This window comes from Aulonocara sp. 'chitande type north' Nkhata Bay, linkage group LG9, assembly GCF_057382095.1.
Source record: "Aulonocara sp. 'chitande type north' Nkhata Bay isolate Kocher_YH1m ecotype deep benthic linkage group LG9, A_spYH_male_GT1.1, whole genome shotgun sequence".
Classification (NCBI taxonomy): Eukaryota; Metazoa; Chordata; class Actinopteri; order Cichliformes; family Cichlidae; genus Aulonocara; species Aulonocara sp. 'chitande type north' Nkhata Bay.
Window position 1 is genome coordinate 17,954,847 of NC_141352.1, and position 66,606 is coordinate 18,021,452.

Genomic DNA, 66,606 nt, shown 5'->3' on the forward strand with positions numbered 1-66,606 from the left:
TCTTCTTCATCTCCATATCTGTCCTAAATCATCCACTGAGCTGAGAGTCTTTGGGTCAGAAAAAGTATGATCATACCCTAGAATGAATAGTAATTTTAAAGGTAGCAGTAATTCACCGCGGATTCGCTTGGGATGAAGAAATATTAACGTCGAACAGTAATTAGCAAGACTTAAAAGGTATTCTATCTGAAATGAACACAGACACCATCAGCTAGGCTTCACATTATTTTTAAATGCCAAGGATGTAGTTAAATAAAAAAAAAGCAAGGTCAGAGCTTTATCCATTTATGCAACTTCTGGATAGTTCAGGTCTGAACTAGTGATACTCTGGGCAGTTTCGAGGATTTGCCGTCACTGTGTTAATGTTGCAAAAGAACAAAATGATAACGCAGGCCTGTTTATGATACTGTGATACTATGAGCAGTACTGCTGAGGTCATACTGGGGTTACATACAAAGAGATACAGCAGCTGTACACCAAATATTTATAGTTGATTTAGCAGCAGCATTCACATTTATTTTCTCCAAGAAATAGAAGATCCAGTGCTCGGTGATTACCCTGATTACATTTTTAGTGAGTCCTCTTAGTTATCCCAGCTAATAGATCTTTTCTCTGGCGTTTCCAGATGCACAGTGATGATAAGTTATAAAAGAAAACTACATGTGGTCCTGTGTACTGTTACAGCCAAGAGTCTGGATAATATAAGAGGTACTTCATTGTAAAAGTAAGCAATCCCCTATCATATGAATAAATGAGCAGGAACCTTCAACATGCAGTGACCTTTAAGGTTAGCAGTGAGGAGGCGTGCCTCTACTTTTTGGTATTTTTTTTAAAGAATGCATGTCAGATTATCCTCTAAAATGCTTCCAGGTTCACCTGTGCCTGTCGGACTTTAATAGCTTCTGGTCTGCAGATCAAGAGCGCAGTACAGTACCTTATTCTGTTTCTTTTAAATGAACAATATCATGAAAATCTAATTGGGCATAATGGAATATTGTCACACTTTGTAGATATAGCTTACTTGTTTTAATCGTAATAAATAGAAACGTTTTCTAGTACTTCATTGCTGTGTATATATTTAGAAGTTATTTTTGACCATACCTTCAAAACACAAGTAGTAGTGTGTAAATGAATACAGATCATTTAAGCTATGAAAATGTTTTAATATTTCTCTATATTTTTTGTTTGTTAGAGGGATTAATGGAAAAATTACAGACTGGGATCCATGACAATATAAGTAAAGGTCAGGCTTGACTCAACTTAGACGCGATCTCATTATGTTGAGATCACGTCATTTGTGTCATTTGTGATCAAGACACAAACTCACCGAGTCACTTTCCAGCCATGATAAATTACTTAAAAATACTCAAAACAACCCACAAAACTCAAAGAGTGACTCTGAAAAAAAGGCTCAGTCAGCATTTTTCCAGTAGCCACATTATCATTGGCTTTAGAGTCCGTCCCCTATACAGGCCACTAACATCTGTGTTAAGATCTCATTTAAAATGCACCTTTCATGCTGTTGTATAATATGGCTCAAAATTGCACAACTTGGCTCAGTTGTGTAACAAAACATGTCAACCTACAATGTTTTAGAGCGGAAAAATCCCAATCTTGTCATCCACAAATTGATTGAGCTGGACCGGGTGATCCTGAATCCTTCCTTAGTTATGCTTAGTGTTTGTTCTTCACACTCTTTGTGTCCTCACACACACACACGCACCACTCCTCATTTAACTACTTATTATTACTCCCCTGCTCTCTTCCACAGTGTGTCTTTTGTCCCGTCTTCTTCTGCTCACACCCAACGCGTGGCAGATAGCTGGCCCTCCCTGAGCCTGGTACTGCTGGAGGTTTCTTCCTGTTAAAAGGGAGTTTTTTCTTTCCACTATTGCCAAGTGTTTGCTCTAAAGGAGTGTTTGATTGTTGGGATTTTAACTCTGTTATTCTACATTACAATATAAAGCTTCTTGAAGCGACTGCTGTTGTGATCAGTTCAATAAAACTGAACTGAACTAAATGAAAATGAAAATGGAGTTAGAGTAAAAGTGTGCCACACTCTTTCTGGGAGATGGATAAACAGATGAACGAGATGCGATAACTCTCACTCACATATAAATGTCTAACATCCTATTCGATAAAGCCACTTGATTAGAGGAAAGATGAAATCAATCAGCCTGATTTTCACTCCTAACTTTATGTAACATCCTCTGCCGTGCGGTGACGTAAAAGAGACGTCAGCCTGTTTTAACAAGCACCGCTGCACCGCATGGTCATGGGAAACTGAGATGCACTCAGCATTCAAGTGCTTGTCTCAGCCTGGTTTAAACCTCACAGCCTGTAAACCATGAACAGTGCAGTCCTTTAAAGCTTTGTTTCATAGGATAGTGAAGCAGGGTGATTTTAACAGCTGGTAGCTGATTGTTCAAATATCAGGAGGTATCTGGTTTAGACGAAGGGTAAAGCATGAACACAGTATAGTGGGATTATTGTGAATATTCATTCTGTCATTGAGGTAATTATTCATGCATCGTTACAGGAGCTTGATCAATAAACTGTTTCTTAACTTCTGTGCTGAGATCTTAATGAGGGGGAAACAGAGGTGCAAGGTGCAAAGATCATTTTGTAGTTTTTAATGCAGAGGCAGACACAGTATTAAAGTATTTGAGACTACCCACTCGCCAGTTAACAAATCAAGTTTTTGTTATGCAAAATACCAGCCTTATGGCCAAATAACTTACGAGGTAATTTCTTAGATAGCACAGTTACAGAGGGGAGAAGCAGAGAACCTTGCAGTTGTTGGCTAATATTTTATCTCCACCTGTGCCAGACAATGAATGTCAGTGTTACATCTAATCTGTTAATTGTTGAGTTTTGATCCAATTGCTTAATAACATTTGTATAATAAATCAGTTTTTACACATTTAAATAAATAAACAATTCAACTCTTAATGGTTACCAAAAAAGGATAATACTGTATCGTACTGTACTTGTACTACGGAGCTGTCACTGTAACTTGTGCAGGCCTTCAACACAGTAAAAGGGTGCTATCTAGTGGCAGAAAGAAAACAGGGTATGTCCAGCATGTTTCACAGCTGCATATTGACATCATTGCAGACGTCAGCACAGCACAGACACTGCAGTCACAATTATGCTGTTACACCTTGTGATTCACACTCTTTTTTTAATTAGATATATTGTGCACAGCGTAGATGGAAACGAGAGATGAGGCGATTGGGAAACATTCGGGCCTCGGTTTAAAACAATTGAAATGATCGTTTTATGTAGTTTGTAGTATTTATCTCGACATATTCTTTTCCACATAAAGCATAAATGTTTAATTAGGTGAGCTATGTTTGTGTGATCTTTGTATTAGCTTGTCATACTGAAAGATTTTGCGGTATTTGTAGAAGATATGCAACATTCAGAAAGCTGGTAGCAGTAACCAGATATTCTATTTTATATTTTTATATTATGTTTGAGATGCTCTTTCGTTTAAATGAACATCATTTTTATTTTTTTTGTTTTAAATCTAAAAGCACACTGTCATTGTAATGGCCCTTTTTTACCACAAGATGGCTCCAGATACATACAGCGATACATTTTCAAAAGCATGCTATTCATTTCTTCAGTTTTAACCTGATCATAAATACAATCCAGAGGATGAGCATTAAAATTACATATGAGCATCATAAGCATCTATCAGAAATCCGCAGTTTCTTTATGTTTTTGTGTTTGTGTGTGCACATAATGAACCTGCTTTTCAAAGAGACCTATAGAGGAAAGAAAAACTGCCAGTAAAGGAAAATAAAATGACTCCAGTGATTCTTGCAGTGTAGTAGAAGATTATTAATTAGGGATACCGTGGTACATTGTCCTCAGGGAGTGGAGTGTTGGGGGTTCTCAGAAGCAGACACTGCACTTGTGGCACCGAAGGGAATTTGCAGGTTTGCACCTTACCTGTTTTATTAAAACTCCTGAGACTGATGCTCAGTGCTAGTATATAACACCATGCATGGTGTGTGGTAGTTTTTGTGTGAGTGTGGCAAAAAAAAAGATGGCTGAGGAGCGAATTAATGAATGAAAAAGCTTTCCAAGATGTATATTTAAAGCAGTAGGGGTAAAGCGTGTGCCGTCGTGTGCTTGCATGTGTGATGTGCCACTGACACCGTCACATGCTAGATTAAGCAGTTTCAGAAACGTGCACTTAAAAACAGTACAGCCTATTTGTGGCTGGCCATCTCTGTAGTGTTTGCAGCGGCGGGTATTTTTTTAAAAAGCAAGGAGTGTTATTTTAGACATTTACACGTGAAACGTCACATTAAAAACTTTTGTGAATGTATTCTCAGCCACGAGGTGTTCCATGAACTCTTCACAATATTACTTTGTTAATCATCTGCCTGGGTTTGCAAAGGCCAAATTTGCTTTGAAAACAAAAGCCCAGAATATTTAAATAGAAATTTCACTTATTTTCTTATTCCTCCAAACAAATCCTCTGAAAACAAGCACATTTGTGTTTCCTACCTTTTTTGTGTTATTTCCCAGAGGTACCTGCACTATCAGATCAGCTCCAGTACCACCATGAATACTAGCGGTATGGGGATACTGCAGTATCCATCCGATACTAAGTAAATATTGTATTGCCAGTATTGCCAATAGCAATACCGATACTGATGCTTTTAACATATAAAGGCAGTGTATGTAGGGGTGAGCAGTGTATCGAGATTTATGGCATGAGTCAGCATAAGTTTGCAAATTCTAAACACATTTTAATGATCCCTCCGATTCTACAATAATCATTTAATAGAATAAAAACACACCTTTCAGCTTTTGATGGGTTTTGAAACTGGGTTTTTGGAGACCCGGAATTTAAATGTGCCTGCCTCTAGAGCACAACTTCTGTTGTTTAAATGAGCTATAAACTATAAATAAATAGGCTCAAGTCCACCCACTGAACTGGATAAGCAGCTAATAAGATGGATGTCTTTTTCAACTTTTTAAAATCCATTTCCATATTTATATTAAAAAAGATATCCCCTTGCTTTTATCATTTAGCCAACAAGTAGCTACAGATATTTTACCATTTAATTGAATGCTGAATATCTGATACTTTTAGGCCAGCCTTTCACTATAGTGAGTCTTTTCTAATCTTGACATATCCCCTGGAAAACACAAATGTACCCTGGTGTATGATGACTCTTTTAGATGAACATATATAAAATTTAAGAGTAACTCTTATTGTGTATTGCTACTGAGCCCTATAGTTTCCTTTAGTAGTGTTAAACACAAAGGAAATGATCTGAAAATAAAACCCCAACCCTTAGATAATGGGATAGCTGTGCTTGAGTTAGGTATTCTGGTACTCCGTCGTCTCCTGCTACTGTCTATGACACATTTGTTGTTGTGTTTTTGCAGTGTTGCCTTAGTTGCCTGGAAAAGATGCCAGGACCTCTCTTTGTGGGGGGTACGGCTGTGGGGAACTGCATTCAGACCATTCAGGAGCGTGAAAATGGGGGATGGAGGGGATTATACATACACTGGCACTGGGCCTGGCTGTTACCATGGCACACCCATTGTCCCCGAGCACACGGGCATGGCGGAGAAACCTCGAGTGAAAATGTGAATGTAGTAATTTTTCACTTAGGGGTTGATTTGAGTAATTGCAGCTACACTGTATAGTGAAAGATAATGAATTGCCAAGTGTGTTAGAGATATCTGGGGTAGACGGAAGGTCCAAACAATGCACGCGGACAGTAAAACACTCAACTCAAAGTCATCCTTTTGTACTGAATTTCCTTTTGTCTCGCAGTCAACACATGCACTCATATATGGCCACTCTTTAACAAAAGATGAAGGTTTTGCAGCTGTTCTTAGGCTGCATTTTAAACTCCCGGTAAGTCTCAGCTCCAGAGTAGTATGACTCATGAGAGGAAGGTAATCACAGGCAATGATGTCGACCGCTGCAGGGCAAGCCCCGTTGTGGAGGAATACCCTTGAGAAAGTCCACGCCGTCTGCAAACGACTGCTCATATAGGTCTTGGGATTGCCCTGGCCTCACAGCTAATCATAGCTGTCCTTCTATACCGTCTAAGCGTCACTGTCCAATCGACGTGTAGCTTGGAGCAGCTGCTTTCACACCATTGGTCGAGCTAAAACAAGGGCGGTTTTTTTCCCCTCTGCTCGCTCCAACAGCACCATCTCTGGCAGGTGGTGTGCGCTCTTAAAGCGTAAAGTAGGCTAATGTGTAGGACGATAGGTAGGTAGTCGTAGTGAAAAAAAACCGCCGCGTAGGGTATTAATTTTTTTTGTTTTTTATTATTATTATTTTTTGAGAGGGTTGCCAGATTTGCAGTGCGCGTCGCTACGTTTCCTTTACACCCAGCGGAGTCGCAGTGAGTGAAATGAGCATCGGGGTTCCCCTCTCTGAGCCAGACACTTAGTGCTTTACGGTCAGCGGCGAATTTAGACAATTGCTCCTTCATCATGCAGCTCCAGATAAAAAGACGGAGAAGCCCTACGTGTTGATAAAATCTCGCCGGCGGTATAAAGTGTGAATGAGAGAAAGCCTCCCCCCTTCCTCCTTCTCCTCCTCCTCCTCCTCGTCCTCCGGGCCAACGACCGACGAGCTCTCACATCCTGGAGCTGCCTCACTTCGTCCGCCGGCGTAGCATACAACATGATATGTTGATGACATTTTTTGGAAGTGGTCGTGCCTTTTGTTTACACGCCGGGATACGTGATATGCGGATCTGCGAGCGCCACGAAAGCCGAGCGAGCGGGCGGTTTTTTCTGCTTTGAAAATGAGGAAGCAATTTCATAAAGACCCAGAAAATGGCAAGAAGGTCTCGTCGTCCGTGGGCCCGGATTTGAGTAAAATGAGAAGGAAAGTGGCAAATGCAACAGCAGCATGATTTATTACTGTTATCATTATTTTTTAAATCTGACAGAATGACACCAAAGGGGGTAAAACTGGAGGTAGATGAGACACAGCATCAATGAAGGCGATCTGCACAAGTTTTAAGTCGCTCATGATGAACAGAAATACTTTGCAGCTCGATATCAGATCGTTTCCACAATAGTGAAAGATTTTTTTTTCTTTTTCTTTTATTTCTTGCCCCGGCAGATTTTCTAGTTAATCACTCATCTGCTTTTTTTCCGCATTGCATCTGCTGTCTTTTTTCCCATTAAATATTTCATTTTTTTTCCTATATTTTTGATCCGGATTCAGCCCTGACTATTCAATGGAAGTATGTTATCAGCTGCCGGTTTTGCCTCTAGACAGGCCGGTTCCCAAGCATGTCCTCAGCCGAAGGGGAGCCATTAGTTTCAGCTCCAGCTCTTCTCTCTTCGGGGCTCCTGATCCAAGACAGCTGTCACAGGTAAAACACGTATCATTTCCTATCATCTGATCACAGTGGGCTCGATTATTTTATTTTATTTTATTTTTATTTATTTTTTTTGGGGAGGGGGGGGCACATGCGTCTTAAAACCCACATCATTTTCAGAAACCATATAAATAATCCACAGGAATCTTGCAGGTGGTTGCTGGATATTTAGGCCCCATTTCTCTCTCTCTCACACACACACACACACACACACACACACACACACACACACACACACACACTGCGAGAGCTCTCCACCAGAGGCATACTGTATATTCTTATCTTCAAGAGCCTAAGACACACACCAAGTCATCACCCAAAGCCAACTTTACATTTGTGTATGTTTCCCCCTGATAAAGGCCTCTTCAGTTTAAACTTTGTAGCCTTCCTCAGAACCATGATGCTGAGGTGTACCAGCTCACTCCTGGGAGTCAGAGGGAACGTGCCACACAGTTATTTATGTTAACATGCTGGGAGGAGAGCTTAAATCATTGAGTCATGCTTGAACTTCCTACTTTCTCAGAGTGTTGAATTCTTGAAAATGTCCCTCTGGTGAGCCTACCTTTGTTTATTCCTCTTGCTTCTCAAAACAGCCTGTGTGTGTGTGTGTGTGTGTGTGTGTGTGTGTGTGTGTGTGTGTGTGTGTGTGTGTGTGTGTGTGTGTGTGTGTGTGTGTGGCAGCAGGGGTCATGTTCTGCTTGACTGCCATGTACACACAGACACTGGCAGGCAGCACAGTGCATTTTGAATACATTAGCCAATCGCTGAACCACATTTGAGCACGTGTCTGAGGTAATGGTACCATCTCTTTGGCCTTTGTCCAGCGCACTAGTTTAATCAAGGCATGTGCCTGCGATGCCAGCTCACAACAAAAAGCTGCACGTCATGTCACCAGTCAATGAAGTCCCTTCTCCACGGTGTCGCTCCTTTTAAAAAGGGAAGCATCGTTACTATTGATTCAGTGTTTCTTGACAAAAGTAGCAGCGGGGTGTATTCTCGTGCCGTTGGGGTCACATCCTGCTAGTTGCTTGTGAACAGAAACTCCCACGGTGTTGCACGGCACCTCTCAGCCCATTAACTGAGCATTAAGCAACTGTCTATGACTACGTGAGCGTCCTCTTCAATGGGCCATCCATTAGTTCTTTGTACAGGACCCTGCTCCACATATCCACCCATGTGTGTCTCTGCTTTGAGCCTACATCCATCCTCACAGGCAGCCCCTTCAAAGACCGATTCATAGGCCTGTTGTCAGCACTCTTTTTCTTTTTTTTTCTCACTGGGTCATTAGTGTTTGTCCTTTGGTGACCAATATCATGCAATCTTGGATAAGTTGGCTGGACCATGTGGTCACTCAATAACACTCTCTGAACACACTGTGCAAACATCTCTCTCTGAGTCAGTCAGGAGGCTTTTCATAAAACCAATTCAACATCCTCAAACTGTCCTTGCACAATGGTGGTTTCTGGACCATAGTCCAAAGGAGGATTCCTTGGGGGAAATCCTAAATCCTTATAAGGAAATCAATATAAGTATAATGCTGCATTGTTCCTTTTATGTACAAACAGAATCCGTGAAGCCGTTCTGTCTCCTGCTCACGTTGATCTCTCAGTTCGGCCGGTCTGCCTTCACAGCCTTTGCTTCTTTGTCATAAAAAGTGCACTGTTTAGTGTTAAAATCATTTCCCATGAAACTGGACTGGAGAAGGCTTACAAACACTGCAGACAACATTGAGACCAGCCTACGTTGTAGTCATTTGTCTTTATCCCTTGTGAACATCGGCAGAATTGGTGAACCTGCTTGCATACGGCAGTGTCACTCAGCCTTTGTCACCAAGCAATTACACTTCTACAAATATTGTTTTTTGGGCCCTATTTATGACCATAAGGGTGCATTTGTCCTTGGTGGCTGCTGTGTTTTTGTGTGTGGTTCCACAGGCCTGTTGTTTGTGGAAGCGGGGCTGGACTACCATTGCAGAAAGAGGCAGTTAGGCATGGGCCTCAGCTCTGTGGGCAGTGGTTTGGCTTGCTGCCAGGCTCACAGATGGTCGAAGTCTCAGTCCCTTTTCTTTTCTCTGGCTATCTTGTTCCGCTCGCTCACAAGCTCCCTCTTTTTCTTTCTCCGATGCACCCCTCCCCTTCCCTCGCCGATGAAGACATTTCCTCTCGTAAACAGTGGACGAAAGAGTAGGGTCGGAGTCTCTGAAGAATATGTCACTCTGTGACTGTGGAATTGTTATGATTGGGTGTAAATATGCCGTTGAAGAGGCGTTGAAAACAGCAACGGCATTAAATAAACGGGGCCCATTTATCCATTACAATGCCTCCATTGTCTTTAGCACAATGGGTGTTGTAAGTTGATCAAATCCCAAAAGTGGGGTGAAAGATGAATTAGAATTTTCCTGGAATATGGCGTCGCATTGGCTTCTCTTGGAAAAAGAGAGAACCAAAGACACGAATAAGTCAGATTAGGTTGATGCAAAATGAAAGGACCAAGAGGAGGACGCTGCAAAGAGTCATGTGGTTCTCATCTAAACTACAAAGCACAAATGCATTTGCACACAGCTTGACAGTATGTTACTTGTGTTATTACATACATCTCATATTAAGAGATGATGCACAGGGTGGGAACGAGAGTTTCTCATCTTTTTGTTTGGCTGTCGTGAGCTGCTGCCAGTAACGCACGGTCACACGGTTGCGATAAGGCTTTAAACTTTCAGAAAGAAAGATCCTGCAGAGATAAAAGGGGGTCAATAAACAAATACGGAGTATTGATGAAGCCTGAGCAGTGCGATGATTTTTGGTGATAAAGGGAGGAACGCAGCTTTAGACTGGGAGAACTGATCTGCTATCAGTTCGTCATATCACAGTGAGAGATATCATCAGTGCTGTAGTGGCTGCTGACCCGAGATTGGCTCCTCATTTGAGATGTTTACGCACAAGAGGAGATGATGATGATGATGATGAGAAGCCCGTGCATAAGGGTGGAGGCTGGCACTGCTTGTTTCATTGCTGCTGTGGGTGTTTCTGTGGAGAGGTCGATAAGGGAATACAGTGCCGTGCTTTTTTTTTTTTTTTTTTTTTTGTGGGAGTTACTTTGTTGATTTTAACTGAACCGATAAGGTTTTTTTTGTTTGTTTTTTTTTTTCCTCCTGTGCAGTGCCATCAGATTGACGTCGTTTCAGGATGTGGTAAGAATGCTGAAGGAGCCGTTCAGACTCTGAGCCTGGTGTTTCACAACCTTTCACAAAAACATTTAACCCCTGCGCCGCCAAAACTTTTCACGCTGAATTCACACAGTTGAGCTGGAATGCACTGTGCTGCTTGCCGATAAGAAGGCGGGGGATTGCGGGTGTTTATTAACCCGCTGATTAATAAAGAGGAGCCAAATATTGCACCCTGTCTTCATTCAACCATACACGCTCCTCACCCTTTCTGTTTGCCTCCCTGTCTCTGCAAGGGGCCCCCTCTTATCACGTGACTGATCTGTTTTTGTGCTGCAGCGTCGAGTGCTGTCGGCCACGAGAGTGTGGCTACGCACTTCGACAGCCACAACATCAGCGCTGCTTGATTTTTATTCTTATTTACTGTGGCTTTATTGACGTATGAGCCTATACAGGAAGGGAGTCTATTTCTCAGTGCTACTGGTTTCAAACCTCAGACAGATCGCGCTGGTTGGTGACCTGGGTTTCGTTTGTTTTCCTCAGAAGGCTCTAAGGAGGGACGGGGCATGAAGTTGGCCCCGAGAGGCAATTAGAGCCTGGGGATGATGTTTGAGATGAATGAAATTCCTGTGCAGCGTAGACTTACAGTATGTGTGTATATAAGGCCCTTTTAAGCACTCGGTGTTAAAAAAAAAAAAAAAAAAAAAAAAAAGAATTTATGACACACTTGGCGACTAGTTAAAAGTTAAATAACAATAAAAAATCACTGATTGTGGATATATGACTGCTTGACAGGCAGGCCGCCTTGTAACACTGCTCACTGCTACACTCGTCATCATTTGCTGGCCAAGATATCAGGCCAATTCACCCCAGGCCTCTCCTCCAAAGCAGCGGGCGTCTCGCAAAAACTAACTGCAGCTGCAAAAACTAACAGTGGACACAGTACTCATAAAACACTCTTCCAGCAGGTAGACTCTATCCAGGGTTTTAGTGTATGTAGTGGCTAAAATATATATTATACACACATGCGCACACACACTCCAGATCTGCTTTTGTTTATAGGTTAGCACTCAGTTTCTGGAATTTGGCGTCCCACACAGCAGAGCGCTGCAAGAGGCCATAAGTCAGAAGGAAGCTTTTGGTTTATGAAAAACCCGTCCACCTGCTTTTTATCTCGAGTATTTACATATATATGTGTGTGTGTGTGTGTGTGTGTGTGTGTGTGTGTAGGGTTTATGTGTGCACTGCTTTGTTTTTTGATATGTCAGTTTATTGGAATACTGCTGGCTTCCTCATTTGCTTGGCCCCAGCTGACTTGCTTACTGGAATAGGCAGGTCCTCAGTTTAAGTCAAATTCTAAGATCTTTATAACCTAGTAAAAGCCAGTTTTAGGCCTGTGTTTCAAATCAGGAAGTGTGAGAATGTTTCATTCGATTGTGCCATTGAAAGGGCATCAGGCATCTGTATCTGCTCTTTCACGGTGCTCTGGTGAAAGTGCTTTTTGAGCAATGATTTTGAATTTCTGAGTGTTTTGAAATGAGTGTTTTTGGGTTAATTCTGCATGCATTAATCATACTGCATGTTTTCTGATATTTGTTTGTGTCTGTTTAACTATACGGGTGAGAAAATGACAAACAACGAAGCCCTGGGGGTCAGCCACATAGTGAGGAGTTTTCACATTAGGTCCTGACCTCAGAAACCTGAGTGTTGTGCCCCAAGGCAGTGGCGCTAAGCCGAGATAAAAAAACAGAGCTGTATGTAAACGAGCTTAGATGGAATTGCAGGGAGAACAATGGTTGCGCTGTTAGGCCTAGTGGTTAAAACGCCAAACAGAACTAAAGCTAGCTTGTTCTCAGACTGCTACAATCAAAAACCAACAGACTGCAACTCATTTAAAGGCACTGAAAGCAATAGAAGTTTTGTTAAATTTTTAAAGCTATGTTGAAGTAAATTGAAAAAACCTTCAGAATGAGTCATTGTTACTCATTTAAGTTTTAATAAAGTGTATAATTCAGAAGATTTGGTGCAAATTAAAGGGAAAAACCAACATGCGTGTTAGTAAGATGTTAGGCTCACATGTGCCTCAAGAACGGCTTTGGTGCATCCTTGCTACGATGTCCCAAGTCTCTTTAGTCAATGGAGGGATGACTCTTCCGAAAAATATTCCCTCAGCTAGTGTTTTGATGGAATGGAGTGGAGATACCGATCCCTTTGGTATAAAAATTGATAAATTGACCTAAAAGTTACCGAAAATATTTCTGCAAAAGGCATTGTAGAGTTTGTTTTTCCTTTATTTTCTCTTTTGTTTTGCTTAGTTTTTTAACTGGTAAATATCTCTATATATACTCATCTGACACTTTATTAGTTACATCTTGCTAGTACTGGGCTAGACCCTTTTTGCCTTTAAAGCTGGCTCGACACATTGATACAGCGAGGCGCTGTGGTGGAATGTCCCATTCCACCACATGCCAAAGGTGCTCTATCTGATTGAGATCAGGTGACAGTGGAGGCTGTTGTGAACCTGTTGTCATGTTCGAGAACACTACGCTGTGGTCATAACAGGATGGACATGATCAGCAAAAACAATTCTCAGTTGAGGCCCAACATGTGCTAAGAAAATATCCCCACACCGTTATAGAGCATCACCACCAGCTTGGACCATTGACGTCAGCTGGGACGCATCCATGCTTACATGTTGTTTACACCAAATTCCCAGTAATTCAGCAGTTTATGAAAAAATAAAAAAAGCCTAGTTCAAAGTCACTCACATCACCCTTTACCCCATTCTGATTCTCAGTTTGAACTACACCAGGTCATCTTAACCATGTCTGCATTCCTGATTGCACTGTGTAGCTGCCATGTGATTGGCTAAAGAGATACTTATGTTACTGAGTAGTTGAGCAAGTGAACCTAACGAAGTGACCAGTGATCGAAGTGATATGTACTTCTGTAACAACCAGCCACGTTGATACCAAATACTGATACTAGCTGATGAAATCTACCTTTTGACATGCAGACTTGCGTAACTTTCCATGTTCTCATTCCTCAGTGTTTTTGGGCAAGAGTAGCCTGGGGACCTGAGCAACTGTCATTACTTACAGGTTCTTTAACAGCAAGTGGGAACTGGGTAGAAGGGGGTTCATTTTTTGCTGTTAAAATATAATGATTTGTTTTGTTTCATAGGGGCTCTGTGATTGACATGTGCCAGCTAGTCTTTAAACTAGATGTCTATATACCGAAGGTGTGGCCAGCCCTGTTGTTTGTGTGGTGATTTGTTAACGTAAATGTTTGCTCACTCACATGCCATCTGGACTTGTAACTGTCCTCATTTTGCCTCCTTATGCAAAGCTAACAACTTCACACTGTGTTTACTCACTCCATTTGCAGTTATTACAAGTTATTAGAAAATCTAGATGGCAAGATTAGCATATCCTGTACACACGTATCTCTGGTTTTTGGTAGCTATAATGCTCGGGGTGATCAGGAGAGAGTACAAAAGTGTTGTGTAAAACTATCTTGAACACACCAGAAATGGCTGGATGGTGACTTCATGGCTTTCCAGCCCAGTGAGTCACGTTTCACCCATCACACCCCTGTTTTGCTTTAACCTAATGTTTAAAGAAAATGCTAAAGAGGAACAGAAACTTGCAAGAAAGTTTAATCTGGGCTCTGCCTTGTTTCATCCCTGAGGCTGTTGGTCAAATGCAAACTGGCACTGCTCCAGAGTGAAGTCAGAGTTTGTAAAGCTGCAGTTTCTTGGAGGACAGCTCGAAGCAGCTTGGAGTAACTTTAACTGTATTAAAGTCATTGGGAAACAAATCAAGCAAGTTTTGGTCATGACATGAAAAAGGGCATTTACTAGTATCTACCTGCCACTCTAAGGCTTGTATTGTTATGTGCAAGAAAATCAAGACCTCTTGTTTTTCTTGTGTGCACCATATAGTTTGCATAATGTGCACTAATGCTTTTTCAGTCTCTAAAGCCCTAAAAAACCCTCAAACTACCGTAAGAAATAAAACAAAACTTTAATTACCAATTTAAAAAAAAAGAAGCTCAGTGCTGGATGTCTTTTTATATGTTGTAATTTCAATTTTGTAGTTAATTAAAGTGAATAAACACTGTTCTTTAAACTTTAATAAATCTGTGTAGGTTCTCAGTCATCCAGGTCATAGTAATCTAATAGTAGTTTAATAAATTAAGTGTGCATGTGACATTTAGCTCAAGTTCTTCAGTTGATATCTTGCATCTGTCTTCTTATCTCAGTCACAGCTGTGAAGCATAAATGCCAGAAGCGCAAAGCTTAAAAAAGTGACTTAACTTCTTGTTGGACCATGACAGGCCCATGGTTGTCTGGCTTTGTGTGTTGGTGCAGCAAGGCGTGTCAAGGGTATGTGAGGGTGTGTGTGTCTCTGTGTGTGGGTGTGTTGTGGGCTGGCCATTTCAAGGGTAAAATTTGACTTTCCCTTCTGTTCACAGTGAGAATGTGATATACACAAAGTGCAGCTCTTGCCAACTTGTTGTACAAGGGAGGTCATGGCAGTAAGTGCCAACTGGCTGCTGTGTGTGTGTGTGTGTGTGTGTGTGTGTGTGTGTGTGTGTGTGTGTGTGTGGCCAGGCAAAAGGTTTTGTTGGTGCTAGCTGTGTTAGCAGGGCTGGTCACTCTTCATACCCAATCTTAGCCAGCATTATACAGTTCCCACACGTGTTGCAGCCTATTCCAACCCCCATCTTACACACACACAAGCTCCGTGGATAACATACCCACAATCTATAATGCTCACACTAAACACTGCACCATGTGTAAACACAGAGGCCTGTTGACACTAAAATACAGCTTTGCACATTACCCACCCTGAGTCAAGCTGTTTGCTAGGCAGTAAAATATTAGCTTTGGATTGGTGGCTGTCATGAGCTTAGAGTACAGACATTGTTAGGTGTATATCTGTGTGTGTGAAAGATTCACAGTAATCCTAATTATATGAGGTAATGAGTGTACAAGCCAGAGCATTTGTGTTTTTGCATGCGTTTGTGTTTGGTGTGACCTGCCGGCTGTCGTTAAATGGCCACAGATTAGACATATTTATCAAGCCCATTGCTGTACTCTGTAGTTGTGGACCATAATACAGAGCTTCCTAGTTTTGCCTTTTAAAATCTATTTTTACTATAACTTTCCTTTATATAAAAATATGCTCTCTTTTCATTAGAGTGCTTTGAGTGAAGGGTGCCCTGTGTTAACCTGGAGGGTTAAGGATCCAGTAAGGCCCTTTTGTTCTTTAGAGTTGTATACAGTGAACAGGTTGGTTGTCAGTGGACCAAAACATCTTCCTTTTAAAAACAGTTTGTCCTAGTAGAGAGCTGTAAGTCTGGCACCGAGTCAATCAGTGAGGTAATCTTCCAGTTATGCAGGATCTCTGTGAAAGGGGTAACTCTAGACAAGGGTAGCCACATTAGGGTGAGTGAAGAGTTGACCTGGAGGGGGGCCAGGATGTGTAAAGTGCACAGAGAGGTGAGCCAGCACCTTACTGTAGCCTTGGGCAGCTGTCTGTCAACAGAGCAAATATGTAGTTACGGCAGTCGTGCCTGCTACAGCTACTGCTGTGCAAGTAACACTATTGTCGCAGCTGCCTTCATGCACTGGAATACTAGTTAGGACTGGATTTTGTTTTTTGTGCAGAGAATAAAAGTAAAAATTTTATCCTCTAATGGATTGTTATCCCAGCCCAGAGTGTACCCTGGGATAGACTGCTGACCTCCTGCAACCCTAAGTTGTATAAGCAATTAAGATGAATGGATGGATGCATGGATAAAGAAGTAAACAGGGTTTGCTGGAACATTTTTCAATGTTTCTTCAACTCATTTGCTTCCTCTCTCGAAACCTGAATAACCTAAATGGTTTATTTCCTGGTTTATTCTTCTTTTCTTTTTTCCCCAATGCATTAAAAATGTATCTGCAGCCCGCGTACCAAAGCCGTTTGCTGCACTGCTGACGAATATTGAGGAAGTATTTACATATTTTAAAACATGATGCGTCAAGTGCATTACTTTACAGGAAATGGTATTGTGATTTGTTTGGATGTGATGCTGAACCCAGTGTTGACTGAGAGAAGTATTTCAGGAAGTTACAGCATTTACGTGGTATTTCATGTTCGTGGGTTACAGTAAGCAGTAAAAGTGATATTCCAGAAGAGTTTTGTGCAGTGAAGTTAATTTTGCTTTTGAAATTGCTACTAAATTGCATTTCAGTAAATTTCATGAAACTCTTTCTCTGTCTCTGTGTGCAAGGAACAATAATATGAATAAAGTTCCCTGATGTGCTTTTTATTTTATGGGGAGGGGTATCTGTGTTTGTGTGGGATCTCCCCCGAGTCCTCCTGCTTCCTCCCACAGTCCTAAGATACTCACGTTTGGTTAACTGGGGATTCTGAACTGGCTGTAGGTGTGAATGTGGGTGCGATTGGTTGTTTGCCTCTTGTGATGGACTGGCAACCTGTTCAGGGTGTATCACAATGCTTGCTCGTTGACAGCTGGGATAGGCTCCATCCTGAACTGAATGACGGTTAAGTAAACGAATGGGCGTCGTTCAATGCACGTTAAAGATTTATTCATCATAGTGCAAGTCTGGTTGTGGCCTGTCTTAGTCCACTGCTTTAAAGTGTGCTTTTTGGATTATGGAAGGCATAGACCGAATCCTAACACAGGGGTACTATTTAGAAAGGACTGAGTGTTGTTTAATGTTATTTACGCATAATGCTCCCTCTGCTTTTGTCTTGCATTGAAAAGGTTTTTCATCATTTTATTTTTCCTTGGCACACTCTGACATGGAATAAAAAGTCTAAATTAAATGTCCAAATCTAGATTTAGCTCAGACTTTATTGAATAAACAGTTAGCAGATGGCCACTAAACACTTCCTGTAACTGCTTTTAAGAAGACAAAGCAAAAAAAGTCTTTTATGAAGCAGCTGCCAGAAGCTCTGAGTTTAGACTCTTAAGCTGATAAGTTGACTTGTTGCAAGCTGGTCCGTCACATCTGTACAAGCTGTCAATTCCACCATAGTCACTTTTACTAAATCAAAGTGCATTCACGTGCTGACATCAGAATAAATAACTTTAGAAAATATATCTATACTTTTAATACTTCTGCATTTTCAAACTATGCTTTGAGGCAAATCTTTAAGTTGCATAAGAACCTCACACATCAAAAAAATACTATTGGTGTCTGTGTGTGTGTTTGTGTGCGTGTGTCCCCAAATAGCACATGTGTTTCTCACATGCCTGATAGCAGTGCCGAATCAGGCTGATGACACGGTGCTAGAGCATGTTTATCAGTATAACACCAGAGTATACAGAGTACACACTGGAGATTAGAACCTGCAGCAGAAGCATTACACCACCCTCCTCTTATCAAGTCCTGCATATGCATTAAAATGTAAAAAAAAATAATAATAAGGCACATGTTTCTGTTTCAGAAGAAGTGTTTTGGGGTGCGCCTGTTGTTGCACTGTGATTGTTATAGTAAGAAAACAGCTGCAGGGCTCAGGTTTACAATTATTTATTGAACCAATAAAAAGAAGTGATGTTTCGAGCACCACTGGTCTTTATTGGTGATTAGGGACTGTTATACTTCACACGTGGTTTTGGACAGGCGGGACCTCTTTGTTGTTTGGCAGTATTTGTAATTGCGTTGCACTGTATCGGTTGAACAGTAGCTGATGTTTTCTTTTCGTTTCTTCTGTATTTTTTTCTCCCGCTCAGAGACGAGGGGCCATCTCCTACGACAGCTCTGACCAGACAGCGCTGTATATTCGTATGCTAGGTAAGTGTTAACCTGCTCTTTCTACATACACACAGTAGAGACACAGTCACACTACTTCGAGACCTCAGAAGGTTTACCTTCTCTGTGATCGTCTCCATTTCTTATTGTTAAAATAAAAGCACTGAGATGCGCATTTAAGGGCATGTCCAGAATCCTTTCAATCCCTGGCCTTTTTTAATCTTCAAGTCGCGATAGGGTTCAGTGTGTGTGTGTGTGTGTGTGTGTGTGTGTGTGTGTGTGTGTCGGTAGTCTTCAGTCTTAAAAGTTCAATCAGATATGTGATGAGCATACGGTTTTTATTTTAACTGTAAATAAACTAAAGCGTCTCTGGCTGAGGTTATTTTTTTGTGCACATATGCGTGCATTCGTGCATGTCCATTCGCACTCAGTGACCCTAAAGAGGATATGCAGCTTAGAAAATGGATGTGAGGATGAAGGTTCATAGCTCTGCCAGGCAGATGGAGTTAAATGCATCTAGGAAGCAGCCAGTTCAGCTCCGTAATCAATAAGGTTACTGGGGATAATGGTGCGATTAGAGGCTGGTTATACCCCTGAGGTATGTGTACTAAACAAGGATGCTGTCTTGCATGGAACTTTTGGCACCTCATATCATACTTGTTGGCTGGGAGGTAGCAGCAAAGAAGAAGAGTAGAATTGCTTGAAGTGTTATCCTGTCTGTATTCTTCTTGGATATTTTAGATTGCTGCTATGAAATGTAGTGAGCGGGCAGGGAGCTATCAGTATTAGACGCAGTTCAGCGTGAAAAAAAAATGTGAAAAAAACCAAAAACAACATATTATTGTCATACTTTGTTTCTTTCCAGCACGATCATGAGTCGACTGCTGCCTAGTCTAGTCATAATAACAGCATTTCATTGAGCTGAGTGAAGGAGCTTTAGCTTTTTAATCATTTTACTTAGCTAAGTATGATGGCAGTCTCATATGTCACAGGCATAAAGCATCTGTGTGTGTAGATTTTCAGATTAAATTAAGTGTAAGGAGAGGCACGCTAATGCAGACGGGTGCTGGCCTGGGCCTGGGTTCAGTCTGCCAAGTTAATGCTGATGTGCTTTCAAATAGCAGGACTCAGAGCTTTTGCCTCATCAGTTATAATGACATGACCTACATTCACCCCAGAGCTCCAGCACTAATGCACCATAGGGAGATGTGGACCCTTTGACACTCAAAACGCACTAATCACGCAAACTCGCGCAGACAGACGCGCTCTGGGCCCGAGCACGTGTGTTTGCATCTGCAGATGTGACAGATGTGCATACATATGGGCATATGACGACTGCCTAAAAGTGCATGAATTGTGGTGTTTTTTTGTTTATTTTTGCAGAATTCATATTGTGCAATCGAAACTAAACATTCATGAATAGCTTTTCAAAGTAATGTTTAGCGCCGCTATGCCGTGAATAGTAATTCTTAGTTTTTGGTATTTTGATAGGAACTTGTGTAGTATTCAAACAGCTGTTTGCAAGTAAGTAACAAGGTTTTTGTGGGAACACACTGGTGTGACTGCTTTTTTTTTTTTGTTGTTGTTGTTGATAAACTGATGCACACGTGACACAATTTAAGTGCTATGCTGGAAGCATACCATCTCACCTTTAATCAGTATACTGCAGTATAGAGTCTTGCTGTACATACAGCGTTGCCTGGAACAACACACTAGCATTTGCTGCATCAGTCATAGCACCATCCTGTCACCTCACTGTGCTCTCACTGCTCTCGACTGCAGCCTACAAGCAAGCAAGCAAGCAGGCCGGCCGCCGTCTGTTAGGTCTGAGTTTGGAGCCTGTCTCTGTTTCTCTGCCTGACTACTAAAACCAGTCACAGATCGGCTATAGATCCTTCTCAGTGGCTCGGAGTACTAATAGTAGAGCAGACATGGCATTGCATGCTCAGCTGTTTGACTTGTCTGTCCGTTGAGTTTCCTCTTCTGGAACATGGGAGTGTGTGCTTGTGTGTGACTGTGCCCGCACATGGATAGTCCACACTGGGTCTTGGTCAAATAGTATTTTCCACAATCTCTTGCTTGTTTTAGCTTGCTGGGGAGTACAGAGATGATGGGTTTTACCACAGCGTCCTGTCACACGTCATGATTTAGTTCCAAAGCTTCACATAAGAAGGATTATTTCCTTGTTTAGAAAAGCTGAGACATGATTGGGGAGGGGGTGGGGTAGGTTTTCTGTCAACACTCTGAGGTATAATAAATGGTTTTCTGTAGGTTTTCTAGAAAAAAGCAAATTTGAAAGATTTTGTTGATTATTTTGTTAGGATTCAGTGCTATGAGGCTATGACAGTGAAGTAAAAGTGTTTGACATTAAAGCAATTTAAGCACAAGCTACTAAAAAGGGCAGGTAGCAAGAAACACGGGGAGAAATAACAGTTTATAATAACAGAAATCGCAAAAATAGCAACTAGTAAGATATAAATATTTGCTCTGTCTTTGGATGTTGCCAGAAAACCAGAGTAAGTTTCAGCTTCTTAAAAATCCAAATGAAAGAAGATTTACTACATTGTCATGTGGTAAAGCCCATCTTTGTGTCACTAAAGCAAGATAAACTCCAGGATATAGCGCCAAAAGATTACTAATTGGATGCACTTCTGGACTTCTTTTCACGCTGTATGAATCTTGAGGAAATAAGTGTTGATTTCTTCTAGGAGATGTGAGAGTGAGAAGTCAGGTTGGATTTGAACCGGAACGTAGAAGCTCCCACCCGTACCTGTGCATCGACTTCCGAACGCTTCACAGTGAGTACAGCCCGAGCATCTTGACTAAAAAAACCAGCCTCCCCGGTAGGAGTCACAGACTAGTCCTGTCCTGCGTGACTGAAAGACGCCTGTGTTCTTGTCTCTGAGGTGTGCCTTACTATAAACCTTGTTTGAGGCTTACAGGTGCACGATAAAGCACCACTTTCATTTTTCAATGAAAACGTTTGAGTGTACTTGTTGACATTTTTGACCCAAGATTAATCCTACCTCACGCTGACGTGTTTCTGGATTGCAGCGACAGTTTACTCAGACACAGTGCCTTTTGTGGGGTGTGTGCGTGTGTGAGAGAGAGGGAGGGAGAGAGACCACTGACAAAGCATGTCTGCTGTGTGATCCCAGACGAAAGGCTTATGAGTGGGCGGCTGTGTCAGCAGCAACTGTTTGTGTATTGCTGTGTTGGTGTCAGATCCCCACCAAGCTTGTCCGAGCCAAGTAATTCTCCGGGCCTAACGAGGTTTAGAAATGAACATGCCCCAACGTTGTCGTCTGTTTTAGATGTTGTATCCTTTGTAAAATATCGTGTGCGTCTGTGTGTTTGTGTGCGCAGCACGGCTGGGCTGCGGCTCCACGTCGGCCAGCTATGATCCTGAAAGGCGGGTCCACAGGCTGCTCAGCTTCCAGAGATACCTGCATTCGTCCCGTCTGCTGCGAGGAGTCCCCCAGCAGATACCCCTCCACATCCTCGATGAAGATTACACTGGACAGGCTAGAGTATGGGACTATTTGTAATATTTGGCACCACAATAAAACAGAAGTGCACATTTTCTTTTTATAATTTATTTTTTCCAAACCTCACGTAAAACTCTCTCTTTTCTCTATCGTAGTGCATGCTGGAAAAAGTCGGGAATTGGAATTTTGACATTTTCCTCTTCGATAGGTTGACAAATGGTAGGTAAAATATAATCTGTAGGACTTCTGAGACGTTGTTCTAAATGCCATGATGCCTTAACTGACATCAATCAGCCACAACGTTAAAACCACAGTTCCTACCTTGTGACCCAAAAACAGCCATCAGGGAACGGACACAAGACGTGCAAAGTGAAGATTTTACTCTGTTGTGGACACAGACGGCACAATGTCGCGCGTGCGCTGTTGTTGCAATGTAATGGCCACTCTACATCCACATGGAGCCTCACGCTTGCAGTCTGATTACAAAATTTGCGTGACTTTAGAGGCCAAGAACTAGAGTGAAGGTGGATGACAAAAAGACAGGAGACCGAGCAGGAGGTGGCAGAGCTGAAAATGCTTCTGTTGGGAATGAGGCAGATTTCAGATCAGATTGAGCAGTTTGGATACAAAGTTAGAGAGGGAAGTCTGAGATTGTTTGGACATGCAAATAGAAGGGATGATGGATATACTGAAAAAGGATTTTGTGACAGTCGGACGAAAAAGAAGCAACCTGGCAGGAGGAAAAGACTGAGACCACAGATGCAGTGAAGGAGGACCTGCAGAGGTTTGGTGTGACACATGAGGATAGATATGGATAGAGTAAGATGGAGGCAGATGATCCTCAGTGGCTATCCTTAAAGGGACCAAGTAAAAAGAAGAAAAGGTGTGCGTGTTCTGACTCTGAAACAATGTTTCACGAGTGGCATTTATCAAAGTAACACCCGCATGAATGAGAGCACTAAAGGTGTTGTAACAAAATGATCAATATTCACTCCACCTGTCGGCGGTTTTAATGTTGTGGCTGATTGTCGTGCACACTGACTGGTGAATCCTGACCTCTGGTTGAGATTTAAAGTGTTGGCGCTGGTGCCATCTATCTGATACCTGGCACAGTTTTAGGATTAGCTCTGCAGCTATGTCACTGTTTTACTTTAAATATACATCAGCTGTTTTATGTCTAAGCAAAGCCCAGGCTTGACAGAAAATGAATATACAGTGCTGTATTATTTAGATTTGTATTAAACTAAACTCAAATTATTTTAAGTGTATTGGTGTGGAGGCCCTATATTTATTTATCTGTGTAATAGGATAGAAGTGCATACTCTTCTGAATTAGCCCCTCCTCCTTTCTGTGTGTACTCCTGTAACCTCTAAAATCCTCAAGAATATTTTTCCATAAGCTGTTTTCACACATGCACTGTAGCCCTAAATTTCTCTAAACCTCACAGACTGGTGCGCTGTCCATACTCCAGCACTCGGCAGTGGTGCGTGGGAGAAATGTCAGTCATTTCTCCATTAGCAGGTCTTTTCATCTGCGTGCTGCATAGTACAGTGTCCATGTGATGTCTGATTGCACCAGTGTGCAAATAGCGCAGCTAATACTCTGGCGTATTGTGCGCTGCCTCCTCCCCTCTGCGTCCAGTAAGATCCCTCGCTCAAACCACCAGGAGTACTTCCTGTAGTGAGAGCATGTCTGAAGCAGACAATTTCCTGCTGTGTACGACATGCGAGAAAGGATAACGGGGGAAAATATTCCAACTCTCTTAAGCTGACGTGTGAAAGGAGCCTCAGAGATTGTGCTTTGTATTCTCATCATACTCCTTTTTTTGGGGGGGGCAGCTGGTCTGTGTGAAAGCCAGACTGCAGCAGTGGAGTTCAGGAAGTCAGTGGTAAACAAAAGTAATTCGTTTTTTCTACATTCTCTTATTTTTGAACCACTAAGTGCGACTCTCGTAATGAGGATGAAAAGGAATCTTATCATGTATATAATTGCACATCCTGCACTGTATAATTGAGGTAACCTCAATCCAATCATCAAAACAGCTTTAAGACATGTTCTTGACCCGTCTCTGACTTGACCCGAGTTAAACTTCAAAAGCAGGAGTTAAGGATTGCAGTGGTGAGAATCACAACTATTAAAAATTAGACCGAGAAGGAGGAGGTGGTGTAGTGGAGGCAGAATTAGGAAAGATGGATGCATCCATAAAAAAAGACTGGCAATAGAAGTGATTATTGTTGAGTTCAGCAGCGTTCAGTTGCAGCTTTTATAGGTGAACTTAAGGGATGAATGCAGAGTGATCATTCTGATTTGATTTCTTGCTCAGGAAACAGCCTGATCACCCTGACTTTCCACCTGCTGAACCAGTATGGGCTGGTGGAGCTCTTCCAGCTGGACATGGTCAAACTCTGGAGGTTTTTGGTCATGGTTCAGGAGGACTACCACAGTGACAACCCGTACCACAACGCTGTCCATGCTGCAGATGTCACACAGGCCATGTACTGCTACCTGCGAGAGCCCATGGTGAGACAAAACACTTGAGCTCTTTTGGGTTTAAGTAGCTAACTCTCACCCAGTCCTTTGCTAGCCACAACAAGGTCTTCTTAAAAAAAAAATCTTGCATAGCCAAGGTTTCTTGCTTCAACAGTATTCAACTCACAGTACAGGCTTTCCTCATCAGCTTCTTTCAGTCTAACCAGTGAATGCTACCATTAAGATGTGCGTTTGATAATGCATCCAAATAAGTGCTCTTACAGACAGATTTTGAATAAAAGTATGCTATTTGCAGAGCTGAGAGTTCTTCGGAGAAGGCATTCTTGTATTTTAAACCCTTCTTGCATTATTTTTTGTGCAGCTTGCCAAGTCTCTGACCTCCAAAGACATCTTACTGGGACTCTTAGCAGCTGCCACCCATGACCTGGACCATCCTGGGGTCAACCAGCCTTTCCTCATCAAGACTGACCACTATCTTGCCACACTCTATAGAGTAAGGCAACAAAGCAGTCACTCTTTAGCCTGCCTAACTTATTAGAAGACTTCAGTGAAGGATGTTGTACGATGTATTAAATTAACGTGCACACACAATTTCTCACCTAGAATACCTCAGTTCTGGAAAACCACCACTGGAAGTCAGCAGTGGGTCTGCTCAGAGAGACTGGGCTGTTCTCCCATTTGCCTGCTGAGGACAGGTCAGTCTGACACTGAGAAACACAAAGAGAACTCAAACTGTGCCACTTACAAGGCTGTGCAGAAACGGAGTTCTTTCATAAGACTGCTCTTTGCTTTAAAATGTGTTTTCTTAAACAAACATGCTTTGTAATACCTCAGGCTGAACATGGAGAGGGATTTGGGTTCCTTAATCTTGGCCACGGACATCAGCAGGCAGAATGACTACCTGTCCAGGTTTCGCTTGCACCTGGACCAGGAGAACCTGTGCATGAGCACCGCCAGCCATCGTCATTTCGTCCTGCAGGTCAGTGTTGGTTTAAAAAAAAGCTCCTGCATCTCAGCAAACAGCAGGTTCATATTTATCTTTGCTTTTCCAATGCAGATGGCCCTGAAGTGTGCAGATATCTGTAACCCCTGCAGACCATGGGAGCTGAGCAAACAGTGGAGTGAGAAAGTGACAGAGGAGTTCTTCCAACAAGGTTATCTGTCCATATTTTTCCCTTATTTGTTTTGCTCTTTCTTCTCCAGATTGGAGGTCCTTTCTTTCTTCTTGTTTATTAAAGTCTTTGTTACACTCTTGCAGGAGACATTGAGAAGAAGCACAAACTTGAAGTCAGCCCACTTTGCGACAGAGAGATGAACACAGTCGGCAACATTCAAATAGGCAAGGATTTTGGCTCTGTTTTTATTCCCCCGTTATCAATGGCTTGCGTGTAATGCAAATACTCGTCCTAATCAGCATCTGCCACCCTTTCTCCTCCCTCAGGCTTTATGACATATGTGGCTGAGCCGCTGTTTGCAGAGTGGGCCCGTTTCTGTGACACACGTCTGTCCCAGACCATGCTGGGTCACATGGGGCTAAACAAAGCCAGCTGGGGAGGCTTACAGCAGGAGCCGGCTCCGGTCTCCGAGGAGGCAGAGCCCAGCACGGCCTGCGCAGACACAGGAGACGCTGCCACCGCGCCGAGTGACGGCAGCACAGCTACGACTGCAGGAGGAACCAGCTCCAAAGAAATACCTCAGGGAAGCAGAGAATCCTGACACACTCCTTCTGTGCCATTTCACCTCAACCTCGTGACCCCTGGGGGCCTCAGGGCCTCACAATACACTGAGGGGGTCGGGTGGGGCACCCAGCGGTTTGCGGCCACGCCGCTGCCCCACCCGTTCCGAACACCTAGTTTATGTTTTGTTGCTTTGGCCTCCCATCTTGATAAACCACTGATTTTACTTAATTTATTTAATTTTAATTCCTCTTTTTTTTGGCATAGAGCAATACATAGATACCTCATTTGGCTACTGCTGTATTTTTTCTTTTTATTTGCTTTATTTATTTGTCCTCTGTAGTTTTGGCATTACTGACTGAACGCACCACCTTTTTTTTTTTTTTTTTTTTTTTTTGAAGTTTGTGAACTTTAAGGGGAAAGCAGTATAAGAACTGAAGAAGACCTTTTTTCTGGTATTTTTTTAAGTGCCATTTGAAAACAAAGATTTGAAGAATGATCTGAACTGTATTGACTGAGACAACTGGAGTGTTCAGACCTTTCTAAGACTTTGGAGTAATGCCGTTGTTGCATTGGTATTGAAGATTCTTCCTCATGTAAAAAAAAAAACAACAGAAAAAAAAAAATGTGACAAGCCCAGTCCTTTTGCTGCCTCTACGAAGACTGTTTACGCGTCTTGTTTGTTTTGTATCTTTCCGTCGAACTGAAACGAATCACGTCGGCCCCACATTTGCCTTCGAAGCACAGATGTGAAGAAACCACTCATTTTGAACTGTTACCCCCACCCCCCACCCCCTGTCAAAGCCATGAGCAGAACCTTATTCAGACACACCAGATGCCATAAATGACTCCACCTGTTCTACCATGTGTTCCTGCACTCCCGAATAACAGCGGCGTTCGATGAGCAGCTTTGTTTCCAAGACATCCTGTGAAGGTATTATAGGAAATAGTCTCTTTCTGATGTTTCCACATCATCCAGTCCTGGTTAAACTTGGGGCAGTGGGGTGAGGGTGCGTGGGAACCTTCCCTGCCAGACTGGAGGGTGGTTAGTCACCGCACATGCATCTCACCTGGAAGTCAACTCCACGCAACTCGACTTGCTCAGGGTTTGCAGACGTTTTTTTGTTTTTTTTTGTTTTAAAAATTTATTTCTTTTTTGTAAAAGGGGAGGAGGATAATGCAAGTTTTTATTATTATTATTATTATTGGGTGGTTAGGATCTAACTAAGGAGTCTCCCTCTCCTCAGAATGTCTCACAGCCACATGAAACCTAAAGGACTGCTCGACTGATGCCTTACAACTATGCACAAACTATGCTAAGTGACCAAACCAACTCCTGTTCCCATCAACTGCATGGCGTGCTTGTCTTTTGATGCACTGTCCGATCCCTTTGCCTTTTTGTTGCGAGGAACAACTCCAGCTATCTTTTCTTTTCTTCTTCTTTTGTGCGGAAACAAAATTGTCGAGTGAATTTGAACATTCCATTTCTTCGTGTTTGGTTTGTCTACTTTGATTCTGTATAGTGCCACAAGTTGTGTTTGTGTTTATACATTTTGAAAGATAACAGGTGCTTTTTTTCTTACTTTAGCTGATTTGTATTTTGCTGTTAAGTGCTGTAAGACTGTTGACAAAAACTGTTTACAATTTGTTGCGACAGCCATTTTTTGGGAAGACTTCAGTGTCAAGCCAGATTTTGTAAAGGCTTTGCTGTATTGACCTTTTTGATACATGCCTGTTGCAGTTACAATTTGAATAATAAAACCCGTTGTTGACAAATGCTTGAGTTTTACACCAGTTAATAATCACGTCGATACTGGCAAACTGTGAAACCAGTAGGCCCACTCGAGCTCTTTTTAGAGGTACAACTTGCTGCTACTAGGTTACGACCCCTTTTTGCCTTCATATTCTTCATAGCATATATTCAACAAGGTACTGGAAAGATTCCTCAGACATTTTGGTCCACGTTGACCTCATGTTGTCACACTGTAGCTGTGAATCTGCTGCTTCACTATCCCAAAGCTGCTCTGTTGCATTGAGATCTAGTGACTATGGGAGCGATTCGAGGACAGTAAACTCATTGTCATGTTCAAGAAGGCAGTTTATGATATGAGCTTTGTACATGGTGTGTTATCCTGCTGGAAGCCAACACAAGACGATGGGTACACTGTGGTCGTAGAGGGACGTGGTCAGCAATGATACTTGGGTAGGATGTGCTGTTTAAACAATGCTCAGAAAGTGTACCAAGAAATTATCCCCCACATCATTACACCACTAGCAGCAGCCTGGACCTTTGATACAAGGCATGGTGGATCCACGCTTTCATGTTGTTTAAACCCAGTTCTGACCCCTGAATGCATCACAAAGACCAGGCAACATTTTCCCAATCTTCTACTGACCAATTTTTTTTACACAAATTTATCCTTAGTTTCCTGTTCCGACAGGAGTGAAACCCGGTGTGGTCTTCTGCCGCTGTAGCCCATGTGCTTCAAGGGTCAACAAGTCAAATATTCAGAGACGCTTTTCTGCATACCTTGGTTGTGCCGAGTGGCTACTTGAGTTACTGTTGCCTTCGTATCAGCTTGCAGCAGTCTGCACATTCTCCTCTGACAACTGCTGATAGATATTTCCTTATTTTCTAACCATTCATTCTAAACCCTAGAGATGGCTTTGTGAGAAAATCCCAGTGGATCAGCAGTTTCAGTCGTGCCATATTACAAATAATTTATATCATCTTTCTTCCTCATTCTGAACTTCAGCAGGTCATCTCGCCTATCTCTACGAGTGCACTAAATTTTTGGCAGGTGTTTGGCTTTTCTGTAGATTTGCATTAGCAAGAAGTTGAACAGGTTTTTCTACTGAAGCTGTTAGTGAGTGCGCAATATCAGTTAAATATGTAAAATGCATGTAAAAATTACCTATAAGTTACATCAAAAACAGTTTGAATGGAAGCTGATATTTATAGAAGGGCAGGCTGTTTAAGGGTACACTGCATGCAGAGATGCAAGTTTTAGAGGAAGTAAATGGGATTTTGTGGTTTCGTCCATGTGAACAGCTGATTAGATATTTGTTAAGCAGCTGAACAATAATAGGTTTATAAAATGTTCAGTCGGTTTCCAGGTTGACTGTTTGTTTTAAGTCTATTATTTAATCTGAAATCACACAATGATGGATTTTCAGATAAAAACCTCAAAATGACCAAAACATCATATAATTTCTTCAACTCACAACTTCAGCAAAAATGACAACAAAACAGGTCAGGATAGACATTTTATTTATTAGTTTGATAAATTAACTTTTATGTAAGACAACTTCAACAAAAACAATTACTACTGACGTATCCACTCCACTTTCCCCATGAAAGACAATCCAGCTGATGTTCAGCAGCAATTACATGGCATACATAATAGTCACAAATAGTAACAATGTGCATTCCTTAATTAAACAAAACACTTCCTAAAAACCTCGAATGCCTCTGAATCCAATCCAGACTTGGAAATGTGATGAACCTCTACACGAAAGCAGGATTTATGCAATACTAATGACTTTGGGTACATTTGTTAAAACATGCTGTCAATACAGAGCTTCGCAGTATCGTGTCAGCGTAGTGTTTCTTTAGTGTTGTTGCTGAACTTTGAATCTACGAGAGTGTTTCCTAGCAGAGGTAGAAACAAAACGCTGCATGTGTCCCAGTACCTTTAAGTATCCAGCAGCAGTTAATTTCAAAAAGACAAAAAAAAGGGACATGAAATGCAAAATTTGGTATTGAAAGGCGAAATCCTGAAGGGCTTCAGTGAAATATCTTTGGTTCTTAAAGGCGAATCACACAGAAAAACATATGCATAATTGTGAACCAGCTAAAAGCAAAACTGGCAACTTGGGAAGAAGATGAAATATTATCCAGCGTCACTGAAACCTGACTGATAACACATTAATTTACACTGAGACGAATCTAAGCCATAATTAAGTGTTAAAAACTAAATTATTCACTTAAACCAAAATATAAACAGATCCTAATCATAAAGTAGTCTAAACGTCAGGCAACAAAGTGCACAAGTCATAAAATCTTCCTTTTCTATGAACTCTTCAGCTTTTATGCAGCCTTAAAAGATAGGAAGCTGATCAGCCCTGCTGAGGCGCAGGTTTAACAAAACCCAAAGTTTCAATAATAAAATCAACTTTCACTCGAGACAGACTGAACACAAAAATTAAGACCTTCAGTTCAACGACAACAAATTACAATAAAACGTCTTTAAAAGAAAGAGGTTAATATAAGTTAGAAAAGTGCAAAATCAGTCAGGATGACTGGTGAGACTTGAGGTCGTATTCCGGCAAAAATCCCTTGTCCTTCCAAAGAAACAGATTAGATAAAAAGGAATTTCAATGCATCTACAGAACATCTGGACCTTAGGCTTACATTGTCTGTTCAGACCAACTTTCTTTTTCCAGTTGCTTTCAACATGTGCTGCCCAAACTGTGGAAAAACAGAACACAGCAGAATTAAGTGCATGAGAAATCTGCAGAGCACTTAAACAACTGCATGACAAAAGAATGAATTAAGATCCTGAAATGCTTCTTAAAAATTATATCTGTGCCATCTGAACTGACATCTACAAACACGGAGTTTTAAATATTTTACTCATCTTTTTTGTAAACCGCTAAGTTTTTTTTTGCCCTTTTATAAAAATCAGCTTGTGGTTCTGCTTCAAATTGTTCACTTGTAGCTGAACCAATTAGTGTTGACCGATCAGCATCCTTTAGAGAAACATCAGGTCAGTATGGTTGAAGTTAAAGGATGTTTCAGGTTTGATGAAACATTTTTTTTCCATTCATACTTATAAAAACAGCAGGAGTGGTTTTCCAACACGCTAACTACACAGGCTGGTAAACATTATCATAGTTAACTGAAAGTAAACTAAAGACTAAAACTGAATATAATTTTTATTTTTTTTTAAATCGCAATTTACTAAAATAAAAATGAGAAAAATTCTAAACAAATAAAAAAAAAAAAATGATGTGATTTTGTCAACTTGGAAAACATAGTTGCCAAATACAGTAACATTTCAAAAGACTAACAGTGAAAATAACAAGCAAACCCACTGTGGACACAACTGAACTCATTTAAAAACAAAAAGTTAAAAGCTAATTCCAAAATACAAAACTTTGAGAACTCCACAGCGAGTTACACGTTTTCTGAGATTTGTTTTCTCCTCACCACTCTGTTCTGTAATTTACAGATTTGATTTACTGACGTCAGCCTGTGATAGATGGTTCATCCAAACACCTGCCAAATATTCTCTGACAAGGCAGGCCTTTTACAAACTGTTCTGAAGAACAACTTCATGCATGGTTCTGAGTAACAGACCATCTGGGGTGTTGAGTTCACTTATTCTCGATAATAAAAGTTGTTTTTTTGTTTGTTTTGTTTTTTTCAATTAATATAAGCCTCCTTATAATACATCAACATTTCTCACCGGAATGGTTTCTTTTTGAGGCTTCGCTTCTATGACAGGAATTTTGAATTCTTCCGTGTCATCTCGTTCACTGTCGTTTCGATGACGATGAGCAAACTTGCGCTTCAAGGCTTCGGCGATGAGAGATGCAGCATCTGCCGGCTCCTTGGACTTTGTTTTGGCATCATCTTCTACCAGACGACTGTAAACACACACAGGTGATGGGGCATTTACCAATGTTACTGTAACGCACCAAATCACTGAGTGTTTGATTCTTTCTCTGTGAACTCCTCCAAAAATTATCAACAAGCAAACCTGGCAGACAGGTACGCCATCATACATTTTATTGTGCCATATCGTTCTCATCTGACATTCCACTCTGCTCTACAGTGGGACATTCCGTTCGGTCCTCAACTGAACTCTCAAATGCACAAATATGTACAACTGTGGGATTTGTATAAAATATTTGTGTACGTCACACAGGTGCTCTAGGCAATGTTTATGCAAAACCTCATCAAGATTAGTCCACTGATCTAGGATGAAATAGGGAACATATAAACATGGGCGCTACTATCACTATAGTACAATGAGAACATCATCACGTTGCCTAGCAACATGCTAAGAGGATCTTAACGTTTACGGCCCTACAACACCTTGCATTATTTTCATGATAACATCATCTAATTTGATTGAATTAGTTGAATTATGCTTTCTGTATTATGAAGCCTGGAAACCGCCTAGCAACAGTGACGTGTTTTTAGCCTTTATGCACCTAAAAACACCTGAGGAAAGCATCCCATTGTTTTAATTTCACTACAATAGCCTAGCCACTACATGCCTAGCAACCACCTAGCAACGGGCAAAAATGACCCATTTTTTGGCAAACAACATCTACCACCCCTATTTTTTTTTTCTTTTTTAACTTTTCTCAATGTGATTACACATATCAGTTTTCCAACAGCCTGACCAAAGCACACAATACTGTAATATGGGCATGCAGTAGCTCTGGCACTACATAGGAATGTAGCGTGATAAAAAAATCTTGAGTAGCAGCGGCTTAATAAAACAGAAGACGACACTATGTGTCTGATAACATGAAGTTGAATTTGAAGTAATGCATGAAGTCAATGACTTAATGGAGATTCATCTTGAATAAATAAATCAAGTTTTCTAAATGAGAAAAGTGAAATTATATTGCCGGTGTGAACTGTTGCATTAACAAAAGGTGAATCCGAACAATATTTTTGATGCACAAAAGATACGCCTGGATTTTGTGCGTCTGGTGTGAAAGGCCCTTAGCACTTGCATTCACTAATGAGATTTCAAACACCTCAGAAACACTTCACTGGCCACTTTTCATCACTTCCAAATGTATCTCATTCATGTCTTAAGCAGAGGCCTACCTTTTCACTGATCGCAGCTTGACTTTGTTCATGTCCTTTAGGACATCGAGCATGCTGGGGATTTCGGCAGGTCTTGACTCCAAAACTGTCTGGCCGCATGTCTTCTTCCCTCTACGCTCTTTTATTAGTTCAATGGCCGAAAATGTCCGCTGCAGACTTGCGGGTGGGGGTGGAAGAGGGGGAGGTGGTGGAGGTGGTGGGGGAGGTGGCAGGTTGCCACAGGGTAGAGGGGGAGGAGGTGCCCCTGTGGTAGTAGCAAATGTAACACAAAAGAAAGAGGAAAAAAGAAAGAAAATAGAGTATACGCCATGTGACACTCTGCTGCCATCTAGAGGGACATTTCCATTATTACAGTTAAATATGAAGAGAAAAATAAGAGACTATACAGTCATTTAGTATGTTGCAAAAAATTTAAATACAATTTAAAAAAAATTGTAACAGAATTGTTAAGCAGTACCTGGCTGTGCACTCTTTTCTTGAACCAGAACAATTTGTGCAATTTGAGCCCTGAGTTTTGCAAGCTCAGTCTCCAGCGCACTGATCTTCTGAATGGCTTCGTTGTTGGCAGCAGCTGACGCCTGTGAATCCAAAGCTCCATGATGCATACTGGGTAGAGAGTTCTGGCGGTTTAGGCGACTTCTGCGAGGGTGAGGCCGCTGGGCTCGAAACATGAGTCCTGGTGGGATCCCCGACCTGTTTCCATTGCAGATTTGAAATAAAACTGTCTGCTTCTAGTAACTCTTTACAAGCGCTTAAGTCTTCAGCCTGATTCAGAGATATCTTTCTACAGACTATAGTCTTACCTCGGCCTGCTAAAGTAGTCGTCTTCATCATCCTCATCCCTGTCGATCCATGCAACATCAGCCAGAGTGGCCACCAGGCAGTTCTGCCTCCTGCTGCCAATCAAGACACCAGCTTCATCATGGTATGGATAAAGCTATCAGAGGAGGAGGATTTAAAAAAAATGCTTAGAGGGGGAAAAAAAAAAAAAAAAGCCTGATGATAGCACACCAGACACACATACAACAACTAATGTTAGAAAATCATTCAGTAAAAATAAGGTTAGTTTAGAGGAAAAGCATCTACACATTGTTAATCAAAGGTTCAGGTAGCTCAGTAGGAATTAGTCAGCTCAAGGTTGTTGAAGGTTGCTGAACCAACTGACCTACAGCAGACATACTGCATTCCTCATAGCTACGGAGGGTAGCTGGAGACAGAAGAAAAGAAGAGAAAAGCACAGAGTTGAAGGAAAGTGAAGAACAGCGAGCCAGTTTTTAACATTTTTAAAATGGTAATCAAATTCTTAAAGGTTAAAGTCAGTGTTCGAGCGGTAATCAAATATCCCTTCACCCAAACTGTTTATGGTTCTAAAGTGAAAACAGTCAGATGAGCAGAGGTAAACAAAAGTTGAAGAGGACGTGATTTTGTCACATGGCAGTGACTCCAGCAGGTAGGAGAGACGTGCGTGAAAACAGATGAAGAGAAAGGAATGACTCATAAGAGAGACAACATGTCATTGTCTTAAAAGAAAAAGAAAAAAACCTTTCAATTCTAATTTGCCTTAAATAAGACAAAACTAAAAAGCTCTAATGAGAGTAACTTGGCCTCACCTGAAAATTTACCCTGGGACAGGGTTTAATCGGGAGACTTGTACCAATTCTCCTCACAATACTTCTCGAGGACCCATAAGGCTTCACTGATCCAAAAGCCTGAAACAGAAAAAGCAATAATAATTCAATTCAAAGCAATTGAATAATAACTTAACTGGGTACAGCCAAGTTATTATTCAACTAAATACAGCTCAGTCAATGTGTAACCGTCACCTGACTAACAACAAATATCTGTGTTTAATCAAATTTTTCACATACCAGGTCCATTTCCATCCTTGCATACTCTTTGCTCATTCTTGTCGGTGCGTTTCAAGGGTACACTGGCACACGTGCCAACATCAACATCATCATCACCAACCAGTCATCTAGAAGAAATACAAAACAAGAGTGAGAAAGTCAGTTTCAACCACCATCAAACACAACACTTTAAACCAACAACCGCACTGGAAGAACTTTGTGGATCTACAGTATAACAGCGTTAAGATGCTCTGGAACAAAAAATAAATAAATCTCTGCTATGTTAAAAATTAGAAACGATCTTCTTTTTTTCCCTAAAATTTACAATGTGTTTTTTCTTTTTGCAATTTGGCTGCTCTTACATTGTAAATCCTCACTGATATGAATATTTATATGTTTCCCTTTCTATATAACATTAATAAGCCACAAATTTAAGCGTGGGAACAAGCGCTCTGAGCTTAACACAGACCAACGTTTTTATAGAGTGTATGATTAAGCTAAATGAGTGAGTCTCAACTTTAGCGGGCATTTATGCTAACCGGCTAATGATAGCAGCTGGCTAGCTAATACAATCCGATGAATTTTATAAGGATTTGACCTAGAAACACACATTTATAATAATTTATAACTTACCCGAGACAGTTATCACCACGTGTTTTATATTGTATTCACATCCAAAGATCAGTATGTGCCTTACTTCCATTCCAACTTACCGGACTTGCGCTTGTAGAATAACTTTCTCAATTTTTCCACCTTGTCAACACGACGGACATGGACAGCAGATAGTGGCTAACATAGTAGGACCTATGGAATGCATTTTGAGCCAATTGAAAAAAACGATTACGTAGATTAACCTCACGATTGGTTATTATAATTGATTGGCAAAGAAAGTCACCAATTAGCATTGAACTCTAAAACATATCTGTCTTGTGATTTGCTATCACGACAGTCCATTCTACTAGACCATCCAACCACATGCTAGCAAATATGTGGACGTTCGTTATAGTTCCCTACATTTCCCGACGGAGCTATGTCACAGTTAAACTGTTGGGATCCTGGTGGAAAAATGGGATGTCCTTTATGAAGAAACAGCTGTACCCCATTTGCTCGCCACAAAACACAAACAGTGCAGTGCACAGCTGCTAGCTAAACAGGCAAAGGGGAGATAGAGGCGCAGGCCTGGCGTTACTGAAATAATTTCGTTTCTCTTGTTTTGGGGTTAGCTGTTTGTAACGTAGGATTTTTGTGGTTGCGCAGTCTTTGAATCCGTCGTAGCCGAAGTCACGGGGAATTGTCTCTTGGTTTCCACGAAAACTGACAGGAAGGTATGCTCCAATTGTCAAGTAATGCCTGCTAGCCTAGCTAGCATAGCCCGGACCGTCTCACAGGGCGTGATTTGAGGTGAGGTTAGGGGTCGTAGAAAGTGTCTTTTCACTGAAAGGAGCATCTGTATTTGGGTTAGCGCAAATTAAAGTACTGGTTCAAGTGCCTCATACAACGCTAAACTACTCGATCTTCAGATAGTATGACAACTATCATACATGTCTAGCTGTGTAGTTATAATCCACTTCTCAGTCAGATTGCACTGTACGTTTTACACATATTATTGCTGATATAGTGTTTAGTAGTTAGAACTTGCCGCCAACGCATAACATTATTAGAAATTGTACCATTAACATAGGTTTGCAGCAAGTTAGTTTAAACGTTGTAAGATTTACAATCAACCCAACTTTGTTTTCTAAAGACATCAAGTTATAAATATTTACAAGTGACTTGGATGCAAAAAAATAAAGCTGTATAGACTTTTATACACTTTAAAATAAAAACGTGAACGAAGAGATCAACGAAATATGACTAGCAAAATGAATACATTCAATAAAGCTAATAAAAATTAAAGTGATATATATAAAATTATATTATAGGTCCAAATTAATAGATTGTTCGTTTACCTGTGTAATATAGATGTTTTTAGCTGCAAGTCTGGAAAGAGCATCACCAAATGTTTTTTGTTGTTCTCTGTGCAACAACAGAAGAATCACATGATCTAAGGTCCCTCCCTAGTTAATGGGCAAGAAATTATTCAGAGAGTTAGTCTAGTGCAAGGCCACACTGTCAACAACATTCACTGCTTTGAGCTTGGCTTTAAATGATCCCAAACCGAATATCTTTGAGCATGTTACCAAATTGTAAAAGATGTGAAAATTAGATTTCAATTAGAAAAGGTCTTTTAAAAACTAAAATTAGCTGCTTCTCTGAGTTGTTCAACATACGCTTTCTAAAATATTCTATCGTTTTATTTTAGGAAGAGACTGTTTTAATGTGTGTGGCATCGAGACAAGAAGCACCATGAGTGCAGAGATGGATGCACTGACTGTGGTGAACCAGTTGCGGGATCTTGCCGCAGACCCCTTGAACCGAAGAGCCATAGTAGAAGACCAAGGCTGTCTGCCAGGTCTTATCCTCTTTTTGGACCATCCAAATCCACAGGTTGTCTACTCTGCACTATTGGTAAGTATGTGGTCACATAAAACACAAAGCACTTGGTTTGTAAGGGAAAACCTCCCCTGCTGTCCTGCAGTGTCAGAACAGGTTTCAGTGACAGTTTAAAGGGCATGTTTTCCACCTGTGTGTAACATTCAGTCACAAGCTTGCACATGGCGCAATATCAAAGAAAAAAAGAAAAAAGGTCCATATTTGGAAACACTGCACAATAGGGACATCTGCTGTTTGATGTGGTGTAAACACTATGCTTTACATAGCCACCCTTCACGACTTCCTCTATAGCCATTCGTTCACATTGTGTGCACACATTTGAAGTGGCTTTATATAACTACTTTTTTCGGTTACCCGGTAAACACAAAGGCAGTACATTTGTATTTATATCGGTTATGTAACATTTAATGTTTGCACATGCATGCCCCTTTTAAAGTCGTGCCTTTTTTTCTTTTTCTTTCTTTTAATATCACAAAGCGTCTTTCAGCTTTTATGGCCAAATAGATAACAGCTGCCCTTGTCCTTGCAGGCCGTGCGCTACCTGGCAGAATGTCGAGCCAACAGAGAGAAGATGAAGGGCGAACTGGGCATGATGCTGAGTTTGCAGAATGTCATGCAGAAGCAAGTCCATGTTCCCATCACACACACACACACACACACATGCAAACACACACACAGAGCACGGACACACATGCTCACAGTGCATTTTCTTTACATGAAACCTTTAACATGTTTTTTTTTTTTTTTTTATTGTTTTGCATGGACAGTGTTTGCCACGCTGCAGAATTTTCCAGGCAGGCTGATGTCCTTCTGTTTGCCATGTCAGGATGAATGTGTGATGAAAGTTGAACTAGAATAGGGTGACAAAGGCTTAAAATGCAGTTTTGCACGTTACAGATTTAAATCCATTTTGTCGTCTCTGAAAGTTCTCTTTGTGCATGTGCTAATTGATGTAGGCGTATATTAGCACTTGTTTTGTTTTGCAGTAAGTAGAATATCTTGCAGACATGGTAATTTTAATTTTTTGTGTTGACTGTCCTTTAAAAGCTTTAGAAGAACATTGCATATAATGAGATCTGCTTTTAAAAACATGATCATAAACATGTCATTTTTAAGAGAGACAACTGCTTTTATCTGATTGAGTGTCTAGAAGCACCTGTGGCAATAGCTCATGCTAACCGTAAAGTAAGCCAGTCACTCCAGCTTGTAGGTGTTGGCATGAACAGTAGCCCTGCAGGAACAGAAGCAAGGTTCTGAGCTTACAGCCCAGTCATGCTGACTTTGAGTGGAGGTCGATCGTAGCTGGACAGAGTGGGAACACATGGCTAAAGGGAAGTGTCTAGCATTGTTGTACAAAACGGGTGTGAATGTGATTTTTAAACCCTTAAGTCATTAAGCTCTCAGGTAGCCTCATTTTCTTCAGTGATTATTATTAAGTATTAAGTATATTTAATGAATTTACTCATAAGAGTGTTTTGTTTGCTGGAAGGCTTCTGCAGAGCTGCGTTAGGAATGTGTGGCACAGCTCTGTGGACCGTCAGGCTCCCAGAGGGTGGCAGTGCCAGACAGCTAATGTCATATGCGGTTAATATGGAAGGAGTGATGACTTGGTGACACATGAAGCAATATAGCCTGCGGGAGTAACCCAGGATCCCTCATAAAATATAAATTCTGGCACAACAATGGCTCCTGACCTCACATGAATTTCTTGCAAAAAGCTGCTGCCCGTGAAATATTATGCTTTGCTGTGAGATTTTTGCAAAATGGACAGTAGCAAATCTGACGGCAGTGCAGAATAGGCATAATTAACTTGTGTTTCAGTTGTTGTGTCTATAATGGCAACATTGTCTTTAGTTGCACTAAATAGCTGCACAAACAATTTTGGAATAGAGCGATGCAAAGAGGAGTTACCTTTAAAGGCTTCCTGTGAATGTGGGTGCCTGTTAATTTCCAGAATCAGGACAATGGGGATGCTTACAAAGCTTAGAATTAAACCTGCGTAACATAGTTTTGGCATTACCAAAAAAAAAAAAACCCAAAAAAACAATAACAACTAGTGACTTCAGCATATTTCTATCTGACTGTTATTAGTGGACTTTAGACTCAGACTATTAAAAACATCAAACATGTAATGAAAGACTTCAGCTACACATAGATCTTGATGTGATGATTATTAAGCAGTGCATGAAACCCACCGTATATACTTTGCTTGTTAGAGGCTTTCATACCGAATTTGGATACCTGCAAGGGGCTACTTACTTTCAAATGTTTAATTCTCTAGATTTCTGTCTGTTGCAGCTCTTAATTAATTTCAGTTTTATGAGTCAGTTCACACTTCCTACAGAGTCATGCAGGCTTTGGCAATACCGTTTCTACTTTCATTCACGTTAATTGTCATTTTCACAAGCCTAAATTAGCTGATTTATTCTTTGCATCAGAATTACTTCATCTTTTGCACCTTTATTTTCAGTACAGATGTACTTAAAAAGACATCCAGAGACTTATCAGGTAGTTTCAGCTCTGCTCTGCTGGGTGACGCTGACCACTTGCTTGGACATCAACAACATTTCACGGTTCTTTGATGGTCTCCTTGCACTGACTTTGGTCTTTAGTTCACTCCACAGATTTTCAGTGGTATTCAAGTCAAAACTGTTTGCAGGCCAGTCAACAACATTCAGTTTGGTCTTCTGGAGGTGGGTCTTTACCAGGGGCGACGTATGCTTTGGGTTCTTGTTGTGTCGGAAGCGACGGCACTGAGCCATTTTGCTGCTGACTGCTTGAGGTTTTCTGTTAAAACCTTCCCATATCCTTCTTTCCTCATAATTCCTTCCATCTTGATGAGATTCACAGCTCCAGTCACAATGAAACATCCCCACAGCATACTTCTACCACAGCAATTTAATGTGTGGGGATGGTGTTCTTTGGGTTGTATGCCTCTCCCTTCTTCAAACATGAGCAGGATCTCTTTAGCCAAGAGCTTCAGTTTCATCTCTTCTGAGTAACGTATGTGCTTCCAATATATATAATCTTTTTCCTGGTTATCCTTAGTAAGTCAGGTCTCTATTTTGCAGTATTGGCGTTTTTGTTGGTCTACAACCTCGCAGTCCATTGCTGTGCAGGTTTCTAGTGATTGTCTCCTTTAAGACTAAAATTCCTAACTTGGCGAAGTCATTTACTTATGTCTTGACAGTTGTTCTGGGGTTAATAGACGCTTCTCACTCAACGTGTCTGTCTCCTGCTTTTTGAGCGTCAACAATTCTTTTCTCAATTCTGAGCTGGCAACATTTACCTTGATTTTATACGCTTTGAGTCTTGAGTGCTATGGCTAAAACAAAACAAAGCTCAGTTTTTTAGGTAGGTAATAATAATGAACCTGGTAATTTAAAGAAAATAGAAATAATTTATGCTTTCTAAAATTAATATAATTGGAAACTATGTTGGAAATCCTTTTTGCACTATTAAAATGCACTTGGGAATTTTTTGACAAAAACTTCACAGGTGGGCTAGTAACTCATCTGTACATGTACTTTTTGTCACTGAAGGAGCACCTCACCTGGGGAGACCAAACTGCTGGCCTCAGAGATCTATGAGATTTTGCAGTCAGCTGGTAAAGAAGAGGCTGAGAAGGCCGAGGCAGCTGCCGCCTCCTGCCGGCGCAAAGCCCATTTCTTCCTGGGCTCCAACAACAAGAGGGCCAAAACTGTCGTGCTGCACATCGATGGACTGGACGATTCTGTAAGTCCATTGAAGTCTTAACACAGCGTATCGTCAGGCTTCTGTCAGGTCCAGACACATACCAAATGTCCACAGTGCACAAGAGTCTCATGTTTGCTGCTGCCATAATCACAGTGTTTGCCAAACATCATAAGGGTGTCTATCTGGCACATGATAAGAGGGCAGAGGGGTCAGGTTGTAAATGTCAGCCTCTGAACAGCAGGACATTGAGCCTGAAGCTGAATGCTGCTCCCCAGGAAGCTTTCACCTAGCCCGATTACATTACAGCAGACAGACGGCCTCTGATGGGCTGCTTCTCTGTCTCCTTAGCAGAAACACACAACGCTGTTGAAGCTAGAGACTAAAAATCTATAATTTGTTTCCCAAAAGTGAGTTTTAAATAGCAGTTTATTATTTTATCATTAAAATATTTAGTTAAAATTGAACAAAATCACATTTTCAAGCTTATAAATGTATATCTAAGAGAGAATTTCTTCTTCTTTCTGTTCCTAATGGTCACTGTGTCCCTTCCTGCTTTCAGACTCGAAGGAGCCTGTGTGAGGAGGCCTTGCTGAAGATTCGAGGAGTCATTAGTTTTACCTTCCAGATGGCTGTTAAGAGATGTGTGGTCAGGATCCGCTCTGACCTTAAAGCTGAGGTAAAATGTCTGTCCGGACACAGAAAATCTCTTTTAGAGTTCAGGGACACATATTTTGACTTTAAGGCTAATACCAGTTTCATTTGGAAAGCATGTATTAATTTATGGATGATTCGTGTTTTCATTAACAGTCTTGGAAGTGGTTTTTAAAATTGGTATTTTAAATATAAAATAGTTGTCATTCCTAGCATATTAAATCAGAACATATCTTAACAAGTCACATATAAGTAATCACATTTGTTGGATGGCAAATATTTCATGTTGATACTGGTACCAGATGCACTTGTGCACAGGTTAGCTGACCCAGTAGTATCATCACGTTGCATACTGTTTTTGAAATGAAATGCATTTTCTTCTCCTAGGCGTTGGGAACGGCCATTAACTCCACCAAAGTACTGATGGCTCAGCAGGTGGTGAAGACAGAGGATGGAGGAGAGGTAAAGAGGACCGGAGTGCTTAGATGTGGGAATCAAAGCAATGTTAGACTCGCACTGTTTACATTAAACTCCTTTATATAAAACTGATTTCCCCCTTGAAGCCTCCAGCTGATAGGTCAGTGTGCTCGATGTATGTTGTGTTTATCTGTGTACAGGGAGTCTATCCCCCTGCCCCTGGCTGAGACTTATTCACACTGACATGATTAGCTAGTCACATCTCTGCCTCAGCCTGTAGGCTAGTTTGCTTTTTGCCAAAGACATGACTAGTCCTTGTTGCACCTTTTACAGCAAATAGTCCCCATTCTTCAGTGGCCCACATTCAAAGAGCATAAATTTACCAACTCTATAAAAAATAAGCTATTACCCTATAAATATTTTGAGTGATTATTGCTTTAGTAATTACAAGAAAGTAGCAGTTTACCGTGCAGCCAGCAGGGGTCAGACCTGTCTCACTGCTGTATTTGAACCTAAACTGTGGTTTTAGACTCTGTTGCCAAACAGTTGAGCTTTATGCTAACCCACCTAATCTTATGTATTTGCTTAAAAAAGCACTTTATTCACTTTTTTGATTCCCACCCCTGACTGTGTGCAGCTGGTGGTGCCATTCCAGGAGGATTCAGCGGTGGTGGTCGAGGAAAACACAGACATCCCAGACTACCTGCCTGAGGACGAGAGTCCCTCCCAGGAGCAGGACAAAGCTGTCACACGTGTAGGATCTATCACTGACGGCATGGGCTGGCTCAGTACGGCTGCCAACTTCCTGTCACGCTCTTTCTACTGGTGACAGCTTCGCGTGATCTGCTCTTTGTTCCCTATTTTGTCAAAGGTACCATCCAGCTGCAGACTTAGCATCTCTCAGCCTCCTTCCAGGCTCCAGCCTGCCTCACAGCCCTACACTAGTCTAGACTCCCAGCTCCAAAGCACATAGAGCCCAGCCACACGTGTGCAGCAAGAGCTGGACTGTCAGGTGAAGCCTGCAATAATTTGCGTACATCTATTACGAGCTACACATCCCACTACTGGCTGTATGTGCACAACTATATACTAGCTGCATATGTAATTAAAAGACATAGCCAGAGGACTGAATGAAACCAAATAGCTTTCTGGGAGTGTGTCTCGCTGCGTCGACTGGGTTGCAGCAGGTTTATTTTAATTTTTTGAGGCGATTTTTGTGTATCTTGAAAATAGTGATCTCTTTTTTTGTGCATGATTTTTTTCCCCCTGATGTCTAATTCCAGTCATAGTCCCATTAACACATATTTTTCATATTTTTATCCTGTAATTTCCTAATAATGTAATTTCTGCCTCTCCCTCCATTTTTCTTTTGTTTTTAAAGCATGTTTTTACACTTCTGTGCCAATTTGCCTGATGCTGACCTCCTTGGTTATTGTGTGTGCCTTCTTTGACATTTCACTGTAATTATTATTTATTCATCACTCATTCAAACTATTTGAGAGCTCCGAGCATGTTTAATGTTTGTTGTTTGCTGGCAGCAGCTGCCCCCTCCCCCGGCTTTCTGCCCACTAAGGGACGTCACTTCAGTAGAAATAGTAAATAGACACCAGCAAGAGGACACATTGACTCAGATGTATTAGACTGCATTGCACTCTGGAGGAACAACTAACCGGCCTGTTGGCTGATTAACGAACAAGCCCTCGATGTCTTTGTTTGTGTCTGAAACCAGGACTTTTCTGGTCTTCTAATCAGAAGGAGTGTTCAACCGCGAGCCCTGCAGTGACTGTCGACTTTAGGCTACGTTTGCTTTCAGCTTTTAGTGGAACCGTGTATCAGCACGGTGAAGACAAACCCATTAGCTGTGTGTTTGTCAAATGCTTCCAGTGTTACCTGTACTTCCACTGACATTTTTTACAGTATTTTAGCGGCTCCTGATGATAAGGTTAGTTTTCAGTTTAGCCAGCAGTGTCCTTAAAGCAAGGATCATGCTGGTGCATGCTCAACAGAACATGCGCGCGCGCACACACACACACACACACATCCATATAGAGGATTTAGTAACGCTGGCATAGGAGCAGTAGTGTAAGAAAGGTATGGTTATGTATGTGTTGTAAATGGCGACTGATTCCCTAAAATCCGATACATGTGAAGGATTTTTTGAGTTTTAGTAATAATGGTTTTAAGTTGGATTATGAGGTTCAGACGGTTAACACTAATCCTCTTAGTGAGCTTTAAAAGAGAAATTAACCCTTAAAACTAAATCACTCTGTTTTGATATATTCGAGCATCCTGTCTTTTATTCTTTTGATGGAGCGTAGGTGGCAAAGAGATGAACGGCAAGGATTCGAACTGAATAACCTCAACTGATGAACCGTAAACCCTAAAGCAATAATCACTTATGTGTTTAATGTAGTTCAACAACAGCCTAAAAATCAACATTTTTGAACAAGAAGGTGTGAGCTAAAAAACAAGACTTGTGAGCAGTATTAAAGTCGCATCATTAACGTGTCCGTTTTCACAAACCTCCATGTGCGGTTTTGTTCTAACGTTTTCTGTCTGGGCTCATACTGGGAAGAAATACTTGAACAATGTTCAGAATTGTCCGTATGTGTTGATTGAAGTGTAAATTCTTTTTAATTTTAGAGTTGCCACAGCTGTACGGTTGTCAGAGAACCACTGAGTCCTCAGACATGTAACTTCATGTGTACAGACATCCACTGTCAGCAGATGTAGTATAATGTATGCAGATCTTAAAAATGTAGAATTCCACACACTGTTAATGCAAATAATGATAAAGGTACAAATCAAATTTTGTCTGCTGAGTTTTTATTTATTTATTCATTTTGTAACAGATTTCGTTGACCTATCATCTGCACTCCTCTTCTTGCCATGTGCAGTGCTCACACCAGCGCTCCAGACCTCACTTTGTGAAATCAAATCGCTGAGGGCAGCAAGCATTCCTAGCACAGAATTTCAGTTTTCTTTACTGGTGCATGAGCGACGTGCCCCAGGGCAATCCTGCCCACAACTCTACCCCCCCCCCCCCCCCCCCCCCCCCCCAAAAGCCTCAGTGCTGGTAGGCAGGCAGAGGCAGCAGCCAACCCCAGCTGGAGGCCCTGAAGCCGCTGCTGCTGCTACTACTGCTGATGTGGCTACTGCTGAGCCTCCAATGAAATGCTGTGCCAAGCTGTAGAGAAGGCCTTCACTTATCTGCTGTATCATCTGCATGAACAGTGACCTAAAATAACATTTTTATGTTAATGTTGACAGAAAACTTTAGTCTTCTGAGGCTATAATTTATACTAATGCTTTGTTTTTTTATTGGAAAATATCCTGAAAATGAAAGAAATGTGAAATGAAATGATAAAAACCAGTATTAACACAGCTTGTAAATTCAGCATTATTTGACTTTGTTATTCAGGTATGATCTTTGACAGGCAAACAAACAGTATGGTAGTGAAGAACAGAAAGCAAATCAATATATTAGCCAAAAAAAGAGAAACAAATACTTAATGTGGCTGATTTTAAAGGAGGTCAGACTTGTTTATGAACAAATAACCTTCCTGCCTTCGCTGACTACTTAACTAGCTGTTGTTTCTTCCCCATTATGAGGATATTAAAATTGAGACATTTGTACAAATGTGAGTTGGAGCTTTTTTCTGAGCACATTAAAAGCTTGCACATTCTCACTATTTTAATAGAGGCAACAGTTCGGCATGTTACCCTGATTATTTCAAAAGCGAATCTCTTGTATTTTATGCAGACAGCAGTTCACAGGATGGTAGACTTTTGTTATGAAAGGCCTACAAGTCCCTATTTCTCACGCATCACCACTAGAGAGAGACAGCAGCCTGGGGAAGACGACAAACAAGAAAGTGAGTGGTCCCGAGTATAAATCTCATCACCTGATGAAAACGTTGTTTGTAATTAGATGACCTAAGATGATTATTGAAAGCCATTGCTGAAACTCCCTTTCCATCTGGTAGGTTTGAACCTGAGCAAGAATCATCATGACCATTAAGAGACCGCAGCCATTAATGCGCTTTATTCACCTCGGTCTAATATCTGCGAGGCTAACGTAACTAATGCAGCCATAAGGTTGTTTTTTGTAGTTAAGTGCACACCTTTCTCTTCAGTGCCCTTAGTGCTAATGATAAGCCATTTTCAGCTTTACTTTTTTTTTTTTTCCAAGAGCTGATATGCTTGTCTAACAATGACCTTACCACTCTTAGTTTTTTTCTCTTTAATATAAGGAGATATGCTTTGATATCCTCCAGAGAAAATGGGCGGCACTCACCTCTCATTTTCCAATTAAAGCTTTAGATAATTCACTCTCCTTTAGGTTTTTTTCTCTTCTTCTTCCAATTCCCTCCTTTCTAATCTCCCCCATCAGATAAAACCCAATCAGCCTGTCTTGTGCGCACTCCTTCCCTCATATCAGCCCAGTTGCATAAATGTGCATAAATGTTTTGTCGGTATCACCCTCCCACCTGTGTGTATTTGCATGGTTAATCTGCAAGCAGGGAAGAGGGGTCTGATGAAGGGTAGATAGGTGCATCTCATGGCCCCACGGGCTCTTGAGGAATTTTATTGGAGGTTCAGCTCCCAGTCAATGGGATCAGCTGTAAATCCTGCTCAGAGTGTGGCAGGAAATGATGTGACTCTGGCAATTTATGTCAAATAACTTTTGAGGATGTGTGAGTGTAGCGATCAGCGCTACCGGGGCAGCGATAACTCTTCGGCAGGGGGCCCCAGTGAAGATTTAATTGAGACATTTTTCTTTATCTGGAGCGAAGCGCCTGAGCCGTGTTGTTGTGTAACGAGATGTAATGTCTCTCTTTATACGGGGGTCAACATCCAGGATGAGGGAAGGTCACGGACTGACTGTTTGAGCATCCAATTTGCTCACATAATACCCGCTCTTCAGGGAGCTGGGTAAAGACACAGAGTATTAAGTTACACAGTCCACATATCACACTAAGACCTGAGGCCCTGTGCGCTGCGGGAATGTAATGCTGTGTGAGTTTAAACTGGATGTAGCTTTTGTTAGCGTGTGAGGACAACACATATATAAAAAAATATGTTTGATTGATTTTAATTGTTTAGAGTACTGATGATCTTTTAAAAAAGTATCTTTATATGTATTAATGTGGAATACATCATCTATTACTTTAAATGTTGTTTATAAACCTGAGGACTGCAATACAGCACATTAGTTTCTAACTTTACAACTAAGCCATTATAGTTACATAATACAACCTGGCAAGCCTTGGCAAAAGCTGTGTTAACAATTAATAGACTCTTATAGCTCACGCTGGCATTGTGGAGCAGCTTTATCAGAAAATTTTACAAATTTTTATTTCAGTTAAAGAGTTTGTGTTACAAGCACATTTTCTGCATTTCCTAGGTTACATATTAAAAATAAGAGCTGCCCAAACGGGGTACAGTCTTGAAAGTGGAATAGCTCCTGTCAGTGTTATATAATACTGGTTAACTATTATGTAAGAACCATATGATGTTAGTGGTGGGATAGCAATGTGCAGGCACATTTTGCAAAATGCATCATAAGCTGCTTTTATGTTTTGTGTGCATCCATATGCAGAATGGAAGACTGCGATGGAAATATAAAACTGAAGCGCATTACAATGTTTCAATCTTTACTACAGAAATATTAGCATATATATATATATATATATATATATATATATATATATATATATATATATATAAAGTAGAATGGCTGCCAGAACTTTTTGTAGTATTAAACTGTAAAAGTTACTTTTTAAGTTGGGATAGACTGTAAATAGGTTTGTGCGTTGCAATAGACGCAAAAACCTATTTACAGCTGATATAATCAAAAACCAACAGTAAAAAGTTGTGATTACAAACACAGTTACTAGTTTAGGAACATAATTTTGACATTCTTAAATGGGTGGTATATCATGTTATTACATTAATCATCCAGCAAAAGTACAAAATTCTTTGCACAAAATCAAATAATAAAACCGAACTAATAACAGCAATTTTCTTTTAAGCCTAGTTAATTGCATTAGAACAGCGTTTGACCTTATTGTTAGGTTATTTCATTGCTTTTACACGTGTAAATGTCTTTTGTTTAATATAGAACATCTGTTAAAATACAAAAGAATTTCTGTCAATTCAATCTTAAAATAACTATTTTTAATTTAATGTTTTGTAAAAAGACAGGAAATTTCTGTATTTTGACATAAAATATCCGTTATTTATTGAAATATTACATTTAAAAAATTTTTTTTTGCAGATTTTCTTGTTCTCTGTGTCCACTCGCTCAAATGCAGTGTTGCGGAAGTTTAAACCAGCATTTTAACCCTTTCTCTTTCACTTTAAGTATCTAATGAAAACAATCGCAAAGCAGCGATTAAGTTATTTCCATTACTGACTGAGCAACTAGTTGAGTATAAGCCCATCCTATAGTGCGTTTTTTAAGATGTGCTATATGTATTTTTTTTTTTACATTGTGCACCTCTGCGTGCTTCCCTTCCTGTAGCAGCTTGCATGGAGTCCTTGATGAGATGCATGCACACACAGGCAACTCATAATTGTGGCCATAGCTCATTATTGTTCCCCGGATGATTTGGATCCGCCGGGGGGAGTGTCGTCCTCTGACACCGCCGCGTCCGCCCGGCGACAACCACTCCAGGCGCTGATTGGTGGGATGAAATATTGCCGGCGAAAATTAAAAGGTCCCAGTGTCAAAATAATTCATGACATGCATATCTTCCCGGCTTGATGAAATCGCTGATATCTGGATTAGTCGGATAATAAAAGCGATCAGGCTACAGTGAAACTCTTTCAGCACTAGCTCTGTGGAGGAGGGAGAGCAGCTTCCTCGTGGTTTTGCTGGGTCGAGAAAGCCCACAACAAGTGTGTGCGTGCGTGAGCGCGTGCACGTGCACGCACAACGTTGGTCAAACCCCTGTCAGGTCGTACTGCAGTTCACCACACAGCCAGACCAGTGATTTGAATATCCGCTGTAATTGTCCCAAAACGGCTCATCAGTGGATCTGCCTGCTGCCATTAGGGCCCAACAAAATGGTGTGACATTCAAATTTCCCTCAATGACAGGTTATTAGAAGCCCCAAGCAGCCGGCACATAATTAAGCGCCATAACGTTGACCTGTGATATGAAGTGATGGCACGCTCGTATAGTGGGCAAGAATGAAATAGGTGCTTTGTTAAAATAGAAGGAGAATTGTATGATTTTTCACACTGGAGCAAAGTAATCATAAAAAAGAAGGCAGCTGTCAATGCATTAAAAAAGCCCACTCAAAATTATAGAGGCAAATAACACAGAGGAGGATTTTACAATGGGGGGAAACTGCATGCCAAATGCCATGGCAACTGCTGTCACACAGCAGAGATTGACACATTAGTCATGAACACCGTTCAAGAAAAAGTGATGAATTCTGATATTATTATTCCTAAATTTGTCCTCCTCTCTCCGGCAGTCCTGGTTTATGTTATACAGTTTGCTTATAAGTCCATATTTATCCCTGAGATAATCTCTCAGTCCAAAGAGAAAGAAAAGAAAAAAAAATCAACCTGATAAAAAAAAGCAAACGTGTGACTTTCATTTGTGACACTAAAAGCCTATTACACAACTTAAGACATGCTGTCTTAGGCCCCCGCTTTCCCCTTTAGAACAAGTGGACGTTGTGATGAGCAATGGACCCATCTGCTGTGCCCTCTCCTCCAACTGGTGTGTGAATATGATGTAGTCTGTAGGTCCCATTTCCAAGACAGAATATAATACCACTGGTACCTGGGAAGTATTACAAAGATAATAAAGTTTGATTTTATGCATACCCGACTGTGCCCCTGGGGTTGAGCAGTTATCACCTCTCTGCATTTAACATCATGTATTCTTTCAGAGTGCTGTTCATGTAAAAGAAATACAAGTGCACAAGTTTTATGACCTACTTCTGCTTCTTTTATTAGACAAAAAAAAACTCACCTTCACGTTACTGGGACAAACCAAGGCTTCATGTTAAACTGTAGGCCAGAGGCCTGTGTAATGGTGGGTCTGTGGCAGGGTTGCCGAACAGAAGGTCTGCACTTCCCTCCCTCCTCCCTCCCTCCATGTCTCTCTCTCTCTATCTCTCTGCTAGCCCCCCCTTCATAACGATGGCAGATGGCTGCAGATGAATCCCTCATAATCATGTCAGGATGGCTCCTCCGATCCCAATTCATCTCTTTAAACACATTTCATCAGACGGAGAATTACACAAAGATAAAGGCGGCCGGCAGACAACAAAAGCACACAAAGATTGTCCTTGCAAACAAGTGTTCCTAGTCCCTAACACCACTTAATCATTCGTGCTCCTGTTATTGCTCCTCACCCTGTGTGCAATCAACTCTGCCCCATTTACCTCCACTGTTTCTCACTCTTTCACTCTTTATTCATGCTTTTTCTCTACTGTTAATTGTCTCCATCCCCAGCTACTGTCTGTCCTCACTAACCATAAATCTTTCCTCTCATCCCTGCTTCTGTCTGTCGTTCTTTCTTTCTTTTTCTTTAAAAAAAGGACAGGTGTGTAAAATCCTTTCCTCTCCTCACTAAGCCCCCCCTCTCCCGTTTTCTTCTGGGTGCCCCTTTTAGAGGGGTGATAATTTGCCACAAAAGTGAATTGTGCTTTCCCACCCCACCTCCTCCCATCCATCCCTCCCCTGCTGTGTCTCCGTGCCACCCATCCGCATGATGCCGTTAATTGTGGATCAGGTGAAGTTTGTCTCACCTCATTTCAGGGCCATGCTCTGCTAGGGCCATTCTCCCCACTCAAAGGCCACATAATTTCACAGCCTCCTACTTCTCATTAATCCCTCCTGAGTGGCTGCTCTCTGAGTTCCAGTTCACAGATTTGTTTTGCTCTTGTTTTCTGACTCGCTGCCCTTCCTGCCCCACCCACTCCTCTCCTCCGCCTTTATATTAACCCGTTTAGGGAGACCCCCCTCCCCCTTCCGTCCAGCCTGCCTGGATCTTCATTCTTCACACTATATTTCATCCATAAAAAGCTTTGTAAAAAATGTGACAGCTGACACTACAATACTCACCAGTTTACCCACATTCCCCACAACTCTCCTCTTCTCTACCTTTGGAATAGAGGCTACTGTATTATAAAGTGGGCATGAAGAGGCGTTTGCTCGTGATGCCAGTATCACCTCTTCTTCCAAAACAACTCCACACCCGGCCGCATTGTACATTCAACTTGCGCAACCTGCCATCTCCATCCTAACAAATACCCAGAGACAAATTGAACACAACAATGGGAACTGAAGTGAAAGCTGCGTGTTTGCTCGTCTCCACACACGTGTGCGTGTGTCTGATCAACACGGCAGTCAGACTTCCTCATTCCTTTCCTGCTAAACTTTTTTTTTTTTTGTTGATTCATAAATTATTCATAAGGCAAAAAGCTGAAGATCTCTCATTAACATAAAATAACAATTTGCTAATTTATGGAAACTCCTAATTACTTGCCTTATTTGCCATGACCATATTAAATATTCATAAATATGCGATTATTTCTCTGATTTGACTGTCGTTCAGTTTAATCTATTATTTTTCCTCAACAATAGCGGTGTGCCGGCTTGTGCCGTGTCTACCAAGCAAAGCGAAAACACAGGAGAGAGCAGTGAACAATACTGCACATTCATAGTAGAGGTCTCTTTTATTTCAATACACCTGTTTTTTTTGGGTTTTTTTGACATTATCTATTATGTAAATTTCACATCTTCATAGTTGCTGATTTGAAACCCTTTTTATAGGTGGAAAGGTTTTCTGGCTGCATTTTGTGAATTGATCTTTATGGCAATGAATTTGCAAAACTAAAAATAAGATCCTGACATATTTAAAAAGAAACCAAACAAACCTGTATCTACCAAGCTATCTGTGCAACAGGGTGTACGAACTGAAAAGCTCAGTAACGCATGACACATAAAGTAAAATCACACAGAAATGCCTTCAGACTGCAGGAGCTTGTGAAATGTCTCGTGGTTGCAGCTTCATTTCAGTCAAAAATCAAAAATGCATTCATTCATTTGGCTTCCATCCAAAACTAATCACATCATTTTCCATTCTGTAGCCTGCAAGACAACCTTTGCTTCACTCCCATTTATTCAAAGCTGAAAAAGACCGAAAGGGAATACAAGAAAACGGAATATCTCCTCTTTGATGCAGCAAGCAGTTGTCAGAAGAGTTCTTGGCCAAATTCTCGGGAGAAAGCAGAGTCTTGGATCCCATCTGGGACGACTAGATGAGGTCTCTTGCTGTCATCGCGTCTGTTGTCAAGGCTGCATTTAACCTCAAATTTATGGCTTTGTTATATCAGAATTAATTACAGATATTTCCCCCCAAAGTGAGTGACGTTGACGAAAACGCTAAGCGCAGGCAATTTAGCTCTATTTGCAGATTAATTTGGGCCCACCTGTGATGCTTGGTGTGCTAAGTAGGTACATCAGTTTTAATTACAGACCTCACAGAGTGGGTTTAGTTAAATTACAGTATTAATTATCACATTTACCAGATATCAGAGTGACAAACGGTTGTGGAGAAGCACTTCCCTCGAACCTCCTGTTTCTCCAGACAGTGGCTTCGCTTGTGTCCTTCAAGCAACCTTCAGGAGAACAGATATGATGGAGGGCTTTGTTTCTGAAAGACAAGTGTTTACCTTGATTTACCGCATAGGAGTAGCTGTCAAAGCAGGAAGTCACACCTGAAACGCACTTCTAAATGTGAAGTTTTATGGCCATATGGTGAAATTGGTTGATTATGTGGAAAATGGGGTTTGGGGGGTAGCTGATAGAAAACAGTAGAAAAAAAGTAGTTAATCCCAGTCTAAAAAGAAAATATGTGGCCTTTATCTACACCATTACCCCCTTCATTCACTCAGATACATTAATCTCCTCAAGGATAATATGATTCATGCTTGACTGCCACTTCACGCCTCACGCCACATCTCCATCAGAAAGAGAAAATAGTGATCTTTGACCTATAGGATCATTACAAACAGAAGATATATGGAATGGGTGATCGGTGTGAGACCCTGTGTGTTTATAGTAGGGCTGCATTATTGTTCACACATGAATAAAGGATACCGGAGCAGCTTTATGTAGCGGATCCCTAAAAATCTGGTTACATTTAATTGATGAGGATAAAGAGTTACACGCTCACGATGTAAAGTAAGGATAATTGTAGAAAATGTGCTTCTTTGTGTTCTTCCAGAGAGTTAGGTGACAACCACTCTCATCTCGGCACACTTAATACGAAGCCACAACCGAAGCTTATCTCAGGGAAAAAAAATCTAGCCTGACTCTTTCCAAACATAACACACTTGTGGCGAGACTCCACATTTGGCCAAGAAATAGTTGTTATCATAAGCTCAGTGTTTTATTTTCTTTTACTTCTGGTACAGATTAGGCAAACGAGAGATTTTGTTAAAATTACTATTATTACATTAAGTATGAATCAATTGTCTGCTAATATTTGACACACTGTACATACGGAGTGTCTGAAGCTCTTTTCATCCCCACAGAGCTCCTTTTATATATGCTTCTCTTGTTCCAACATTATTGTTTTTTTGTGATCCTTTTATCACTCTCATGATGTCATTTTCTGCCACAGCAGGTACTTGAAGGTAAGAAGAAGGAAAAAACAAACAGTTCATTATCTTCCTAACACAACATGTCATATAGAATTAAGCAATGGCTGCACCAGCACATTTTCAGTACCTGAAAGGTAAAATAGTATCCTCTTGAATTGCTGCAAGCCAACATATTAATAAAAGAAGCAGGAATATTGGATTTACATTTATCGGTGACATGTCAATGCAGACTCTATGTTTAAATACACAGTGTTATTTTGAGGCTAGTCAGGTGGTGCAAACCTCAAAGTTCCTGACTTTGACAAAAAAGTTGGGAAGTTTTAACTTTTTAATTTCTAAGTGATTTCTACAAATGATTTTTACATTGTCTATAAAAAACTGTAAAAATCAGTCTACAGCACAGATTTTTTTTTTAAAATATATGCAGTTTTAATACATGCTCCAAAGCTCATTTTAGTCCCTTGGCACCTTATGCCACGATGTCATCATCAGCCAACAAACCAAATTTTGGGTTGTTACGTTGTCCCTTAAAACTTGCTTATTTTTTCCTTTTTGTTTAATGACATGTCACATGTCTTGTGTGTTCAACGCAACGTCCACATCAACAGAATCAACTTCCTGGGAAAACACGTCACAGTTCAATAAAATGAAGGTTAGCAGAAGGTTTGACCTTTGACCCATGGGGGCGGAGCAATCCTTTTAGGAACCACATCTGTGTAGGAGGCATTACCAGCTACTACTAAGACTAATAATTTTTTTACATGTTCATATTGAAATGAATGTATTAAAACTAAGAGCATTACTAAGAGCATTTGGTGTTGCCTCAGGACAACATCAAATAATGATCTATTATCAGGTAACTGTAACAGTTAAAACCCAGCTTATCATCTGAATCCGGTGTGTTGGAGCAGGAATTGGATTCACTGTGTTAACATTGTGAGAAGTGGGGTACGTGGGTCATGCACAAATCATCATTAACATAACATAAACCTGTACTAACTTACATGAAATGGGCAGAAGAGCTTTTTATGGGAGATAAAAATGGGATTGGACAGTTGGGGGTCACTTCCTCAGTGATGGAAGTGACAGTGGACCCCAGAATCAGATTCGAGGAACAGCTGGGAGATCAGGGATCAGTTAAAGGCCATACATAACTGATGGGTGTGAATTAGCAATAGTATGTGTATTTAAAGGATGATGTGTGCGTGTGAGTGAGTCAGAGAGGACATTATGAAAAACACTTATTTCAAAGGTTGATGCTTTGCTTGGGCCAGGAAAAAGAGACTTCCATCAAATCTGCAAACATCTACAATTAGAAAAACGTTTTGAGTTTGAATGTGATTAAACAAATGTCTGCACACTTGATTTGTAACCACCACATGTGGAACTATAACTTTTTATAAGCAATGCCAGCTTGTGCAGACTAAACCTGTTTTCATGACTGACTGTCCTGTTCTATAGATGCTTCCACTGATGATAAAAAATATATATATATATGTGTAGAACTGTACTTTAACTTTGTTATATGTAAGTGTGTATGTAATTTCTGGAGCACTTAAATCACATGAATAACACTTACTTGCTTTTTTTAAGGCAATAGGTTTGCATGGTTTTAATAAGTAAGTGAGATTCCTGCTCAAGTAAATAGAATTTGTCACATTAGTTGTTTAAAATAGTAAAATAGTAATCCTGAGTAGTCTTACTTAAAATATCAAGTACTCGGTACAATTTTATCTTGTTAGTTAGACAGAAGTGTAAGTAAACGAAACTAAAAAAATCTTTGTTAGCACTTCATACTTTTTCTATTCCACTATACTTTTTTCCAAGGCCCTTAGTGGTTTGCAGGCTTTTTCTTAGAAATGTTAGAATTTGCACTGTGATGTTACAGAAGTCCTCACAGAGCTGAAACGCTTCCAGGACTGGAGCCAGGGACAGAGAGGGGTGCCTCATTTAGCCGTTGGCTGATGCTTTCTCCCACCAAAGTACTATATTAATCATAATCACACAACACCATTAGACTATGTCATTCTATTAAAGAAATCACATTATCATACATTTCATTAATTAAACTCAAACACAGTCCACAGTCTGCAGACAGAGAAGGACGTGTGGGGTGGGGAGCTGAGGTCAGAGGGCAGGACACTTCACCACTCCACTCAGCATCTCTCCAAAGGGAAATCAAGGGGACAGATTTGCATGTCATAGGATCCTGGGACTGGGAGCGAGTGGAGGCTTTAGACAATAGCATTTGATGATGGAGGTGGAGTGGAGAGTCTGGGATGAGGCAAAAATCCTTCTGATAAGTGTCTGCACAATGGAGAGAAACAAGAGGAGGAGATGGAGAGGAGAAGAGGTAGGGCCATCTTCATCCTTAAATGCTCATCACACGCCGGGTCATATCATCCGGGGTGATCCTGGATGATATGATGAGGATGCAAGGGATTCGATTCCTCCACCCTGACATACACACACTCTTCCAGTGGCTGTGAAGAGACACGAGTGCTACTGATACCTCTTGGACAAGGAAAGGTGCACCTGTTTGTGCTTAGAAGCTGGCACAAGGCCCTGTTTATCAGGGTGTTTTGCACTCTTAGCTAGTTATGTGTCTATGGTATAGCCTTATGGGCGAGTGATAAGCAATTTGTTTTGCAAATAATTGAGGTTTAAAAAAATGATGCCAAATGTGAGGTGAAAATCATCTAAAAATTGTGTGTTTTTTGCAAAAACACAAGCAACCAATCCTCTGTGGATATTTTCTTTAATTGGTTTAGAGATCTCCACTCTCTTTTATTTTGCTCCATTTCTTTATCCCTGCCTCCATCTGCCCATCTCTGCTTCTCCCTCTTGCCGTCTCTCTGGGTCTGATTAGCATGTGTAGTGTATGTTCCGTCACGCTGTAGTGTTGACCTGTGCTGTCATCTCCCTGATTACCTCCCTGATTCACTTTCCTTGTTTAGTAATGTGCAATCAATCATAATCAATTAGCCAAAATGTAGAATCATTAAAACCATTATCATTAATTAAAATAATTATCACTTTCTGCCAATGCTTCATTACCACTGTTGTCTAACGTGTCTGCCACACACCACACTTTCCTGCAACACTATTTTTCTTTCTTTCTGAGGAAATAAGATTTCAGAAGAGTTTAAAAAGTTTGCTTTAAAGCTCTGAAGTTATTTGCATGCAAACGATTGCTGATTGCTTTCCTTTTGTTAATAATAATTGTGGAGTTTCTCTAATATAGCCATTTGAAAGTAAACTGTTAATAGTAAAAAAGCTGCAGCAAAAGTTTAGGCTTAGCAACACTGACGTTATTTTACAGAAACTGATTTATTTCAAAGTCTGAATATCAAACATGTCCAAAAGGTTCCTAGCAGAGCACAAGCAGTGCTTCTTGACATGACCTGAAATGTTTTCTCACTGTCTGTCCCACTGCCTGTTTTGTTTCCCTCACACTTGATCAGAAACTGTCTTCTCTTCTACCTCAGACCTACTGCAGCCCTGCTCTTTAAAGGACAGAGATGAGACAAGAGAACCTTAATGATGTGTAAACATCCAGGGAGAGCAGAGCCCTCGTCTAAAAAAAGCCCAGAGGGGGAAAAAGAGAGGCAGACAGACATGCAGCTCACTTAGTTTAGCACACTGCCTCAACCCGAGTGGTAATTCCACATGACTGTCAGCCCGCTTCTCCTCTGTGTGTCTGCTGGAACCTGGAATAGACCTGTCACTCCCCTAACCCCCAATAATTGCTTACATTGAAATTTCCTTGAAAGTGGGCTGGAAGCCCCGAGGGTGCAAAGGGTTCAACTGAGTGTATGCGTGCATAAGAGATGTGCGAGCCCGTGGGCGTCTGTTTTTCCAGCCCAACCCACGGGGCAAAGAAGGGTCTCCTCGCTCCCCTGCCCCGACACTGCAGAGGAGCATCGCTCACTGCCACCTGGGGAAAGCAGGCGTCTCATTGGGGTCATGCCATCCCCAGTGGAATGTGAGTCAAAAGGAAATGGGCCTGAACATTGCACAGTATCCCCAGTCTGAGCTCCATTAAGCCAGGCATCCTCACTGTGGGATGGATGTCCATTATTACGCAGAACACAAGGGCTATCCATTGAGTCTAGAGACACACTGCCTCATGTCCTACATCACCACATTAAAGGAGAGGATAATGAACTTATAAGGGGCATTAAAGGGGACTTTTTAAAAGTCCTTGGCATATTAAAGTGGCTAAACAAATAAAACATCTTCAGTTAAAATATTCAGAAGAAAACATCTCAGTTCTCAGTACTTTGCTCCCCCCTCCCTTTATTAACCAGTGCCACTCTCAGTGAAGAAGTCTGTCTGGCTGTTCCATCTCTCTCGGCTCATGCCCACGGCACTGCCTGGCATGAAGGGGGGTCCTGCAGAGAGGAACCGCACAGAACAGGCTGTGAGACAGGAGGGGTCTCAGAACATGTGGCATCCCTCTTTCCCTCCATCAAGCGGTTTCCTGAGCCTTCAGTGGAGCCCATCAAGCCCACCTGATTACATTATTTGCAAATGGTCTCCAGGAATAAAAGTAATTGTGTCTCATTAAATTCTATGAAGTGTAACAGGAAGTGACTGAAAGTGTTTTTCCAAAAATATCTTCAAAGGCAACAAAATGTTCTACATCATTTTGGAACCTATAGCTTTATTTTTTATTTTTAGCAAACATTAAAATTATCCATAATGTTATTTACTTGGTGGTTAATAGTTGTCTTTTACAGCCTCTATGAACACTGCTTCCATGGTTTTTGTAAAGTTGGAACTGATGTTTCTGAAAGTTTGCTCATAGTGCACCAATGAACAAATATTGTATGGTTACTACAAGGTTGAAAAATTAGGTTTAAGGGTGTTTGAATGTGATGCCAAGGGTTCCTGCCCCCAAGAGGGTCCAGTGCATCTACTGGGTCCTCCTTCTAACAGATGCTTCTTAAAGGACACCTTGTGCATGTCAGTGCGACCAGCGGCTTTAACTAAACAGCTTTGACGCCCAAATACAAGGTCACTGATCAGTAATGAAAGCTTTATTACTAAACCACAATAAACACTCACCAGCCATTTTATTAGGTACACCTGTCCGACTGCTCATTAATGCATATATCAAATCTGCAAACCACATGGCAAAACTGAATGGATTTAACCACGCAGACATGGTCAAGACAACCCGCTGAAGTTCAAACTGAGCATCGGAATGAGTATGAAATGTGATTCTGACTGTGGAGTGGTTATTGGTGCCAGACAGGTTCCTCTGAGTATTTTAGAAATTTTTGAAAATACCTTTTTGATGCCAAAGATTAAAACAATTAAGCTAAAAAGGAAGTAAACAGTGAGTCAAGTAATCACATGTTATATACACGATATGCAGAAGAGCGTCTCTGTATGCAAAGCACATTGAATCTTCAGATAGATGGGACACAGCAGCGGAAGACCACACTGGGAAGCCACTCATGTCAGCTAAGAACTACAGGTTGATGCTACAATTCTATAAATGATCTTATATCACATAGACTAAAAAATGCTAATGTTTATATGTTTAATACTTTTTTATTAGGGAATATATTTATTTTCTTTTTATTAAAAAGTGCTAAAGCTTAATTTGATATCAATATACAATTTATTATCATTATTATTATAATTACTATTACTTTTATTACTACTACTACCACTAATAATAACAGTAATAACCATAATAATAATATTCTCAGTGCAGTTGAATAGAATGAAGCTCTGTGCTTGTGATTTTGTGGTAGAAGGATGCACTGGACACAGCATCTGATGAAACAGTTTAATAAGAACAAGCACCCAGAAAAAGACAAAAAGACATCCTGTTCCGTCCTGGTTGTCTCCATCTCTGCCTGTTTGTGATGAAGGGCTCTTTTTGGTGTGAGAGTGAAAGAGACAGGCTGGGCTGCCTGTCATGTCATAAAGGATGCAGTCAGAGAGAGCAGACATGATTTCATGGATAATGATTCCTGCACTAATATCAGTGTGGGCTGCAGAGGGGATAACCAAGTTGAGCTGTCTTAGCTCAAATGATTCAATTAGGCCAGCTGTCCCTATTTGTCATGGCTCAACTGGCTTCTAGATTACCTTTCCAGAGTGCATACGTGCCTCTGCATTGAACTTACCAGCTCAACAGTTTCACAGAAAAAAAGCGAAAAAAAAAAGCAAGAGAAACAGAGGGCGACAGCGCCGTGGAGGGGAAGGAATGAAACAAAGAATGCAGTAATAACCACATTATCCACTTAAACATTAGGGCCAATTATCGAGATAAATGTGACTTTTTTGTTTCGAGGACGATCCTCGTGAAATCAGAAGAGAGCCTGGGAGCACGCTAGAGTGACGGGAGAGATGCTAGACATGGAAATCTGATCCACTAAAAGAGGATAGCAGAGACGATGTGAAGGTCAAGAGCTAGAAATAAGGAAGATAAAACGTGAAGCATGATCTTCTGCTGTTTTTTTTTCATTCTAATCTGTTTGTTCTTCATTATATGTCCAATCATTTAAATGCTGAATGACCCAAACACTGCAGAGGTGTTGCCTCATCTTTCCCTCTCTGCTTTTATGTAGGCTGAGCCTCAATTAAGTGTGTGATAAGTATAAAATTCAAAGAAGCATTAGAGTCATTACTGCTGATTGAGTTGATGACTCCAAGGGCGATGTCCTCTTCCTTTCACTTTAACGTTGTTAAACATAAATTTCCATCAACTAACCTCATCAGGTGTAATTAACACAATTGTCAGTTTTGGGTCAAGGAATAGGAGACGAGGATCGGCATACTAAAATGGTCAAATATTTCATTTATTAGAGGTAATTAGTTATGTTAGCATTATTAGTGCTGTCACTTTTCCCTTAATAAGGCACCTACAGCACGAGTCTGTGTCTGTGCAGCACACGCGGTGACGATGTGAGGAAGAGCTCGATTAGACATGGCTTTTTGCAATTCAAAATAAATAACAAGCCATTAAAAGCAGGGACATTACATGCTTTGTGGGTAGTGTGCTCGATGCTTACATGACCATGAAAGCACAAATGATGTTTCATTTTTCACTTCTTTGTGGCTAAACAACATCACATTATCGCTCTCCATAGAAGCAATATTAATACAAGAAATAAAGGGTTTTTATCCTTAGCAGCCTAATGGGATGATATCCCTTAAAGATGCTCATGCACTTCCACTGTACTGCTTATGGCCTGCGAACAATGCAAGTGGTGATAATGAGATAACACTGCTGTGTACATCAGTGCAGCTTCTTAACTCTATATGAATGAGCTTTTGTGTGAGGAGGAATATAGACTCATATTTACATCTGCTGGGTAAGATTTAAAGGGATTTGAATTGAATGTATTTCACAAAAGGTACATGTTTTTTATGCTGCTTTGATTGAAAGTGACCATCAATTCTTATTTTTCAAATTAAATAAGTATACAGTAGTTTATCAAACTGCCTTAAGGGACGATATTGATGACTCGTTGATGTCTAGAAAACTTAAATCATTAAAAATAGGATGGCTGATTTTAAGGTCTTGTCTTTTTTTTTTTGACTGTAAGAGATAAATGAAATGTGCTGCTGTATGCAGTTTGTTGAGCGCTCCTAGATAGGCTGCAGTTTGTTACTCCAATCATTTTGCCAGCTCTTGTGCTGTATAGAAGCAGGGCAGCCTCATCTCTGAGCTGTCACAGCTCTGACTGGGATCAGCCTTATTACAATGATTGAGAGAACAGCCCTTTGCAGCAGAAATACCATCCAAGGGGACTAGCATGACCACATTCATACAACCGAGTTCACATATTTGTCTTCGTTAATCCAATTCGCTTCTCTTTTGTCAGGTTTTCAACCGAACAGCTACACAGTTATGCAGTTGGTGAAGACATAAAAGGACCAGATATTGCCAGAGGTTGCAGAATTGATGCAGTAAATGAGAATGCTTCATGTTGTTAGTGATGAAGGTCCCTCAGGTGCTTTTGAGCCTTTAAAGAATGTGATGATGGTGTCATTTAATGTAATGAATCGCTGACTGATTGACTGCTGATGGATTTATGTCAGCACACATTTAATCCGAACACTTTTTATATTATCTTCATGGGAATAATCATCCTTCATTTTCTCTTCTGACCTTCCTGATAATACTTTTATAATAAAAAGAGAGACGCTCAGGAATAAACAATTTTAGATGAATTCAGCATATGTTGTCTGCAGGCTAATTTGCTCTTGGGATCTTTACCACTTTGGCCAAATAGTGACTAACACCCAGGCTCGACAAGCCCAGGAATACAGAACGTCATTACTGCCTTATCTTTAGAGATGGAGCGAGGTGTCAATGACACTTCTGCTGCATGCAGGCAGCAGCTGAGCTGCGAGATGTCCTGGCACACAACGCAGACTTCTTGGCCAGAGCTTTGCAGCCCAACACCCAGAATCTTTACCTTATAATTACAGGAATAATTACTGCATATATGGGTTTCAAACTGTACTAAGCCTGTTTTTAACCAGTTTCATTTGCATGTTGTTTTTATAGCTAAACATTTTTTCTTTGTCTCTTTTTCTAAGAGGTCTTTAAATGAAACCTTCCTATTTCTTGCAGAATAGAAAAATGAAATATTTGTGGTACAAAAATTATATACTTAAATACTCTATTTCTGTCCTGCTAGGCAACATAAACACAAAGCAGTGTGAGAAATGTCTGATAGGCTAAAGACAGGAATAATGAAGGAAATAGTCAGTCTGACTATGAGGTTCTTCAAAGAAAATATAAGAAATGAAGAAACGAAACAGCACCACAAACCACAGCTTGCTATTTTGGTAAGCTTCATTATTGTTTGGCTCAACAAACTACCTCTTATGTTGCAGGTTTTGTCACATTTGACAGAGCCAAGCTGGCCATTTCCCCTGTTACCAGGCTCTATGCTTAATCTACCTGAATCCTACTGAAGCTTTAAATTTAACTGATAGATGAAAGCGTGGTAACAGGATCTCATCCACAACTTCAGACATGAAGTTAAATCATATTTTGCCGGGTACCATTTCTGTGATTTTAGCTGCCCGACCATTTGTAATTTGTATTGATCCATGCCAAACTGGACTTACTGTAGATTTTTTTTGTGTGAATTCAAACCTCCCCGAGCAAATCTGAGTCAACTCTGTGTGCAGTGGCAGTGCCATTAAAAATCTCAAGGTCTATGAGTAGAAAGAAAGAAAATAAGATCTCCAAAAGTCAAACAATTTAAACAAGTTCGTTGTCTTAATTACTTTAAAATTACAAATATTTAAAATGTCAAAACTTCTTGATTAGCAGATTTTATTTATCAATCTTTTTTTCTGTTTTTAACTTGATGTTAATATGTGTCCATTCTTTGGATTGTTGTGGTTCAGTAACATTTAATGCAGGGCAAAATTGTCTATTGTTTATTTGCAGTTTATGCATCAGAAACTGTTCGATAAACAACATTTTTCAGAGATGTTGCAATTAAATTTAGTTCTTTTCAGTGTTATTTATATATTACCAAATCACAACAGCAGTTACCTCAAGGCCTTTGCAGAGAATAAAGATAAGATAAGAAACACTGGAAAATTGTCCGATTGCATCATTTGTGTTTCTTTGGCTGACTTTTGCCTATGTTGGGTCACATATAGTATTCATTTAAACTCAGCCTGATTTTTTTTTTTTTTTTTACCAATTATCCAAATCAGTGTTAAACTAAGGTATCAATTATGTCCTTTTGCCACCAAACTCATCAAATTCTAGGAAGAAAGCAACTTCTAGCTAACATAGCTACTAGCTAATTACCCTCTAGTAGCAGCTTCCTGGCTAACTACAATCTTCATATGTGGAGTTTTTAGCCCTGTGTTTGTCGTGCTGGGATTTGGTTTTTGTTAAGGTGAGGGATTAGTGGAGTACCTCTGAGCTAACATTTGCTACTGTTAAAGCGTAGTGTCAAAGCAACCATCTTTTAAAAAGTTATCCTACAATCATCAGGCAGTGTTAGAGTATTCAGCTCTCGTCTTTGTTTCTGCGCTGTATCTGCCATATCTGAAATTATCCACTATCCGATGCCCCTCTCGGCTAGAGATCAGAGAGACAGAGGGTTCATAGAAAACCTCTTCACCTTCTCCCTTCACCCCTCCTTCTTTCCTCCATGTGTACCTGCAGTACTGGGCTGCACTGCATCACGGGTGCAGCTGAGGCCATGCCAAAACCCAATTTGGAACGTATCCAACACTTCATTGGAAAGTAATGGTTTTCACTGAACTGAGTTATGACCAGCTGTTTGCAGACAGTCTGTGACATACTGATGGAGCAGAACACCGTATGTTGCTTTCCAAATCAAATGATACAAGGAGTGTGACAGTGTGGAGAAACATCTGTCATTAGCAATTTTCAGCACGCTCCACTAATTCTGGACAAAATACGCCTAATGAAGTTACTGCAGGAAACTTCAAATATTGTCAGTGAAACAAGGCCATAAGAAGCCAGTGCTCACCAAGGCCTGTAATCTGATTCATTTGCTGTGAGAAAAATACAGAAGGAGGAGGGTAATTGTTTTTGATCACGATGTTTTTAAATGCAAATCACAAAGATTCTTCTTTAATCCCGGAACAAAAACCCAAGAAATCAAGGACGAGAGGGTGGCTGGCTCGCCTTCACTGATGTCCTCTCCCTTGTAGTGCGGCTTTATACATGCCGTTTCCGTATGGGAGAACACAAAGGCTTTGATGAGCCTGGTTATCAAGTCGCCATATATACAGTACATGAAACTGATGATCGCTTGTGTTCTGTCATCTGCAGAATGAAAGGCTTGGTTCACGGTAAAGAGGACTGTGTTTCTGTCCAAGTTATCCCACAGGTTGTTCCTTCAGTGAATTTAAAATGTGTGAATAAGAAAATTAAATCACTAGGAAATAAGCATATACATATATGTGTACTTTATTTAACTTATTTTAATTATATGTTAATATTTGGGCCACGACAAACCACAAATAGGGTTTCTTCCTCAGTGAATGACAGCTTGATACTGACTTGAAATGTATACTATAAGTCTAGCACTAACAATATTCATTTGGCTTCCCCGTGTTTGCCAGTTTCCAAGAACTGTTCTCAATTTATTCAGACTTTGCTGCAAGGATGAGAGGGTTTGTGACAGGCAGCTCTGCTGAAAGTGGTCCGCTCCTCCAGAACAGTTGTTGTAGTGAGAAGTGTTAGAGACGGGTGGGCGTCTGGACCCAAGTATGCTGCTCAAACACGAGGCCTGTGTCTATCTGGCAGCAATCTCCTGGCGGCAGAAGGGCTATAAACCCGCCTGTGTTAATTCTGCCGTAATTATCATGGGTGCCACATGTTATGCAGGATGTCCTACCACTGCAGAGCCACTCAAAAGTTTGCAGTGAAATCCTTCCACACTGCTGCTTAAAGCTGTGGCAGACGAGCGGATGCAGAAGGTGACAGTTGGCCATTGTGATTAGAAAGGGCTGCTCCTGGAGCCCTGCCCCATATCTCATTTCCTGTCGTGTCCCTTTGTAATGATGTGTTTTATGCGGTGCATGTTGGTGAATAACTGGCTGCATTGAGATGACAATAATCACCCATAATGCCCCCAGGGAGGGGGAGGCCTCTCTCGGGGACAACATTAGTCATAAATATGCAAAACGGCTGCTGTCCTTTATCGCACGCTACCTCACAAACACACTTTGTTTCAGTTCAAGGTTGATCTAACTGTATTCTTCTATTTGAAAAAAAAAAAAACAACAACAACCCTGAAACATATAAGTTACCATTAACAGAAGTTGATAAAATCTGATAGCAAATGTGACAGTTTTCGTGTTACTGAAAATCAGAGGATTTTATGCAAGGATGCATAAAGCCCCACTGAATTCAACCAGAATAAGAATTTTCACTTGGCTGAGCACTTAAATAGTCCACCGCTGATCAATTGCTATTATTACCATTACCCATCACTCTCAGCTTCAGTGGGAGCTCCTCTCCACTACTTCATCTTGAGTCCCTGTATCCCCCAAGAGAGGCACAAGCAGCCGCAGCCCCTCTCAGCCTGCCTTGGCCGTGCTTTGGCAGGACTACATGGTTTAGCACCCTGAGAAATCACCCCCCCCCCCCCCCCCCATCGCGATAGAAGGCTTTGTGTCTCTCCCATCGTGACCTTCTCCCACTCCTGCACTGCCGACATCCATCTGTCAGAGAATTCTTTCGTCCTGTTGTCCTGTGATTCTGACAAGATCACCCACGTGTTCCCATCTTGTTACCCGTTTACAGGGAGACAAGCGGCTCATGCAGCCTTTGTTTCTTAAACCACGCAGTAAACTGAAGAGCAACGCTCTCTAAAATATTTGCATGAGCATGCGCATAATCAAACTGCATAGAGTCCTGTCTGGACAGTAATAGCATCCACTCCGTAATATCACAGATAGTAAAATGAAGCCCTCTGTTTTATCCTCTCAGCACTCTAATGAGTATTAACATACCCTCCTGTTTCCAGGAGGAGTTAGAGCAGGGCAGTGACATCTAGACATGTCTGTCAGGTTAGCGGACGTCTCCCCTCCCTAAATCTGCTGACGTTGATTTGTGAGCATAATGCCTGATTATAGGATGGCTGACAGATAAATTTTATCAAAATTAAGGCACAATTAAACATTTCATCTTTGCTAATTGCTGGCTGTAGATTTGGCAAGATGACCATGTGCTGTAGGAAATCAGCAACCATAACACATTTTAATGGGGCACAGCTGTCTTACAGCTTGGTAATATTTGCACAGTGCACCAGAACTGTAATTTATGAGACAGAAAGAGGGGGAAAATCTGCAATGGATTGAGTGCCAGAATAGATTTTGAATTTATATTCTTTAATGAGGTTTGGATTTGTTGCTGATGGTTGTTCTGCATTTAAGATCTATGCAGATGCCGTGGCGTCTTGGACGACACTGTCGCTGTTTGTATTTCCTAAAATAACGTTAATGTTGTATCTTGCAACTTTGCACCCGTGCCTTTCAGATTTCTTTTGAGAAGCTCACCG

At 40.9% G+C, this 66,606-nt stretch overlaps 3 protein-coding genes across 8 annotated transcripts; 2 read left to right on the forward strand and 1 right to left on the reverse strand.

Moving 5' to 3' along the window:
- Positions 1–6,205: 6,205 nt before the first annotated feature.
- On the forward strand, positions 6,206–27,746 carry pde7a (phosphodiesterase 7A). 4 transcript variants are annotated; one of them, XM_086306199.1, is made up of 13 exons: positions 6,206–7,379; positions 18,298–18,358; positions 19,808–19,840; positions 21,025–21,114; positions 21,683–21,846; positions 21,960–22,023; positions 24,128–24,324; positions 24,656–24,787; positions 24,898–24,989; positions 25,129–25,273; positions 25,352–25,448; positions 25,553–25,633; positions 25,736–27,746. In XM_086306199.1, exons 1-13 carry the CDS (start codon positions 7,242–7,244, stop codon positions 26,008–26,010), a joined length of 1,569 nt encoding a protein of 522 aa, XP_086162325.1. In that variant the 5' UTR covers positions 6,206–7,241; the 3' UTR covers positions 26,011–27,746. The 4 variants fall into 4 exon arrangements, with proteins under 4 accessions (XP_086162325.1, XP_086162326.1, XP_086162327.1 ...); XM_086306200.1 differs by lacking the exon at positions 19,808–19,840; XM_086306201.1 differs by lacking the exon at positions 19,808–19,840 and having other exon boundaries at positions 21,028–21,114.
- A 1,484-nt stretch (positions 27,747–29,230) lies between these two features.
- On the reverse strand, positions 29,231–36,200 carry mtfr1 (mitochondrial fission regulator 1). Of its 2 annotated transcripts, none has more exons than XM_086306204.1 (8): positions 35,304–36,200; positions 34,692–34,798; positions 34,434–34,532; positions 33,627–33,760; positions 33,281–33,516; positions 32,824–33,067; positions 31,442–31,622; positions 29,231–30,441 (listed from the first exon to the last, which is right to left on the reverse strand). In XM_086306204.1, exons 2-8 carry the CDS (start codon positions 34,725–34,727, stop codon positions 30,394–30,396), a joined length of 978 nt encoding a protein of 325 aa, XP_086162330.1. In that variant the 5' UTR covers positions 34,728–34,798; positions 35,304–36,200; the 3' UTR covers positions 29,231–30,393. The 2 variants fall into 2 exon arrangements, with proteins under 2 accessions (XP_086162330.1, XP_086162329.1); XM_086306203.1 differs by having other exon boundaries at positions 35,384–36,198.
- Positions 35,701–44,736, forward strand: armc1 (armadillo repeat containing 1). 2 transcript variants are annotated; one of them, XM_086306206.1, is made up of 7 exons: positions 35,701–36,071; positions 36,973–37,178; positions 37,693–37,784; positions 40,706–40,898; positions 41,419–41,535; positions 41,898–41,972; positions 42,565–44,736. In XM_086306206.1, exons 2-7 carry the CDS (start codon positions 37,017–37,019, stop codon positions 42,754–42,756), a joined length of 831 nt encoding a protein of 276 aa, XP_086162332.1. In that variant the 5' UTR covers positions 35,701–36,071; positions 36,973–37,016; the 3' UTR covers positions 42,757–44,736. The 2 variants fall into 2 exon arrangements, with proteins under 2 accessions (XP_086162332.1, XP_086162331.1); XM_086306205.1 differs by having other exon boundaries at positions 35,704–35,995.
- The last annotated feature ends 21,870 nt before the right edge of the window (positions 44,737–66,606 follow it).

Bases quoted from the DNA above. Each gene is read 5' to 3' on its own strand.
- pde7a (XM_086306199.1), top strand. From the start codon at position 7,242: ATGGAAGTATGTTATCAGCTGCCGGTTTTGCCTCTAGACAGGCCGGTT. The intron at 18,359-19,807 runs GTAAGTGTTAAC...GTATTTTGATAG, and splicing joins GCTGTATATTCGTATGCTAG to GAACTTGTGTAGTATTCAAA. The intron at 24,990-25,128 runs GTCAGTCTGACA...GTAATACCTCAG, and splicing joins CATTTGCCTGCTGAGGACAG to GCTGAACATGGAGAGGGATT.
- mtfr1 (XM_086306204.1), bottom strand. From the start codon at position 34,727: ATGAGCAAAGAGTATGCAAGGATGGAAATGGACCTG. The intron at 34,533-34,691 runs GTATGTGAAAAA...TTTCTGTTTCAG, and splicing joins CAAGGATGGAAATGGACCTG to GCTTTTGGATCAGTGAAGCC. The intron at 33,068-33,280 runs GTACTGCTTAAC...CTACTACCACAG, and splicing joins AGAAAAGAGTGCACAGCCAG to GGGCACCTCCTCCCCCTCTA.
- armc1 (XM_086306206.1), top strand. From the start codon at position 37,017: ATGAGTGCAGAGATGGATGCACTGACTGTGGTGAACCAGTTGCGGGAT. The intron at 41,536-41,897 runs GTAAAATGTCTG...TTCTTCTCCTAG, and splicing joins GCTCTGACCTTAAAGCTGAG to GCGTTGGGAACGGCCATTAA. The intron at 41,973-42,564 runs GTAAAGAGGACC...GACTGTGTGCAG, and splicing joins AGACAGAGGATGGAGGAGAG to CTGGTGGTGCCATTCCAGGA.